Source organism: Sminthopsis crassicaudata, chromosome 3 (genome assembly GCF_048593235.1).
Source record: "Sminthopsis crassicaudata isolate SCR6 chromosome 3, ASM4859323v1, whole genome shotgun sequence".
Lineage (NCBI taxonomy): Eukaryota > Metazoa > Chordata > Mammalia > Dasyuromorphia > Dasyuridae > Sminthopsis > Sminthopsis crassicaudata.
Genome location: NC_133619.1, coordinates 526,596,640 through 526,668,728, shown reverse-complemented (window position 1 = coordinate 526,668,728; position 72,089 = coordinate 526,596,640). Strand labels below are relative to the sequence as shown.

The window sequence follows — 72,089 nt, the reverse complement described above, 5'->3', positions numbered from 1 at the left end:
TTCAGAGAGTGATAAGATGGTCTACTTTTTCTCCTCTGTGAGAGAATGGGAAGTGGGAATTAATTCAAGGCCCAAATATTTAACAGACTGACAGTGTGGGCTTTGGATAAAGAAATTCTATAGCCCCTAGAGGCCAGAAAGTTAAAAGTTTTTATGTCAGCAGCCAGAGAAGTCTCTTGCTTTGGGCTGCAGATCAAGATATCATCTACATACTGATAATACTGCTATCAAGCACCTCTAAATCACTTTAATGTTTAGCCAGAGTCTGTTAAAATGTGTGGGGGTGCCATGGAAGCCCTGAGATAAAACTGTGCGTGTTAGCTGGTGGGGGTTATGTTCCCCTGGATTTGCCCATTCAAAGGCAAAAAGAAATTATGAGTCTTTATCAAGAGTATGCAAAAGAAATCATCTTTAAGATCTAAAGTAGAAAATCATTTTGCACTCCTTGAGATCTGTTAGGATAGTATATATATTGTGCCTGAATTAGATTAACTGCCCCATTAACAGCTGAAATCCTGTACCATACAAAATTTCCCCTTGGTTGTCTGATGGGGAGGATGGGACTATTACAAAGAGACTCACAAGGAACCAAAAACCTATGCTTAAGAAATTGTCTAGAGGAACATGCTGGGGTCCAGAGATGCACTAAAGCTGAGGTGGCCTAAGTGGCCAGGGATTCCTTGATCCCAGACAGAGGAATCTACTTCCATCCAGATTTCAGATGGAATATGGGAGGACTTTGAGAGAAGTGCAAAAAGTGCACCTGGAGGTCTGAGAAGGGAAAATTGGTTTCCTAGTTTCACCATTAAATCACACCCAACAAAGGAGCAGGACAGGAAGAGATGATAAGAAAAGAGTGTTTAAATAATAATAGGTCACTAAACTGGCAAGGCAGGGGGAAAGTCTCAAAACAGTTACTAAGTTTTCCTTCAATACCCATGTGTGGAAAAGGTGAAGAACTTACAGATCAAGCACAAATTGATCAGTGATTGTTAGCTAAATTAATTGAAGCCTTAAGGCCTCAGCCTCTGCTTCTTCGGATATTAGATAAGGCCTGGACTATATTCCATTGTCCAAAGAAAGGATTAAAAAAGTATGGTGGCCTAAGAAGCTGTATATCACCTTGTCTACTGCATTCCACTGACCAAATAGGGGAATAGAGACTTGTGTAACCAATCACAACATAAAGAGGGTGGGATTTTTGGAGTTCTTTGTCTGAAATGTATAAAAGCTATAAGCACTCTCAAGGCTTACTCTGTAAGCCGAAGCTTATAGAACAGGATTGTTTGCTTCTCGAGATTCTAATAAATAATTCTGCTTTCTATGAGTAATCTCTGATCCTCATTTTTGGGTAGGGGTCTTTTTACATCCCACATACCTATCACCTATGGGGGAGGGGAAGTTGAAGCCAGGTGCCAGAGCAGGACAGAAAACAACACCCTGTATCAAAAAGAAATTTAGTGGACTTCCGGCCAAGATGGCGGCGTGGAGGCAGACAGCTGCTTGAGCTCCTCGTTTTCTCTCAGAACTTACTTCATGACAAGCCTCTGACTTAATGCTTGACCCAGAAAGAAATCCACAAATTATCACCAAGAGAAGACATCCTTGAAAGTCGCCAGAAAAGGTCTGTGTTTGTTCGGGGGAGGGTCAATCAGACTGGGCGCAGACTGAGGGCAGACAGCCAGAGCAAGACAGGCAGCTCACACAGCTCAGACCGGAGGGGGAGGGGTGTGATCTCTGCCATTTCTGCGAAAGGGCTTTTGCCCCAGTGTGGATGCTCCGTCTTGGCAGCAAGCCAGGAGCAGCAGAGAGGGTGTAAACACCGGAGGTGAAGATTAAAACCCCAGAAAGCCAGTGTCTCTCAGAGCCCGGCCACCCCCAACCCCCATCTGGACTGACTCGGTGCGCTCTCAGAGCCTCAGAGCGCAGACTCAGTATAGTCATTGCTGTTCTGTTAGTGGCTCTCTGCTGCCCTACCCCCAGTCTGTAGAGGAAGCCCATTAATAACATCCAGCCCTATCCCCCGCAAAACAGACCAATTGTTTCTCTTGTCAGTTTGTTTTCTTTGATTCCTGCTCTGACAAAATGAACAAAAAATTCAAAAGGGCTCTAACCATTGACAGCTTCTGTGTGGAGAGGGAGCAGACTTCAAATGCTGAGGAGACTAGGAACAGACTGTCCCCAGATGTATCCCCTGGGAGGGATATAAGCTGCTCCTCAATACAAAAGAACCTCATAGAGGAAATCAAAAAGGCTCTCACAGGAGAGCTGGAAGAGAAATGGGAAAAGGAAAGGGAAGCTTGGCAAGAGAGCCTGGAGAAGTCATCCCATGCATTCAAAGACAGAATGGATAAAGAAATCAAATCATTGAGAAACAAGATTAGTGAGCTGGAAAAGGTAAACAACTCCAAGGAAAACAGGATTAGTGAGCTGGAAAAGGTAAACAACTACAAGGAAAACAGGATTAGAGAGCTGGAAAAAGAAATCAGCTCTCTAAAAAATAAAATGGATAAAATGGAAAAAAATTCCATAGAAGATAAAAACTCAATTGGACAATTACAAAGAGATATAAAAAAAGTGAGTGAAGAAAATACATCATTGAAAATTAGACTGGAACAAGTAGAAATGAATGACTCAAGGAGAAACCAAGAGGGAGTCAAGCAAAACCAGAGAAATGAAACAATTGAAAAGACTGTCAAGTACCTTACCAGAAAGACAACAGACCTGGAAAACAGATCCAGGAGAGACAATTTGAGAATAATCGGACTCCCTGAAAAATGGGAGGAAAAAAAGAGCTTGGACACCATTTTCGAGGAAATTATCAAAGAGAACTGCCCAGACGTTTTGGAAACAGAGGGTAAAATAGACATTGAGAAAATTCATCGATCACCTACTGAAAGGGACCCTAAAATCAAAACGCCAAGAAATATAGTGGCCAAGTTCAAGAACCATCAGACAAAGGACAAGATATTGGAAGCTGCTAGAAAAAAACAATTCAGATATAGAGGATCCACAATAAGGATAACACAGGATCTAGCAGCGTCCACATTAAAAGAACGCAGGGCCTGGAACATGATATTCCGAAAGGCTAAGGAACTTGGTATGCAGCCAAGAATAACTTACCCAGCAAGAATGAGCATCGTTTTCCAGGGAAGAAGATGGACATTTAACGAAATAAATGAATTCCATCTATTTTTGATGAAAAAACCAGACCTACATAAGAGGTTTGATCTTCAAATACAGAACTCAAGAGACTTCTAAAAAAGGTAAAAAGAAATCTTGAGAACTATACTTCTGTCAAAAAAATATGTAAAGAACATATGTACAATTTGTCTTAGAAACTAGAGGTGGAAAGGAGATTATATCATAAAAAAGTATAAAGTGGTGGTACTACATCTCATGAAGAGGCAAAGGTAACCTATTATATCTGAGAGAAAGAAAGGAGGGAGATGAACATAGCGTGTATCAATAGACATATTCGATTTATGGTGAAACTTCTTCCACTTCATTGAAAAGTGAAAGGGAAGGAGTAAGCTAAGGGGAAGGGAATACAGTAATTTCGAGGAAAAGGGGTAAAATAAGGGGAGGATCTTTAAGGTGGGGGAGGGATCCTAAAAAGGGAGGGCTGTGAAAAGCAAGTGGTGATTACCAGTTTAATACTGGATAGGAGGGTAAAAGGGAAGGAAAGGGGAAAAGCATAAGCAGGGGTTAATAGGATGGCAAGCAATATAGAATTAGTCCTTCTAACCATAAATGTGAATGGGGCAAACTGCCTCATAAAGAGGAAGCAGTTAGCAGACTGGATTAAAAGTCAGAATCCTACTATATGTTGTTTACAGGAAACACACCTGAAACAGGATGAGACATTCAAACTAAAAGTAAAAGGGTGGAGCAGAATCTATTATGCTTCAGGCAAAACCAAAAAAGCAGGAGTAGCCATCCTCATCTCAGATCAAGCAAAAACAAAAATTGATCTAATTAAAAGAGATAAGGAAGGGCATTATATCCTGCTAAAGGGAAGCATCAATAGTGAAGCAGTATCAATATTAAACATGTATGCACCAAGTGGTGCAGCATCTAAATTCTTAAAAGAGAAATTAAGAGAGCTGCAAGAGGAAATAGATAGCAAAACTATAATAGCGGGAGATCTCAACCTTGCACTATCAGAATTAGATAAATCAAACCACAAAATAAATAAGAAAGAAGTCAAAGAGGTAAATAGAATACTAGAAAAGTTTGATATGATAGATCTTTGGCGAAAGCTAAATGGAGACAGAAAGGAATATACTTTCTTCTCAGCAGTTCATGGAACCTATACAAAAATTGATCATATACTAGGGCATAAAAACCTCAACATCAAATGCAGTAAGGCAGAAATAGTAAATGCATCCTTTTCAGACCATAATGCAATCAAAATAACATTTAATAAAAAGCCAGGGGAAAATAGACCAAAAAATAATTGGAAACTAAATAATCTTATACTAAAGAATGATTGGGTAAAACAGCAAATCATAGACATAATTAATAACTTCACCCAAGAAAATGACAATAATGAGACATCATACCAAAATGTGTGGGATACAGCCAAAGCAGTAATAAGGGGAAGTTTTATATCTCTACAGGCCTACCTGCATAAAATAGAGAAAGAGAGGGCCAACGAATTGGGATTACAACTAAAATTGCTAGAAAAGGAACAAATTAAAAATCCCCAGACAAACAAAACTTGAAATTCAAAAAATAAAAGGTGAGATTAATAAAATTGAAAGTAAAAAAACTATTGAATTAATTAATAAAACTAAGAGTTGGTTTTATGAAAAAACCAACAAAATAGACAAACCCTTAGTAAACCTGATTAAAAAAAGGAAAGAGAAAAAGCAAATTGATAGTCTTGAAAATGAAAAGGGTGAACTCACCACTAAGGAAGAGGAAATTAGAACAATAGTTAGGAGCTACTTTGCTCAACTTTATGCCGATAAATTCGATAACTTAAATGAAATGGAAGAATACCTTCAAAAATATAGCTTGCCCAGATTAACAGAGGAAGAAGTAAGTAGTCTAAATAGTCCCATCTCAGAAAAAGAAATAGACCAAGCTATTAACCAACTTCCTAAGAAAAAGTCCCCAGGACCAGATGGATTTACAGGTGAATTCTACCAAACATTTAAAGAACAACTAACTCCAATGCTATGTAAACTATTTGAAAAAATAGGGATTGAAGGAGTCCTACCAAATTCCTTCTATGACACAGACATGGTACTGATACCTAAACCAGGTAGATCAAAAACTGAGAAAGAAAACTATAGACCAATTTCCTTAATGAATATTGATGCTAAAATCTTAAATAAGATATTAGCAAATAGACTTCAGAAAATCATCCCCAGGATAATACACTATGACCAAGTGGGATTTATACCAGGAATGCAGGGCTGGTTTAATATTAGGAAAACTATTAGTATAATTGACCATATTAATAATCAAATTAATAAAAACCATATGATCATCTCAATAGATGCAGAAAAGGCATTTGATAAAATCCAACATCCATTCCTACTAAAAACGCTTGAGAGTATAGGAATAAATGGACTATTCCTTAAAATAATAACGAGCATATATTTAAAACCTTCAGTAAACATCATATGTAATGGTGATAAACTAGAACCTTTCCCTGTAAGATCAGGAGTGAAACAAGGTTGCCCACTATCACCATTACTATTCAATATAGTACTAGAAACTCTAGCCTTGGCAATAAGAGCCGAGAAAGAGATCCAAGGAATTAGAGTAGGAAATGAAGAAATCAAATTGTCACTTTTCGCAGATGACATGATGGTATACTTAGAGAACCCCAAAGACTCTGCTAAAAAGCTATTAGAAATAATTCAGAATTTTAGCAAAGTCGCAGGATACAAAATAAATCCACATAAATCTTCAGGATTTTTATACATTACCAACACAATCCAACAGCAAGAGATACAAAGAGAAATTCCATTCAAAATAACAGTCGATAGTATCAAATATTTGGGAATATATCTACCAAAGGAGAGTCAGGAATTATATGAGCAAAATTACAAAACACTTGCCACAAAAATAAAGTCAGATTTAAATAATTGGAAAGACATTCAATGTTCTTGGATAGGCCGAGCGAATATAATAAAGATGACAATACTCCCCAAACTAATCTATTTATTTAGTGCTATACCAATCAGACTCCCAAGAAACTATTTTAATGACCTAGAAAAAATAACAACAAAATTCATATGGAAGAATAAAAGGTCGAGAATTGCAAGGGAACTAATGAAAAAAAAGTCAGAGGAAGGTGGTCTAAGTGTACCTGATTTAAAGCTATATTATAAAGCAACAGTCACCAAAACCATTTGGTATTGGCTAAGAAATAGACTAGTTGATCAGTGGCATAGGTTAGGTTCACAGGACAAGATAGTGAATAAAAATAGCAATCTAATCTTTGACAAACCCAAAGATCCCAAATTTTGGGATAAGAATTCATTATTTGACAAAAACTGCTGGGAAAACTGGAAATTAGTATGGCAGAAACTAGGCATGGACCCACATTTAACACCACATACTAAGATTAGATCAAAATGAGTCCAAGATTTAGGCATAAAGAACGAAATCATAAATAAATTGGAGGAACATGGGATGGTTTACCTCTCAGACTTGTGGAGGAGGAAGGAGTTTGTGTCCAAGGGAGAACTAGAGACCATTATTGATCACAAAATAGAACATTTTGATTACACCAAATTAAAAAGTTTCTGCACAAACAAAACTAATGCAAACAAGATTAGAAGGGAAGTAACAAATTGGGAAAAAATTTTTACAGTTAAAGGTTCTGATAAAGGCCTCATCTCCAAAATATACAGAGAATTGACTTTAATTTATAAGAAATCAAGCCATTCTCCAATTGATAAATGGTCAAAGGATATGAACAGACAATTTTCAGATGATGAAATTAAAACTATTTCCACTCATATGAAAGAGTGTTCCAAATCACTATTGATCAGAGAAATGCAAATTAAGACAACTCTGAGGTATCATTACACACCTGTCAGATTGGCTAAGATGACAGGAACAAATAACGATGAATGTTGGAGGGGCTGTGGGAAAACTGGGACACTGATGCATTGTTGGTGGAGTTGTGAAAGAATCCAACCATTCTGGAGAGCAATCTGGAATTATGCCCAAAAAGTTATCAAAATGTGCATACCCTTTGACCCAGCCATACTACTACTGGGCTTATATCCCAAGGAAATACTTAGAAGGGGAAAGGGACCTGTATGTGCCAAAATGTTTGTGGCAGCCCTTTTCATAGTGGCTAGAAGCTGGAAGATGAATGGATGTCCATCAATTGGAGAATGGTTGGGTAAACTATGGTATATGAATGTTATGGAATATTATTGTTCTATAAGAAACGACCAACAGGAGAAATACAGAGAGGCTTGGAGAGACTTACATCAACTGATGCTGAGTGAAACGAGCAGAACCAGAAGATCATTATACACTTCAACAATGATACTGTACGAGGATGTATGCTGATGGAAGTGGATTTCTTCAACATAGAGAAGAACTAATCCAATTCCAATTGATTAATGATGGACAGAACCAGCTACATCCAGAAAAGGAACACTGGGAAATGAATGTAAACTGTTATTTTTACCTTCTGAATCCAATTCTTCCTGTGCAACAAAAAATTCGGTTCTACACACATATATTGTATCTAGAATATACTGTAACATATTTAACATATATAAGACTGCTTGCCATCTGGGGGAGGGGGTTGGGGGAGGAAGGGAAAAAATCTGAATAGAAGTAAGTGCAAGGGATAATGTTGTAAAAAATTACCCATGCATATGTACTGTCACAAAATGTTATAATTATAAAATAAAATAAAAAATTAAAAAAAAAATATTAAACAAAATAAAAAAAAAAAAAAAAAAAAAAAAAAAGAAATTTAGTGGACTTACTGGCCACATCCAAAGTTGCCTGGATTCAGCCATTGTGATGGACCAAGGGAGAGTCTAGCCAAACCCTGGGCACTGCCACTTTTACTCCTGAGGAGTCCAGAGGGCAGGGAATAGGAGGAGATGGTTTGACCCCTCTGTGGGCAGTCTTTCTTCCAATGCTCCTCTTGATCATACTTGAGGCAAGGGCCTGGGGGGGGGGGAGTTTCTTCAAGAACAATTAAGAGATCAATGGCCCTGACATGCCCTGAGGCATGAATTATCCATGGTTCCCAGATATGGCAGCAGCTAAAAATTGAACCTGTTCTTGGTTTCTTGCTTGGGCCTTGCCATCTTGATCCTTTGTTTCTGTTCCATCCCTATTACTAAAAACTCCACAGGCTGTTTCCAACAGCTGAATCTGAGAAGTTTGAGGACCCATGGATAACTTCTGCAGTTTCCTCCAAATGTCTGATCAGACTGACTAAAATAAAAATGGGAAGAAAGGATCATCTAGAAGGACAGTATTTACTTTCACTTCCTCTCCAACAAATTTTACCAGCAGTATCCTGCAGTGCTGTATTAATTTACGATCTTGGGACAAGATCATAATGGCTTGGACATAGGGTGTAATGTCTATGCTTATTTTCTGGAAGATCTCAGGATGGGCCTTGGTCTTAGGTGAAGTGATGAAGGCAAGAAGGCCATCAGGAGGCTGGTCAAAGATGAAGTATAGAGTCTTGAGTTTTCTCTGTGAATATGGCTGAGACTCTGAATTCCCTATCCTTTCAGCCTTAAATACCTCAGTAAAATTACATCACTACAGCACACTGAGCATGTGCCAACTGTAGAACCATTACATTACCATATCTCACTGAGCATATGCCAACTAGAGTGATTACATCATTACATGGCACCAAGTATATGTTAAGTATCTCATCAATCACACCAAGTAAACACTCTGCTATAAGTATCTTTAAGTACTTTCCTGAGTTATTGTATTGTATTGCAAGGATTTCCAATTCTGGGAGCTCCTGACAGCCCCCCAGGCCTTCTTGGGTGCTTCTGGTTGTCCCAGCTATAGGATGTAATTAAAAAGGCTTACTTTAACAAGGAGGATGTGAAATTCAGGGCACTGAGGGATAAAGCACCCCAACAATGTTAGGGATCCCCACGTCAGTGTTGCAGGTATGGCAAAAGAATTCCCAAACTCAGTCTGTCTCCAAGTTAAGGAGAAAAGATTTATTATGCTGATGATGGTTTGTAAAGGGCTGAAACTCTTAAAGGTATGCTTGAATCAGACAACTGAACACTTAAGGATAACTACCTATTGGACAATGACTCTATTAGCATATGTTTGGAAAAATGGCCCTTCTCATCATTGGTGCTAACTCAATGTTTGGGGTATACAGATGATCTTAGGCAAGGATTAGAGAGTAGAGTGAAAGAAGCCAGAGACTCACTTGGCCTCCAGAAAAGGAGGAGAAAGGTAGAATCTGGACTCTAGAATCCAGGAGAGATCCTTGGCAAAACTCCTGGTAGTTTTGTCCATCTCCTTTACTTCTCCCTCTAAAGACCAAGGACTTTTACTTATTCTGACTCTAGCTGATTCTGAGGCCTCCAGGGAGCCAGTCCAGACTTAACATTTTGGCACCCAACGTAGGACCAAGGACCCTAATTTCACTGAAGAAGTCCCCAGTGTCCAGGAAATACGATGAGTATTTTAAGATAAATAGGGAACTTACTTTGTTAAGAGCTAAACTAGTAACTCTCATTTTCTAGCTGAAATGGGGCAGATATTAGGAAAAGATTCTCCCCCATTCCCACCCCCAACTCCACTCCAAAGGAGATCTACAAGAAGCATACTCAGAGTGATAAAGAGACAAGGTTTATGGGAGCAGATTGATGGACTCTTGGGTACATTAGAACATATGTCCCCTTGGTTCTTCAAGGAAGAAGAAATAGAGGCAGATAATTGGAAACTAGTAGATCAACTATATGAATACTATAATAATAAAGGTTCTGATTCAATTTCCAAGGAAAGATTCTATATATACAACATAATACAATTGGCCTTAAAGAATCCTGCAAGTTATAGAAAAAATAAAAGTTTTAAGAACAGCCAGATGAGGAAGTGTAAGGAAAAAGAGGAAGAGAAAGGAGAGATTAATGAAGAAGATTAATGATTAATGAAGGGCATGGTGATTCTCACTCTTACAGCCTAGCTTCAACTCTGCCTAAACCAGAACAGGTCCTTGACACACCTCCATCAACTTCACCTTCCAGGACGGAGGGAGAAGGAGGAGTGGGAGGGGCAGTGATATCACCAGCACCTCTCCCCAGCAATCACCCACTCGTAAGACTAAATTGCAAAATGCACTACTTAAAGCTACATAAGAAGGGCAGAATACAGCTGATTTGAGAATAGAAATGCATCCTGTGATTGAACAGCTTGAGTCTTCAGGTCAAGAAAGTAGAAGATACACTCCTTTTGATATAGAAATCCTCAAAGACCTGAAAAAGGCTTGCACTCTTTATGGGGCTACATTGCCTTATGTTAAGATGTTATTTCAGAATTTGGCTTATGAATTCTTAACCCCTAGTGACTGGAAATCTATAGCAAGGACATGCTTAGAACTTGGACAAAACTTATTGTGACTTTCTGAATATAGTGAGCTCTGTAGGATACAAGCCCAACAAAATAGTCATAGTGGAGTTAATCCTCCAATCACCTGTGACCAACTAACAGGTGCAGGTTCTTATGCATAAATTTCAGTATAGCTTAATTACCCCTTAGCAGCATATGAGCAAATTGCTGCTGCTGCTATCAAAGCATGGGCTTTTCTCCCCGGTAAAAATGACAAGAGTAAAACCTTCCCAAAAATTATACAAGGGCCAAATGAACACTTTGCTGATTTTGTGGAACATTTGCAAACATCTACCCTATGAACTAATGGTGAAAATGCAGCAATAGAAATTATGATAAGGCAACTTGCTAAAGAAAATGCTAATGAGATTTGTAGAAGGATTATACTAGAACTATGCAAGGATGCTCCTTTAGAGGAGATCATAAGATGCTGTGCCACAGTGGGCACAGATGCCTTTTATAGCCAGGCTATGATGCAGACTTCCCAAGATCCCAAAATGGGGAGACAAGGTCCCTTTTGGCAAGGGACTTCCAGAGAGACTCATCAATGCTTTCAATGTGGTAAAGCAGGGCATCTGAAAGCTTAATGTTGGCATAGAGGCAGAGTTATGTAATGTTCTCTTCTTTAAATTATAATCATTCTCTGGGAGCAGGTTTCTTGGGTAGCTCTGGAGGCAGCCTTAGTTTCAGTTCTGTTCATTAATCCCAAAATGCAGCCAGGAGTTAAAAGTCCAGATCCTTTATTTTCTCCTTCAAGTTTTGTCTCCTTCCTTGGGCCTGGTTAGCTTTCTTAGAGGCCTATCTCTCTCCTTGGTTCCCTGAGAGGTCTTGTCTGAATGTCTCTAGCCAGCACAAACGTGTTAGTAGGAATGAATATTGACTCCCCTTTGAGAATGGGATTGTGGGTTTCCCAGAAGTCAATCCTAGTTGTCAATCTCCCAAAGTCCTCTCCCAAATTTCTCCTTAAGTTCTGAGAGCTTCTTGCTTATATGTCCCACACTGAACACCAATCATTATATCACAAGGAAACCATTTGTTGTAGGATTAAATCAATGCTAAATTAGATTTAATCATTGTCTCCTCAATTCCACTCAGTACCATAACATCTCCTTATGGGGTCAGATCAGTCATACTGAATTAGATAATTATTGTCTCTATTCATTCTAGTGACTTAGCACCTTGTAAGAATCCTAACAGAGTGAGAAAACAGGGTGGGAGAACAAGACCCCAAACCCTATGTCCAAAATGCAACAGAGGCTTCCATTGGACAACAGAATGTAGACTGATTCAGGAAAACGGGATGAGGGGCCCAGCCCCAGGGCCCAAGGCAAAAAATACTTGGGGCATGATGGCAGCCAATGTTATACCCAGAGAGTGCCTAAAAGTTCAGTACCCAGAATAACCAATCAGCCAAGAAGCAACCTGATGGGAGAAAGGGATTACAATTGGATAGAATCGAGTTGTATGAAGCTGGGAAAACTGAGATACCCTCTGGAGAGGTGAAATCTGTTCCTCTCCAGCCTATGGATCCCTTGCCTCCAGGCACAGTAGGCTTGATCATTTCACCTCCTGAGAGTACTTACAAAACAGTGTCCATCCACACACTGATGTGGGAAATTGGGGAATGTGTAGCTAATATCCCAGTCACTAACACAGGTAGACAATGTGTGACTTATCAACCAGGAGAAGTAGTAGCATCAGGTTGACCGATCAGACTCCTAATAAGCAAACTGGTGATAGTCACCCACATTCTGATTCCAAGCAGCAAAACCCAGGAATATACTGGACAGCAGCTGTGACAGCTGACCGACCTATGCTCACCATCTATATAAATGGCATACCATTAGAAGGACTGGTGGACACAGGTGCAGATCGCACAGTCATTAGAGGTGCCAACTGTCCCAGTCACTGGCCAAAGATTAAGGCAAACATCTACATGTCTGGCATAAGAGGATCAATAGCAGCTAAAGTTAGTGCTACCCCTTTGAGATGGACTTTTGAAAGCAAAACAGTTGTTTTTACTCCTTTTATAGTTGAAAAAATCCCCATCAATCTGTGGGGAAGAGACATTTTACAACAATTAGGATTAAAAATGAGTACTTCAGTTTTTTAGACAGGGCTCCTCACTGCTATGTTTCCCCTAGAAGCTTTACCCCATAAATATTAAGTAATCAGTTCTCAAAGATTTGACAGTAACTTCAGTCCCTTTATAGAACTCAAGGTATATCCCAAACCCACAATGATTTTGGGCTCAATAAACCATGTTTGACCTAATGGTCTGATCACAAAGGGTTTAAGTGTTTCATTTGACTCATCAATATCCTTAGTTGGATTTCTCCTAGAAAATATCTGTAATGGGCCAGGATTCTGGAGAAATGTGCTAACTAGTACAATTGATAAGACAATGGTTATCTAGTTCAGGATGGTGATTAATAGTTCTCTAGTTCATTATGATTGATTTAGTCTTACAACTGCTGGAACTCTGTCTTCCCAGAAATCACCAGGAGTCAGGCTAATCAAAAGTCTTTATTCTTGGTCTCTTGAGGTCATTTATCAGGGGATTAGATCTAATAATCTCCACACCACCTTCCTCTCTCAACTGCCAAGAGAGAATGCCTCAATTTCCTCCTCCTACTCCCCCCACACCTGTCACTCCCCCCTCTTTGTCCCACCAATCAAGTCAGCACAGAGCAGCTGGGGAGGGTCAACCTTCAATCATGTTAATAGAGAACTGTCCAATTGGCAATTAGTTTCACATGCTCCATTATCCAAGTGCATTTGCTCAGTTCTAGCCCTTTACATACAACAAATAATGTTTCCCTAGTGATATAATGATTGGCTTATACTCAGTATAATTAATGGATTTAATTGTAATAAAGTGTGTTAAGAGGTCAGAGCCAGACCTAGAGAGGACTCAGATACAGACTCAGAGAAGTCAGAGAACTGGAGGCTAGAGCTCAAGGTCTCAGAGCCAAGGAGAGATATTCATTCCATCTCACACTATCATGGTGGCTGGCCTATCCTCCTGCACTTCCTATACTGAGACCAAGGCCCATCTGAAGGGCCTAGCCCCAGGCAAGGAGACAGATTGTGAAGGAAACAATATAGACTTTTGGACTTTAACTCTGGCTATTCTCCAGGTGATTATTCAGCTGTAATGAAGGCTTGGGCCAAAGACTTCCAGAAAGCTAAACCACAACGCTATATATCTCTAAGATAAAACTTTGCTATGGTTCTATTTAGGGTTGGGTAACAAAGTCCCTTCTCACAAAGGTACAAAATTGGTATTGGATATAGAGCTGCTTTTAATTTTCTTCACCACAGAAATCATGTAAGATACAAAGTATTCACAGGCATGTATAAACAAACTTGGGGGGAAATTTCCTTTAATTCTAGTGTCTACCTTCTATTAATTATCTCCAATTTATAGATATATACTTATATAGATATTATATAGATATAATGCCTATATATCATATATATATTTACCTATATATGAATAAAATGTAATATTTGTGTATATATGTATTTGTTTATATGTGCATGTTCATAAGTATATATATATAGTGTGTGTGTGTGTGTGTGTGTGTGTGTTATGTAGAGTACATAGTTGTCTCCATTTTGTATACTTCATTAGACTATAAACTCTTTGAGGACAGGGACTATCTTTTTGCCTTTCTTTGTATCCCTAGCATTTATCACAGTGCCTGGTATATAGTAGATACTTAATAAATATTTTTGACAAACTAATTAAGAGACATAAAACATATAAAAAATATACTACACGTAAAAGACTCTCTGTGGGACTTACCTTAGACTTGCTCTGTCTGAGCTACTCATAATAAGGTCCAGCAATTTTGCTTAGCCATGATTTGGCATCAATACTTCAACTATAGTATCACTTTTCCTTCAAAAAAAGCACAGAGTAGTATTTATCTTCTGGCTGGCTGGCAATTGATTTTTGAGTTTAAACAATCTGAAACTCAGTATTATCTCTAAGGCTGGAAATGCTCATTGTTTAGGTTTTATAGTCACTGATCAATGCTTAGAAAGAAAATAGAGGGCAGCCCAAACTGGGAGGTGTAGGGATTTTAATTTTAGGTTTGCCCAGGAGAATATATATTTTAAATTCTTTTTATGTCATCATTATACTAGAGGGAAGGGGAGAAAAATCCTTTCCTTCTCTCACTTCAGTCTCAAAATCTAAAGGATATAAAATAATAGAAAAGTATTCCAAGTGAAAGAGCCAGTTAAAATAGACAGAAGTTCCTCTGACAAGAATCTGTTCTTCCTGACTTTCAGTCACAAATTATCTTTGATGCAACCTAACTCCAAAGGATGCCCTCCTTTCCAAAAAAGATCCATTCATGCTCTTCAATCAAATTAAGCAGGAGTTCTTTTGACTATTATTACTGTAGACACGTGCCGAATCCTTTTATAACCTAGAATATAGATAATCTAAGCCTGGTGACTTAAACTGGGGACAGCAAAGTTATTTTTACCATCTCCTCACTTATCTTGAACTTCAGCAAAGTGTCAGAATTTTTAAATCCATCTTTCCTAATTCAAAGCTTGTTTGCTTTCCTTGGTAGAGAAAAAAAACAAGATAAAAATGGTTTCTTTTGCCTTCACTCTGTCATTCATTATCAATTGTTTGATTGAGTAAAGAGGTCACGTCAGTCCCTTCTTTGATCTTCCTTTTATTGCTAACATAGTTTTTTAAAAGCCCTTGGTTTTGTTCTTAATATTCATCCTCAGTTTCAATTCATTTTAAGATTCAGCAGTTTGGACACTAATCAAAAAAGGTTGTGCAATTGTCTCTCTCTTTTTTTTTTTAAATGTTATTTGTATCTTTTGTTTTTATATCAAATACATTTCCTAACATATTACTTACCCTTCTCTATTCAAAAAGTCAACCAATTTTTATATCAAAGTGCAGACTCCATGAGCTTACTAAGATATCATCTGCTTATAGAATATTAAGAAGCAGCTGCTAGGAGAATTGTGAGGAATGGAGTATTTGTGGATGGTTCTGACTGGCCTACCACAAAGTCTAAGTCATCTCTGGTCATCTTTCTCTTGCTGCATTCTCCTCTGAGGGACTGAGGAATCTCCTTCACTTTTGAGTTTCAGTGAGAAAACTATCCTAAAAAAGGCAGGTTGTGGGACTTTCTCTCCTGAGACCATAAAGTGCCTAAGAACTGTACCTGGATTCTTGTTTTTTTATTTATTCTTTTCCATTCTTAGTAAAGATAGTAGAATTGCTAAAGTCTAGAAATCCAAGTCAGATGCTGCAGCCAGCCCAGCATTGATATGCTGAGAAGATTAAGTCCACCACTCCACTTCAAGAAAACTGGAATCAATGGAGTCTTTAAACATGAACTTGGTGAAACCAGTGATATATAGGAACTGGGCTAAGTTGTGAGCTAATCACCTCTTTCCCCTTTTTACCTCTTCCCAGACCAAGGTTCTAAAGGTGGAGTAATATTCCTAAGGTGTTGGAGGAAAATGTTTATGAATTTATTCCTGCTATATCTATCTGTGAAGTATTCTTTTGTAATACCCCATCAATGTTGGGTGATGGAATAGAAATGGAATGCAGGTGGCTGGCTTCCTAAAAAGTGATAAGAACATAGACAGTAGGGGCTTGAGACAATGGCAGCAGGGGAAAAACTACCATATACTCCTCAGGATACACTGGAACTTTGAGTAGAATGTTAACAATGTGATCCTAAGAGAATGAGGTCACAAGTACCAATAACAACAAAAAGGAAGCTAAAAAAGCACTTTGGCAAAACTAGTCAGCATATCAATCAGGTCTGACGTTATTTCTAATTTTTTACATTTGCCCATTCTTTATCTCTTTAAGGAACAGAGGAAGATGTGTTCCAACATCTCTTCTTTGGAATAAGCTTGGTCATTATAATTGTGCAATACTGAGTTTTAGTTTTTATTGTTTCCATTTATAATCTTGTACTCATTTTTGGAGTATTTTCTACTTCTGCTTCTCTTTATATTAGTTCATATAAGTTTTCCCATGCTTCTCTAAAGCCTTATAGTATTTCTAACAATATGGTAATATTCTGCTATATAAGTATGCTACAATTTGTTTGTATATCCAATATGCCAATCAATAGGACTATATTCCACACCGCCAACACTATCGGTTGTTTGCTACAACAAAAAGTGCTGCTATGAATATTTTGGTGTATATAGGAGCTTTTTATCTTTAACCTCCTTGTGACATATTTTTAACAGTAAGATCTGTAGATCAGAAGTTTACAGACATTCCAACTACTTTCTTAAAATAATTCTGCATTGGTTTCTAGAATGGTTGGCCCAATTAATAGATCCATTAATGGTTTCTTAGTATGTCTGTCTGTCTATAACACCTGCAGCATTGACTCTTTCAATTTTTGGCTAGCTTTGTACAGTTTACTGAGTGTGAGGTGAAACTGCAGAGATATTTTGATTTGTATTTTTCTTATTAGAGATATGAAGTAATTTTTAATTATGTTTATTAAGTTTTTCATTCCCAAAAGTTTTATTAGTAGATTTTTTTATAAATTGAGAAATGAAATTGCAGTCTTAAAAGAATGCATGCATAATGTCAAGAAAATAGCAATAAACTATTGAAACCAATGTGTAAATAAAAAACATCCTATGTATACAGCTGTGGTTTTCCAAACTATGGCCTACCCATGATCCTTCACAAATAACAATTTTACTGAACTGTTACAAAAATCACAAAAATCACCATTAGAAAGAAAGTTGGTGGCCATCTAGTCCAACCAATATCTGAAAAAACTCTTCCTGCTGTCTTATTTCCTGTATTCTCAGGACAACTTGGAATAAAGAAGGAGGAAGAATTAGGGATTTTAAAATAGATCTAGTCATAGGAACTTCTTCTGATATTAGACATGCCACTAGAGTTTTGTCTTAACATAAATGGTTCTCCTGTTATGGCATATATGAATTATAAATATTTTAGAAAAGGATGACTGAGAAAGGAACGTTTTAGAAAAACACATATGCCCTTCTGGGCATCAATGGAAAGAGGTAGGTATTCTACTAGTACAATTCCTCTAATTTAATTAAGTGAAAGTTAGTTGCCCAATGGAAGGTATAGGAGTATGCTTTCTAAAATGATGGTGTCAAGACTACCTTTTACAAGTGAGTTCTTTGCTAAATGAATTGCAAAACCTACATCAAAAGGTATAATAAATTTGCTGACTGTTGCAAATGACCCCTGCATCCTGAAGTCTTGGCGAAATCCACTGCTTCTGTTCCTCCTTTCTCTTAATAGTTTTAAATTCTTTTGAGAACTATGTTTATGTCTTTTGACCATTTACCTATTAAAAATAGCTCTTTAGTTAGTTTCCTGTCTACCTTAAATATTATACCCTTATCAGAGACACCTGATGAAAAGATTTTTTGAATATTTTGTTCCTAGTATTAGTTTTAATCATACATAAACTTTTCAATTTTATACATTTGAAATTTTCTCTTTCATTTGTTGCTATTGCCTGTATTACTTATTTGGTAAAATAAGCCCCTTGTCATAGCTGTGAAAGTATCTGATCTGATTTTTATTCTCAGTTTTATTCTCAGTTTACTTGGGTTATTTATCCCAAGTTATCAATTTTTATAAATGTCTTTTTAAAACAAATTTTATTTGGTATATGAATTATCTGTGCATTTACACTGGTCTCATAAGATAGCTCCCTTTTTCTTCCACATTGGTGTGATGGGAATCTTTCATTTTTTTAAATTTAGTTTTACCATTCTATCACTTCTAGAACATTTGGTTAAATGAAGTCTATTTTCTGTTAATATTAATCTCATCTCATTGTTGTTGTTTGTCCTTCATTTTTGAAGAGGATCAAAGACATTATGAGTAACATATTAATTAGCCCTTGAATTGATTTAAATGAGGCAGAGTTGCACAAAATTATCAGCTCATACTCCTTGTGTCATTAAAGTATAGTGGTAGGTTAAAAGTCAAGATGACTGATAATGGCCCAGGATGCAGTGAATAACCTTGGTATCTTTGTAGTCTGAATAAACTCTAAACACTCCACAGCACCTGTTTCAGCTACCCTTATAGTATTGGAACAAATTGTTCTCATCTGTCCATTCTGGGGAAAGTCTTTACATGCCTGACCTGCCAGTTACTGTATAAATGTTTAAATGTTTGTTTCCTTAGAGTTATAATAAAGGCCACCTCTTCTCTCCTTCCCCACCCAATATAAAGATCTGAATGAATTCTTCTGCATACTATTACCATTATTTCTTGTTTCCTTTTCCATTGTTTCTCTTTCAAATGCTTTATTCAATGTTTTCTACCTCTAGTTCCTCATGTGAGTATGCCAGTTTAATATATAAGGCTACTCTATTTCCTGTTTTATTTCACCTATTCCTTTTTAATAATATTTCATACCCATTATCCAGTCATGAGTTATAGTAAGTCCCAATGACATTTATGTATTTGTAGTGGCATATACCTACTCTGTGGTCTGTTTGAGAATAACATCTTCCAGAAGTCTGAATATGAGTCCTCAGTCTTTAGCACATCCAATTTGAAAAGAAGGAAAGACTCTTTTGAGAAGGCTTGTGGGCAACAAGAAGGATGGACAAAAAGAAATGATAGAAAGAAGGGGGAGAAAGGAAATACTGTAGATAATTGCGTGTAACTCAAAACCAGTTGTCAATATTCCTTATTGCAACTGTGGAAGCAATTATAGTAGACACTTCTCTGGATAATAATTCTGCACAAAATGTTTCAGTCTATGTGCCAAGTCAATTGATTGTCAAGTTTCTAACAGCCTAGAGTGTTACTGTAAATATTTAACAGCTGACTCTCCAAAAAGGTGGGACATACTTTTAAGTTTAATCTGCATTATTAACATTTTCTTTCTTAAATTTAGGCAATCAACAAAACAAAAAATCAAGCGTAGGAACACATGGGTTCTTACTTGTCTGTCTGTTTTTTTTCTCTCTGTGTCTCTCAGTCCCTTTGGCTGTCTATCTCTGGGTCTCTGTGTGTCTTTGTTTCTCTGACTGTCTCTTTGTGTGTCTCTGTGTCTCTGCCTCTCTCTGTTTATATCTGGTAGTGGTGTTGTGTGGTTTGCATGAAAATATGTCTCATCTTCCTTTCAATTCATGCTGTTTCAGTTCTGAAAGTAAACCGCTCAACCAACCACTTTCCATTACTCAGTTGGGAGGGGAAGAAGGCAAGGAAAGAAATTTGAAGGAAAATTGTGAAAGCATAACAAGCACTACATACACTGAAATTTGCTCCCCTAGCCAATCACTTTTTAAAATAATCAGACAATATCTGTCCATAACCACTATTCTTGTGCCTCTCTATATTATATTTTATTAAAGATTACAGGTAATAGTTCTTAGACTACAGTTGAAACTACTTTCTATTTCTTTCTCAGCTATAAAATATTTGGGACTAGAGACTAAAATTCACACACACACAAAAAGCTCAACATTCTCTTATTCTTCTTGATTGTCTTGGGCACCAAACATACATTGGTAAACCTCTTAATAGTTTGAATATGATTTTTGTTGCTGGGGAAGATAGAAACAGGGTTGTTATTTGGGTCATTTTTTAATTCTCTCTGACAACTATTAATACTATACTATATATCTCCCAAACAACTACCTAAGTCTTTCTAGTTTTTCTTGTTCCAAACAGGCCCTTCTCATTTCACTCCTATCACAATAGCCTTTGGATGGATTTCCACATCTCAAATCTTTCTTCACTGCAATTAATCCTCTACTCAACTGCCAAAGTTATCAACTCTGGCCATGTCACACACATATTTAAAAACAAAACAAAACACAATGGTTCTCTATTGCTTCCAAGATCATATATACATTGCTCCATTACACATGTAAAGTCCTTCATAGACAGGCCTCCCCTCTATTGGAGCTATGATGCAGCTACATTGGACTACTTGTGTTTCCTCCACAGGCTCCTCCATCTCCCTCTCTGGACCCCTTCACTGGCTGTCCCCTCATACCTAGAATGCTTTCTTTGTTCACATCCACCTCTTGGCCTCCCAAACTCTTTCAAGACTTTGCTGAAATCCCACCTTTTCCAAGAGGCATTTCTTGGCATCCCCTTCCTTGCTCCCTTGTCTTCCCTTCCTCTGAAATTATCTTTCCTCTACATTAAATATAATATATATGCATATGTGTGTGTGTATATATAATATATATTATCTATAATGTAATATTACATGTAAAAACTATATATTGTATATACATAGTTATTTAAATATTATTTCCCTCATTAGAATGAGTTCCTTGAAGACAAGCACTATGCTTTTCTCTTCTTAAAAAAAAAAATAGGGGCAACTAGGTGGTACAGTGGATAGAGTACCAGCCTTGAATTCAGGAGGACCAGAGTTCAAATCTGGTCTCAGACACTTAACACTTCCTAGCTGTGTGACCTTGGGCAAGTCACTTAACCCCAGCCTGGGGGGGGGGCAATACATTTTCTTAAATTTTAAAAATATATGCAAAAATAAAATTTCAACTTTTAACCTTGCAAAACCCTATGTTCCAATTTTTTCTCCCTCTCTTCTCCCCACTCTCTGCCCTAGACAGCATGTGTAATCTTTCAATACATATTTCGACATTTATCATGCTGCACAAGAAAAATCAGATCAAAAAGGAAAAAAAAAGATAAAGAAAAAAAAGAAAAAAGGTGAAAAGGCTATGTTGTGACCACACTCAATCCCCATAGTCCTCTCTGTAGGTTTAAATGTCTCTCTTCATCACAAGATCATTGGAATTGTCCTGAATCACCTCATTGTTCAAAAGAACCACATCCATCAGAGTCAATCATCACATAATCTTGTTGCTGTGTACAATGTTCTCTTGGTTCTACTCACTTCACTTCAGTTCATGTATTCTTCATGTCTCTTCAGGGTTTTTTGAAATCATACTTCTGATCATTTCTTAGTTCTTTTTGTAAATGCCCAATTTCATTTTTAAATGAATTATTTTGTTCTATTGAATTTTTTTCCATTTCCCTAATTTTTTTTTTAGAGAATTATTTTCTTTTTCCAATTCAGAAATCCTATTTTCTTGAGACTTTTTTATCTTTTCCAATTCAGAAATCCTACTTTCCTGTGATTTTTTAACCTTTTCTAATTCACAAATTTTGTTTCCCTGCATCTCCTGTGAATTCTTTATTTTTTCCAACTTCAATTTCAGAACGTTGTTATTCTCTATCATAGCTTCTCTTTCCTTTCCCCATTTTTCTTTAAACTCTCTTAACTTTTTAATAGTCTCTTCTAGGAGAGAGTTATGTGATGGGGGGCAGGAATCGTTCCCCTTTAGGTTGTTATCTGCTGACTCTCTGCTGTTAACTTCCTCGGGGTTGGATACCCGCTCTTTCTCTGTGTAGAAGGAATCTATAGTTTTTCTTGGTTTTTTACTCATATTTTAAAAATCTTTTGGGGGTTTGTCCCTGGGGTAGGAAATTATTTATTTATTTCTTTACCAGCTTCCTCCCAGACTGGATGGATGCAGTGGCTCCTGAGCCTGAGCTAAGAGAGAGCTTTGGGAGAGAGTTCCCCACCCCCTCCCTGGAAGTGCCTCAGAGGTGACCAGCACTGCTGGTTTTAGCGGCTTCCCTGAGGTTTGAGACTAAACAGTAAAGGTGACACAAAGCCCAGCCTATGCGTCTCGGTGGGGCATGGATGTCACCAGCAGGTGACGTGAAAAGCCCCTGCGCTCAAACTGGAAGTGTCTGCCAGAAACCACGGTCCCTATTTCAAAGGTTCCGCTTCTCTGGGACTTCCCGGGGCTGAGTTCCACAGCCTCCAGCCGAGCAAGGCACTATGTGTTACCTTGGGCTGTGTCCGCCTGCTTTTCAATCTGTTAACTACCCCCAGGTGAAAGCCTGGACAACCTAAGTCGGCCACACTCACAGTGCCGAGATCTGTTGAGTCACTTTCAGATTGGGGTGGTTTTAGTATCTGGCTTTAAATTTTAAAGTGGCTTGATTTCTCTTCTGAACTGCTGTTTTATAAGCAGAGAAGAGCTAACAGCCTGTGCCAGATTCCTCTATCTCAGTGGCTTCTCTGATCCCAGAGCCCTCCCCAGCGCGATCGGCGCAATGTGCTACCACCCAACCATCTGTGCTGGCCTTTCTTCTTCCTCCCCTGGGAACCGACCTTTTCTGTTGAAACTCCAGATTCTCTTCAGCTGGTAAGTCGTGCTTCCAGTCCTTGTGGTTTCTATCAGTCTAGCGCTATTTTAACTAATTGGTAATGAGGGGAAAAGGGAGCTCACAGAATCGCGTGTATCTTCTCCGCCATCTTGGCTCCGCCCCTCTGATCATTTCTTAAAGAACATTCCTATAGAATTCTTATAGAATATGGCTGCTACAAACATTTTTGCACAAACATTTTCCCTTTTGTATGATCTCTTTGAGATGTAGATTCAGTAGAGACACTCTTGTGTATGCACAATTTGGTAGCCCTTTGGGCATAGTTTCAAATTGCTCTTGAAAATGGTTGATTTATCCCTATGTCTTAGCATACTATTTAGTTCCTAGTAAATGCTAAGTAAATTTTATTGACTGACTAACTCATTCATCACAGATTTCTGATCCATGGGATGCTAGGAATAATAAAAGATCTCTTTCAAAATGGACTCAAATCCATCCTAGATCCCTTGAGTTGGGCCACTAACGGTACTTTCAGTAAATAAGCATTTATCAAGCACTTATTATGTACCAGGTAGCCTGTTATAGTGGATATAAGGGAAAGTAGGCCTAGGTTAAAGCCATATGTTGGCTTTGTGACACTGGGCAAGTTAAACAATCTCTCAGCATCCTCAGAAAACTCTCTAAAGCTATAAATGCTATAGAGCTATAAAAGCAATGCAAATGCTGATTTAATTGGCAGCAGGTGTTTACTTAAAAGAATTTAATCAGATAAATTTAATTAAAAGAATTCTCAATACTATTGAAATTGGAGATCTGATCCTCTCTTCTTACTCCCAACCCCATTCATCAAAGTGCCAGGCAGTATGATAAGTGTTGAGTATACAAAGATAAAATTTTTTTTTTAAATCCCAGCCTACAAAGAGCTTACAGGCATATAAAAAGTATCAGGAGAGAAAATATATGGATCTATAACTATACATAAAACATAAATACACATATAATAACAAGTATTATTTGCATGATTACTTAACCTGGCAAAGTAAATAAAAATGTAGTCTCAGATTCAGGAAGAAGTGGGTTCATGTCCCATGTGACATATATGGCTGTGTTGCCTTGAGTAAATCACTTAATCTTTTAGTGCCCAAGACAGTTCTCTAAAACCATAATAAGTCCTCCATAAATCAAATTTTACTAAATAGCTGCTATATAAAAGGCATTGTATAAGGCGCTGAAGAGAGAAATACAATAAATGAATGCTCACAAGGATCCTACATTCAGGTGGGAGAGAGAAAAAAATATACAATATATTCAGGATTAATATAAAGGACAAAAATTAAAAAGTAATTTTGAGGTAGTTTAAGAGATATGGATTTAAAAGCTGGAAGGATTGGAAAAAATTTTGCATATAAGGTGGTACTTGAACCATGTCTTAAAGGAAGAGAGGATTCTGGGAGGTGGGAGTGACTAAAAAGGGAGGGAAGTCAAAGCAAGCTCAATAACCAGAAAAAGTAGAGAAAGTGCTACTGGATGGAGGGATTAGAAGTATGAATAATGGTGAAAAAAGGAGTGAGGGAAGATTAGGCACAGGGAGAGACAGAATGCCAAGAGGAAATGATTGTCTGTAAATTGCTCATATATTTTGCTTGAGGAAGTTCCCCATAAAGAGCTTCCTACTCCAACAAAATTCTAGGACTGGTCAGAAATAAAAATGTCTGTTGAGGTTTGTTATAATTTGGATTCCTTCTAGCTATGGGTTGAATCTGAAATCACTGAAATCACTTCCAACATTCAAATTATGTGATTCTGTTAAACATAAGGTAATTGGGGATAGAGTTGGGGAAAATGAGGAGTTAACTATGAACAACTGAGAGTATCAGGAAAGATCTCATTTAGAAAATTGTGCTTGAGCTGAGCCTTGAAGGAAACAAGGGATTCTAAGAGGCAGAGATTAGAAATACGTTTTAAGAATATTCAAAGACTGAACTAAATCAGTTACAATATAGCAGTAATGAACTGAATCAGCTACACTCAGAGAAAGAACTCTGAGAGTTGACTATGAACCACTACATAGAATTTCCAATCCCTCTAATTTTGTCCGCCTGTATTTTGGATTTCCTTCACAGGCTAAATGTACACTGTTTCAAAGTCCAATTCTTTTTGTTCAGCAAAACAACTGTTTGGTCATGTATACATATATTGTGTTTAATTTATACTCTAACATATTTAACATGTATTGGTCGACCTACCATGGGGGGAGGGAAAGGAGGGGAAAAATTGGAACAAATGGTTTGGCAATTGTTAATGTTGTAAAATTACCCATGCAAATGTCTGGTAAATAAAAACTATTAAAAAAAAAAAGAATATTCAAAGACATGGGCATGGATATGGAATGTCATATGTGAAAGACAGAAGAAAAAAAACTTTTTTTCACAATGATCATAAATTAAGTATATATAACATGATATGTAGGTAGTTACCTACCAAATTATATTTATAGGTTTGGTTCCTGGAAGTTGACTATCCTAGTTTTAAGGTATTCTGGGGGTCCATATTGCTAAAACTGTAGCTAAAGAGCCACCACTGATGTACTTATCTCTAATTTCAAAGCAAAATCATTTGATGAAATAGTATACTAAGAATTATAACAAAGAATTCCCCTCAGAGACCTCGGACGTATTTTCACAACGTCGCACAGCACCAATGGTAAGTTATTTTTCGATTTAGCATCTGATCTTATCAAAGAGCTTTCATTGCAGACACTGAATGACATTTTGTTGAATCTTGAATTAATACATGCATTTTCCCTTTCGTCAGCAAAATAATGTAGGATTTTGTATGGAATTTTGTTTGGTGCTTCCCAGCCTCACTAATTTCATTGGCTTTTTATATCCTAAAACCATGTGATCATAACTCTTTCTCATCAGAAATTTCTGAAATATTTACATTAGCGATCCAATTCTTTCCCCAGATTTGTTTTGCTTCGGTCTGGCAGAAAATGAGGTGGGAGGGTAGTAAGAGGAATTTTAGTATGTGGAAGCAATTTTTTCCCCTTTAGATATGCGTCTTTTTTTTTTTTTTTTTTTTTTTTTTTTTTTTGTTACAATGAAAAGAATGCCGATCTTGGAGTAAGGGAATTCAAATTCCAGCACTGCAAACTTTTTCTGTTTGATGTTGGCCAAGTCTTTAACCTCCATAAGTTTCAATTTCCTCATCTGTAAAATGTAAGAGCTGAGCAGATGGTTTCTAAGGACCCTTTATCTTCGATCTTAAGCCATTTTTGACTCTCTAGCGGTTCAATTTCATCACCCCTCCAGGATGAGAGGGCTGGAATTGATGACTTCTAAGGTTACTTACAGCTTTAAATCCTGTGAACTTTATAATGAATTAAAAAAAAAGAAAAAGGAGGCAGTATCAAGGAATTAGTTTCAGTGTTCTGTTCAAACAGTGTTAACCTTTTTTAAATCAAAAAGCAGCATAAAATGGAGATTTAGTTTCATGTGTTCCACAAAGAAAATGCTCTTTTGTGTGCATGGGTTTAAATTTAGAATAAAATAAAATAACACTAACACAAAGCCTTGGATTGCCTAAGAGAAAAGAAATTTTGTAAAGTTATCAGGCAGCACTGGAAATACCAACGACCGTCCGGGTTATCAATACGTGAAAGAAGACGTAAGGAACAAAGATAACCGTCACTCGCCGCTCAGCAAAAGAAAATAAGGCAAACTCTAAAACCACGCTGGGCGGGTTTGGCCAAGAGGGGAAACCTTGACCAGTTCAGCACAGAGGAACACAACCCAGGGTCGCGGGAACGAACACTTAGGCACTGGCAAAAAGCCCTTTACGTCACCGTTGCCCAATAGCTCAAGGGCAGGGGGCGGGCGTTACGGGCGTCTTACTCCAGTAACGCACGCACCTTCCGCAAGTCGGCGCGAACTGGCGGCGCTGGGTCCTAGCGGCGCCGGATAGGAAGCGTACGCCTGCTCGGGAATCGGCGGAGCTTCGGCGGCCCTGCGCCCTTGGCTCAGCCGCACCCCGGGAGCCAGGCAGCGGGAGGACGGAGCAGAGACTGAGCCCGCTCGGCAGTTCGTTACTCCGGCAGCATGGCGGCTCCGGGCTCCACCAAGCTCCTGCTGGCCGCGGCGGCGGCGTTTGCGGCTGCATCCCGACGTGGTTTCCTTCTGGCCGGATCCCGAGCGGGAGCCGGGAGGCCGGCTTGGCACGGGTCCCCGAACCAGGGGAGCGGCGCCTGCTCGGGGGCGAGCCGGCGCTTCAGCTTGTCGGCCCCGAGCCGGCGCAGGTAAGCGCCCCGTCGCCGCCTGGGGGGGAGGGAAGCTCCCGGAGCCCGGCAGGCCCGGCTCCGCTTCTGCGTGATCCGTGGTGAGCGCCAAGGCTCCTCTGCGAGGCATCCTCTGCTTCCCACCTCACCCACCTCTCTGCTTCTTAGCCCGGTGTGCGCGGGCGGGGGCGGGGAGAGCCGCAGCCCGAGGTCCCAGAGTTACTGCTGCTTAGTCCCCCCGCACCCGCTTCCCACAGACACGTTACGTTACCTTCCTTCTTCCTCTTTTATTCTCCGGGACGTAGTTATGCCCTGGGACTTTTTTACTTTTAATTCTCCAGACTGGTCACTCTTCCCTCTCCCTGTCAGTCATTTCCTTTGAAAACTTTGTTTACTTTTTAACCTAACTTTTCTTCATTCTACCTTCAGGACCTGAGCAGATTCACTTGACACTCCCCCTTAAATACTAGCAGAGAGCAATCGTGCTCTCTCCCTCCCACTCGGATTATTTCCTCCAGATTTCCATTTCACCACTGGCAGATACCTTCATTTAGTCCCCCTTTTTCCGAAGCTGGAGAAATTGATCTGTTCCCAGAGTTACAAAGTAGCGAGTGGGCTAGAACGTTAGCTTCTAGGACGCTGAATCTCGTTTCTTTCACTTCCCTAAAGTAACTACTTGGCAGTGGGATGGCGCTGCGGCCGAGTGTTGGAAGTCTCTCAGACAAACCTGAGTTTAAATCCTTCTCAGACACTTACCAGCAGCATCACCCCGGACAAGTCACTTTAATCTCTCCGCTTCATTCCCTCCTTTGTAAGTGAGGTTAATAAATATCATTTGTTTCACAGGGTTGTTGTGAGGATCAGATGAGAATGCATGTAAAGTAATCTGCAAAATTTAAAGTACTATTTAAACGCTAGGTATCTCCGACGTGTGTACATAGAAGGGTATCTTATACTATCGCTTCCCTTGCTCCGTATGCCATTCTTTCTTGAACGCAATCCAAGATTTAGTCATTTTGGTGGTGGTGGTGTGTACTGGAGGAGAGTTAGGGTTTTTGTTTGTTTGTTTGTTTTAACCTGTCATATTGTCCTATTGATTTGCCCTGTGCTGGCAGCCTGCAGGTTCCCTCCACCCTAATCTTTCCCACACTCCCATTCCCTGGCTATCAGAACTTTATATAATTATGCCTTGCTAAGTATGTAAAAGTTTCTAACATGCCGTTTAGAAGTAAGAAACATTTTAAATGTTTTAGAGAAGTTGTCTTTAAAACAACAGTGCAGCGAACGATTTTGTAATGTAATCACATTTATGAACACTCTTCCCCGAACGTTTCTGTGAAGTAAGGTTTACTTGTATGAGGCTAGGTCACTAGTAACAGAAGTAGGGGAAGGTATTAGTATGTTAAGTATCATTGATTCCTTCAGTTTTATCCACAGATCCATGAGTTCCTTTCACAGATAAGAAGCTTTTGTCTGTTTATGGATTTGATTGAGGACAGACAGGTTAAGTAACACTAGGAACTGCTCACGCACACAACTAGTGTCAGAGGCAAGTTTTGAATGAAGGCTGATATTCCTGTCTTAAAGTGCAGCACTCTATCATGGCACCGCATTGCCTCTCCCAGCTTATTTTCATGTTTATAAAGCACTTGCTATATTAAACTGGAATTTTCTCACAGCAACTCTGTAAATTAAATAGTACAGGTTGTGTTACTCTCATTTTATAGATGATCAAATATAAGGCCTATTGGTGACTGTAGTATTAGTTCACAAGGAATTAGATAGTTTTCGGTGGTGTTTTCATCAGGTTCTACCTGACAAACTAATCAAAATACTCATCAGTTAATCTCTGCACTCATTTCCTTGGATACTACTGAAAATACACAGCAGAATTATTTCTTACTTTCCTTTGTTATAGACTCCCTGAAGACCATCATTGTTTTAACAGAATTCCTTAAGATTAAGTTATTTAGATCCTTACTTATTTTACATTAATTGGATGAAATTTAGGATTTATCTTAGTCTTCAAAATATAAAAACTTGGCTCTGATCAGATCAAAGGGAATCTAGTTCAATGTATTCTTCACTGCAGAAATCTCCTCTGCTTCAGTAATAGATTGAATCTGTCATCTATTTGAACACTTCAGTGATTGGGAACCCAATTTGTTTCCCATTACTCTTTTCTCACACTCTTGCATTACAATCAAACTGAATTATTAACTGTCATTGCCAAGGTTCAGTCCACGGGCCATCTTATCTAGGAATTCTCTCTCTTGCCACTTCCAAAATTACTGATGATTTTTTTCCCTTCTCAAATTATTTTTCTTTTATCTGTATTTTATCCTTTTAGTAGAAAATAGTCCTTAATCTTCTCAAGTTCTTTTTCCTTTTTTTTTAATATTCCTAGTTAGATATTGAATTGGATTTGGAAACATTTACTGACTATTACTTAGTGTGAAATACTTCTGCAGATGGCTGATTTCATTAATTTTATATTATTATATACCTTCACTTTCAGAGAATTAAATTCTCTGATCTTATTCCTACTTTGTGGAGATGTACAGAATATTGAGAATGCATAGATGGATCTCTATGAATTTGTTGTACTCCAGTGGAATTTAGACCAAAGGGTGTAAGAAAAATCTGCAAAAAGTATTTCCCTAATTATTTGAAGCTCCCTAAGAAATTAGTTTGCAGCAGCTAGAAATCATATACTCACTTACCCCAGCAGCTTTATCAGTATGAATGCTGTTTGATCTACAGAGTGTATGAGATATAGTGGATGAGCACTTAATGATTTGAGATGATGGGTTGAATGGTTCATAAAAACTGTGTATTTTGAAGGATCAGGCTTATTTCCCAGTGCACAGAATCTGATCCTAATTGGAAAAGCAAAGAGCATATATTTGAAATAAAGATTCTTTCCCCCCACCCCCACCATCTAAGTTATTGGATCCTTGGGAATCTATCTGGACTTCTTACATCTCTTTGGACCTCCTTACTATTTTGTATCACTGTATCAAATGTTTTTTCGTAATCCACCAACAAAAAACATAGTGGAATCTTGAGTGTTCTCTACGTCTTTAATCCATTGTGAATTAGAATGTGTAGTTCATTATGAACTATTGCTTTTGAAAGCTGAAACCTGGTTTCCAGTATTTTCTTCAGAGAGATTTGTCCCAGAAACATAGGCCCAGGGTTTTAATGCTATTATGTTACCAGTGTTGCTTACAGTTTTGCTTAGTCCAGAAGGCAGAATTAGGAATCAATGGATAGAAATGTCAGAGAGTCAAATTTAAGATATTTAAGTTAGAATATCTTCCTAATAATCAGTTATGCAAAAGTGGAATGAGTTGCCTTAAAAGGTAAGAGTTCCTTAGGTGACATGGATGTCAATGGTTTCCATGTAGGTAGGAGAAAGATGCTGCCACAAGTTCAGGTATTTAACTCGGAGGGGTCAGTAGAACTCATGTAGATTCATGCCTCACTCAAGCACACACACAACTGGACCCCAGGATTGTGTTTGAGTGCCCTTTCCCAACCCCCTGCTCTCCAGATCTCTCTGATTTCAGACACTTTGAATCTTTCTTCTCCTTGAGCTTGGGAGACTTCTTCCTTCAATGCAGGGGATGTCTCCTTCCCTGGATCCTGGGACTACCAAACTGCTGCCACAGTGCCACTTGCCAGTAGAATTCTATCCTACAGATGTGTTAGGAGTTATCAGGGGTCACCTAGAGTTTGCTCTCCCCATACAATGTTTTTCTTTTCTTTCCCTCAGGATAGCTGGGAACTGGAAAGCATGGTGCCACTGGTTCCCATAACTGGCCCAACCTCCCAACTGGAAAACTGGACTATTGAATTCCCTGGCTACTCCCAAGACTGACAGTTTCAAGTGCAGATTCCTGGTGACCTCAACCTTGGCTGTGCCAAGGGCCCCTGTGCCAAGGGCAAGGGGAACAGGTCAGGTTGGGCCCTGTTTCCTGCTGTTATTCAGGTGGGAAGAAAGGAGAGAGGCCTAACTTGTGCTGGTAATTGTTCCCAGCGAACACAATGGCACATGGCAGTACCTCTTTTTTAAAAAATTTTTTTAAATTATTTAATATTTTCCCCCAGTTCCATTCAGAGAGAGAATCTCACTCACACACACACACACACACACACACACACACACACATTGAAAGAGAGAATGAATATGTTTTGATCTGTATTCAGATTTGATCAATTGCTTCTTTGGGTATAGACAGGAATTTTTTTCATAAGTCAGAGTAGTTGTGGATTGTACTACTGAGAATAAAAAAGTCATTTACAACTGGTCATTCCAGAACATTGCTATTACTTTGTATATATTTCCTTTTGTTCATGGAGGTCTTTCAAGGTTTTTTTTTTTTTTTCTTTTTTTTTTCCTGAGAGTATCCTGCTCAGCATTTCCCAGAGAACAATAAGCCATCAAAGAAACTTGTTTTGAATTTTTTTTTTTTTTACAATTACTATTGTTAATTGTACTTCCCCTCATTTATTCTCTCTCCTTTTAAACTTTCTCTCCTCAAAAATATTTTGCTAGTGACAGCTCTCTGGGTTTTTCCAATGACATATTCCACCATCTTTTCTTATTTTTTCATTTTTTGTTTTTGCTTTATTGTATTTTGATTTTTCATAAAGTCATTAGCTTCTATTTGCTCAATTCTATTTTTTAAGAAATTATTTTCCTCATTGAGCTTTTGTACCTCCTTTCCCAATTGACCAGTTTTGCTTTTTAAAGCATTCTTCTCTTCATTGGCTTTTTGTATTTCCTTTTGCATTTCAATTCTTTCCCTAATTTTTCCTTTATCTTTCTTACTTGATTTTCAAAGTCCCTTTTGAACTCTTCTTTAGCCTGAGCCCAATTCTTATTTTTCTTAAAGGCTTTGAATGTAGGAGCTTTGACTTGGTTATCATCTTCTTTGTGGGTGTTTTGATCTGCCTTGTCACCATAATAACTTTCAATGGTCAGAAATTTTGTTTTGTTTTGTTTTGTTTTGTTTTCTGCTCATTTTCCCAATCTATTGCTTTGCTTTTAACTCCTTGTTTCTTTCCATTTTTAACTCCACTTCTATTTCCAGAGTGGAGGGTCCATTCTTCCAAGCTTTAGGGGTTTTGTGCATCTGTTTTCAGAAATCCTTCTAAGAATCTGACCACAAGCACTCTTTTCTGCCCTGGAGCTTTTAGGTGTGTCCCTGCCCCACTTAGCTGTAAGATCTAGTGCTGGCCTGACTCTGCTGACTGAGGCTGCACTGCGACTGCCTATCAAACTGTCTCCACTGACCTTCTGAGTCCTCGCTAGTGTCCCTAGGCTGAGAAGTCCAGAAGCCTCCAGCACTGCTGCTGATTCAGAGATTCCACTTTCCTGATATTGTGGTCTGGGCTGGAACTGGGGCTGGAACCGGGTCTGCCTTGGGTTCTTTAGACTCTTAAAAAGTATCTTTAGACTCTTAAAAAGCATAAAGGGAAGGAAGGGAGGAAGGCAGGGAGGAAGGGAAGGGAAGAGAAAGGAAGGGAAAGGAAAGAAGGAAGAAATTGTCTTTGGCTTTTATGCAAAAATACATTTGGAAGTGGCTAAATTTCTTAGATGTAAGGAATTTCATATAGAGGATAGGTCAGTGCTTGACAATTATGATGAAAATATATCCAGTGATTTTATATAGTTATGGATAGATAAGTGAGAATAGGAATTGAAGAAATCTAACCAAATGGATAATATGATATTCTCTGAACTTCAACCTTCTTAAAAATATGTATAGACTTTTAAAACAGCCACAAAAATTACTTTTTATGTAAAGTTGAGATGTTAGCCTTTTGGAAAAATTTTTAAGCTTCTTCTTTTTTTTTTTTTTAAATCCACAATTGTTCCCTCCTAGAATTTGTGTTAAAGGAGAGCAAATCAATTATATTTTGTGAAATTAGAGTTCAAAGAGGAAAATTAGGTAGGATCCCATGATTAAAATGCAGTAGGGGAAGTTAGTCTATCCAGGCTAGGAGATGCTTAAGAATGATATTCTGAACAGTACAAAGGGACACAGGTTGGGTGAACAGGAACAATAGGATTTGTTTGAAAGAACTGCTGTGTATTCATAGGGAACTTACCAGCCAACTTAGATTTAAGTAAAGAAATATACCAAAGAGGGTGAAATGTAAATAACAACTCTGGATTGAGTCTGTTAGTGTGAGGAATGCTAAAGCTCAGAATCAGCTGATATTGTGGAAAGAAGCCAAGGACAATGTAATATTTGTCTTTTTGTGGGGAGGGGAAGCATGGAGAAGGAAAAGTATCTTTGCTTGGGGTGGATGAGACATTGACCAAATGGAGGAGGTGTTCAATTCTTAATTTACTTTTGTTTTCCTTGAGAAGGAATAAGACTTTGGAACTGACTTAAAAAATGACAGAACAAAAGAATTACTTGAATTGGTTCCAAAGATAAGGAAAAATAGACTTTAGTTACCCTTGATCAATTCCAGATAATAGTATTCTAATTTTTGAGTGAAGAGAATATGGACATGAGAGATGTTGTGAAGGGACCTCAGGGTTAACTATTTTAACCACATGTCTACTCCTCTTTTGATAGATGAAGAAACAGGCAGGCCTTGAGAAGTTAAGTAACTTTTCCAAGGTCATATAGTTGTCCATGTAGTTTAAAAAAAAAAAAAAAAAGACCTGATTTGATGCCGAACCATAGTAATATTTGAAAGATTTTGAAAATAGAATAGATACAATCAAATTGGAAAAAGGTAAATATCCCAATTTTCAAGAAAGATAACAGTTTTCAAACTGTAGGCTAATGAATTATTAATAGGAGCAGTCTCAGTTTATCTATAACTGAATTAAGAGAAAGTATCCCTAATTTTCTAAGAAGAAATATCTTCCATATGGTTATACTTACATTACTATTGTTTACTTTGATTAGTAATTCATGAACAATAACTGAAAACAATGCACTTATTTTTTATTGATACAGAATTATATCTTTTAAAAAAATACCATAGCATGTGAGTTGGATATTGCTTAGTGTTGAGAATTGTTCTTACTAATTGGAGAAACTGTTAGAATCTCTCCAAATAAACTTAACATATATTAACAAAATGTGTCTGACAGATTTTAGCTAAATGCAAAATGTAAATTATTTTTATCTTATACTCTGTTACCTTATCTCCATTTCTCCCTTTTACTGTCACTTTTTAGAAAAAAAAAAATCTGCACTACTAAATCCATTATTCTATTGAGACAGCAGAACTCTAGGTTATTAATGACCTCTATAACACTGAATCTGTTCTTTTTTTCTATTCCTTGTCTTCCTTGACCTCTAAGCATCTTTTGACTCTGCTTTATGTAGTCTTAATACTTTAATTTCCATGAGTCTGAATTCTCATGGCATCCCCCCTCTTCCTTCTGTCATTTTGACTCTTCTTCCTCCTCCTCCCACTCCCTTAAGTGTTCCTCAGGGTTTTGTCCTAAGTCCTCTTCTGTCATCCTTGGTGAACTCATCTATTTCTGTGGCTTAAATAATCACCTTTGTGAAGATAATGTTTGCCTACACAATTATCATCCCCCTCCCCATTCTCTAGAACTCTAGTACTATATTTCTAGTTGCCTGCTGAGCAAGTCCACTTGGATCCTACTGGCACTTCAAATTAAGGATTTCTTAAACTAGACTCATCTTCTCCCCCAACAATCCACCTCTCCCCCAACTTTATTTTTATTGCTAGTACTATCATCTTTCCAGTCAGTTGGGCTTGCAACCTTCTAATCATTAACTTTCTTCTTTATCCCCCTTCCATAAAGTTAACTTACCACTTACTTGTTTCCACAATGCTCTATATCTCATCATTCCTCTATAGATATGTGATAGTCTTCCTTATTTTTGTCCTCATCCCTTCTCAGCTAAGCCATCATAACAGCCTCTAGTCTTAGGATCATTGTCATAGACTTAGATCTGAAAGGAATTTTAGAGTTGATTGAGTCTAGCTCCTTTTTACATATGAGGATATGAGGGCTCTTGTTTCTATTCTCTCCTTATCATCTTTCATACCAGTAATGTCAAATTCTAATAGAACCTGGACATAAACATCCCAGTGAAATGCATATTTAATTTGTTTTAAAAATGTATTTAATTAATTATCTCTCTTTTTAAAAAACTTATTTCATTAAATATTTCCCAATTACATTTTAATCTGGTTCTGGTCACACTAGGAAGTGTGGGAATTGTTAAACTGGCTTAGCAGGAATCATCAATTTGGCTTTTGGACATAGTCCCAAGGCAGCCTATGTCAAGAAGGAGCAGACTAGAGAGTGAGCCTGGAGGAAAGTATGCAGAGTAATGATGATACAACAAATCCCACTTTTACAGATGGGTTAGGCAGTGTACAGGTGATGTCTCTGACACATTTAGTTGTATGATCATGGAAAATCATGTAACTTCTCAGTAACCTAGATGGTAATACTCTAAAACTATAAATTACAAATTAATAGTCTTCTTGAATTGGTTTTGAGGAGTTCCCCACACTGATAAAATCAGGTTTAGATCAAAAAGACAATTACAGAAAACAGAATAAGGTACTGCGGTTAAGAGTGACTTATCCAAAAATAAATATTAAATATTGGAGCTGAACCCTTGTCTTCTGAGGTAAATGCATAATTCCTCCCTTTCCCTATCCCAAAGATGAAGATTGTTTCTTCCTCCTCACATTTCTCTAGAACTTTCATTCTGCGTTTCCTAGCACCTCACTTATTAACAGTGGTATAAGTATTTGTGTATCTTCTTTTTTTTTTTTTTTCTGTACAAGATTTCTTAAGTTCCTTGAAAGCGTTCCCATATGTCTATAACATGGGAGTGCTTAATAAATGTGTGTTGAATTAAATTGATGACACATAGGATCTTCATTCATTTTTTTCCAACTTTGACAACATTCTGTGACTATATGTCAAAACTTCTTGGATATCATGGGTCACTATCCCAAATGGAGTTATGTAACTGAATGTGGGGCTCTTGAAAAATTTGACAACAGTAAAAGGTTTCTGAATGTAATGACCAAAACTTAATTCAAAATCAAATATGTAATGAATCTGAGATGTTTCTAGCAGTACTTGCTCATGTTGCATCACGATGCTTGCCTTGATACTGAACACACAAACATGTACACTTTGAAATGCTAATGAACTAATGCTGCCAGAAACACCTTGGCTCAGATTCAAAATGGGATTGTGTAAAAATTTCTTGGGCGAAAAGGGGAAGAAGGAATGGTAGAAAGAGTTTAAGAAGCCCTGAGATGTCACTTTTTTTTTAGGAGTCTTTGATAAAGAAACCATCTGTTGCCAGTTGTTGCCACCTATTGGCAATTGTGAAAATTGCACTAGTATTATTTTATATATTGCTTTTTGCATGTGTAGGATTAAAAATTAAGGTAATAGGAAATCATGGTAGAATAAAACCAAGATGTTTGGATAATTTATCCAGCCATCTAGGTGGAGGGAGATAGAGAACATCATGTAGTGAATCACTGTTAGCATTGGTATCTTGATATTGTGAATTCTTTGAATAAGACATTATTAGATTAATTATTTTGTTGTTTTTAATGTTTTTCAATGAACAAAAACCATTTCCTTCCTGATTCTCTCTCTTTTATCTAAAAAAATTATTGTAACATAATATATCTATATATTTGTAACGTATGTAAGTGTGTATATATACATATATGTAAATATATGTATATATACACACACAATCTGTTAATAAGCATTTATTAAGTGCCTACTATGTACCAGACATTGTGCTAAGTGCTTAGTCAAACAAAAAAAAAATTTCCACATTGACCATGTTTTAAAAAATATGTCTCATACTCAGAATCAATTATTTTTTCTCAGGAAATAAGTGGCATGCTTTTTTTTTTTTTTTCTTTTTAAATCAATATTTTTATTTAAACCAATATTTTATTTTATTTTGAGCTTTTTTTTCTTTTTAAAAATTTTTTTATTATTATAACTTTTTAATGACTACATATGCATGGGTAATTTTTTTTACAACATTATCCCTTGTACTCACTTCTATTCCTATTTTTCCCTTCCCTCCCTCCACCCCCTCCCCTAGATGGCTGGCAGTCTTATACATGTTAAATATGTTATAGTATATCCTAGATACAATATATATGTGCAGAACCGTACAATTCTCTTGTTGCCCAGAGAGAATTGGATTCAGAAGATAAAAATTACCTGGGAAGAAAAGCAAAAAGGCAAACAGTTTACACTCATTTCCCAGTGTTCCTTCTCTGGATGTAGCTTATTCCGTCCATCATTGATCAATTGGAACTGAATTGGATCTTATCTTTGTCGAAGATATCCACTTCCATCAGAATACATCCTCATACAGTATCATTGTTGAAGTATAGAATGATCTCCTGGTTCTGTTCACTTCACTCAGCATCAGTTCATGTGAGTCTCTCCAGGCCTTTCTGAAATCATCCTGTTGGTCATTTCTTACAGAACAATAATATTCTATAACATTCATATACCACAATTATTCAGACATTCTCCAATTGATGGACATCCCCTCAGTTTCCAGTTTCTGGGCACTACAAAAAGTGCTGCCACAAACATTCTGCACATACAGGATAAGTGACATACTTTATAAATGGTCCTTTAGAATTGTTGTACAGCTTAATACAAAATAACTAATCTGATGGTGTTTTGTCCAAAGAATTCATAGTATCAAGATACCAATGTTATCAGTGATTAACTACATGATGTTCTCTATCTATCTGGATGGCGGGATAAATTATCCAAACATCTTGATTTTGTTCTATCATAATTTCTTACTACTATAATTATTGTACTTTAATTATAATTCTGAAATATTTCAAAATTGTTTATTTATATGACATCATTTTATTTGTGACATGATGTATGAAATTTTTTTTGGTTCTTTCTCCATTCTGCATAACAGTCTTCCAGGATTTTCTAAAACTCCTTTTCATTATTCCTTGTAATACAATAATATTTCATTATGTTCGTGTCCCATAATTTACTTGGCTCTTCTCCAATTTATGTGTATATCATTAGTTACCATTTATTTCCTTCTGTAAAATAGAACTGCTATAAATATTTTTTGTATTTGTGTTTTTCCCCTTATTTCTTTGATCTCTTTGGGGTTAGGCCTAGTGTCCTCAGGTTAATCCTTAAACACATTTTCTAGCTCCTCTCCCATTTTAATAATAACAATGGTGGTTCAAACAGGATTATCCAGGGGCTCTGTGTGCTGCCAAATGGTACTGATGTCTTTCAGCACCAATATCCTAGTCTTGCATAGTATTTTAGAGAACTTCTAACAACAGGGATATTTGTTTTTCTCTTTTGAAATATCCATACTCTTTGATTCTTTTTCTTAATGACATGTAGAGAGCTCAGCACAGTGTAAGTTGGAATAAGTATAATTGAAAAGTATTATATAAATGTGCCATTGACTAACATCATTTATTTCATGGAAGCAAAATGTAAGATGAAGCAATGTCTGAGAGGGAACTCAATAGGAACAAGTTGGAGAAAAGATAGATGGAAAGGAAACCACTCACTATCTAAAGATGGACCAGTATCATATATTAACATTATTATAAAATAAAATTAGTCCATGTTAGATTTAGAGCACAATGGAACCTTAAATATGATTTAGTTCAGTACCTTTGTTGTATGTATTAGAACTGAGACTTAGAGGATAACCAAATAGTCCAAAGTTATACAACTGAAATTGAATTTCAGGTCTCCCTACCAGCAGTCTTAAGAGCAGTATTATGGGGAATGGCTATTATCTTCATGTGTGGATAAATTTTTGGTGAATGAGATCTTCATTTCTGATCACTGTATAATTTTTAATTACTAACATGGTGGTAATGTTAAATTAAGTTAATCTGATTCATAGAGTAAAGAAAGATTATTGATAGATTTTGAGCATATACAAAATGTTGGTTGATGAGAAGTTTGCTTAATCCCAGAATTTGTGATTTATATCAGTGTCTTCCTAATAGGTGATCCTTTGAAAGAGAAAGGATGAAAAAATAGAGATACATTTGCTGATGTTTACTTACATTGTTAACTGCTTTATTATAAAGATTTATCTAAGATTAAAGAATACTAAAGGTATGCTTCTTTTTATTCTAGCTCAGAAGATAAAATAACCATTCATTTTATAAACCGTGATGGTGACAAATTAACCACCCAAGGAAAAGTTGGTGACACTCTACTAGATGTTGTTGTTAATAATAATCTAGACATTGATGGGTTTGGTAAGTAGAAATCATTTAATATTGAAAAAATTTATATGGAAGCACAAGTTATAATTAAACTTTAACCCACAAAATTGACCAGAGAATTATTAGACTCACAATCAAGCAACAAGCAGTTATTAAGTGCCTATTGTGTGCCACCTAATACATTTTATATATATATTATTCTTAATCTTTGAATTAACTAATTCAACCCCTTTATTTTACCTATCTACAAAAGAATAGCCCTTTGGTAGGGTTGTGCATGGATAAGTTATTTAACTTCTCAGTAGCTATAAGTTTCGGATAGTTGTGTTTCTGTATTGGTTGTTAAGAGTTCCCCACACTGATGAAATTATAGGGTTAGACCAAAACCATTTAAACTCAATTACTTACACCCTCTTTACTCATTTGGTAAGAACTAAAATGAGAGGAGCTTCAGAGAATTTATCAGGACAAGGAAAATGAAAGGTTGCATTCAAAGCTAGGTGGCACAGTGGATAGAACACAAATTGTGGAGTTAGGAAGGCCTGCCTTCAAATCCAGTCTCAGACCCTTACTAACAGTGTCATCTTGGACAAGTAGCCTGTTTGTCTCAGTTCTTCATATATAAAATGAACTGGGGAAGGAAATGGCAAACCACTCTGGTATCTCTGCAAAGCACCCTAAATTGGGGTAGTGACTGAAATGACTTAAAGGTAGAATAATAATTTACTTACCCAAGCTAAAGTCGAGGAGTTGCTTTAAAAATTACTGGGGACAGGATTTGAATCCTTTGTAAACTATTTTTAATACTTGGGGAATAGCATCAGAATTATCTATTCTATGTAGAACAATGAACTAGAGATTGAAATAGATATAGTTCTATCATCAAATATTTTATCATCTAAAGAAAAAAGAGCATGAAAGAACACACTTGTGTATTTTCTTTTTAATCATAGCTGTATTAATTTAGGTACATATAAGAAGAAAAATAAATCTAATGAAATCACAGAATCTAGAACTAGAAATTCAGGGATCAAATAATTCAACTAAAACTTTAGTAAGAATTCCCTTTACCCCTTAAATAAAATTTTTTGCATTCCAAATTTTCTTTCTCCTTCCCTCACCTTTCCTTTCTCTGAGACAGTAAGTAATTTGATAAAGATAATACATTTTCAATCATGCAAGACATATTACAATATTGGTCATATAACAGACATTTTTATACTAAAGTCCCTTGACCCCAATGGGTTTGGGGATAGATTCAGTGGATTCTTTAATTTGGATGGGAAAAGAAATTACATCTTTATTTTTTACTAATCTCTAAAATTTAGCATTTCCCTCAATTATAAATTTGTTAAAAAGTAAATTATTCTGAGAACTAGTTTGTTAGCCCCAACAGGTCCATGGTACAAAAAAATGGTTCATAATCTCTGTTTTACATTATATCCAATAAAAAGCAATCCAGCCTTTGCTTGAAAGATCTCTGGTGAGGAGACTCTTACTATCTTCTGAGGCAATCCTTTTCACTTATGAATAAGTCTTAATTGTTGGGAAACTTTTCTTTACATTAAACCTAAATTTGCACCTTCCATAATTTCTTTGTGGACAAAATGTTGAAATATAGGGTGAATAGACAGGTAGATAGTTTTATAGCCAGGTTTATAGATCCAAAGAATAGGTGGATTGTTTTCATTCTGGAAAGAATTTTTATGTTTGTATTACTAGATTGAATCCTTGTCCTTGACTTGTTCAACATTTTTATTAATGACTTCACATATGAATATATTGATACCATGCTTGTAGTTATACAGTTTATAAAAAGTATTGAAAAAGGTTCCTAGTTGGGATGTTAGAATTAAGAAGACAAAATGTAATAGTGAAAAATGATTGTACTTAGATGAATTAATAGTCAACAAATATTTGATGAGGTAGGCCTGGCTAAGAACAGTTTAAATGAAAAAGATGTATGGATTTTATTTCACTTTAAACACTAAGTCTATAGTATAAGCACAGTATATACTTCCCCTACTTTCCTCTAGCTATTTGTAGTCTGAGGTCCAAAATAAAGTAGGCAATAATCTCATTGTACCTAACTCTGGTTAGACCAAATGTCAAGTGTTTTGTTAAATTTTGGGTACCTCATATTTTAAGAGGGTGATTGAAAAACCAGAACTTGTCCAGAAGAGGGCAGTAATGGCAATAAAGAGCTGGTCATGTAAGGAAAAAATGAAAAGAATTTTATTCTTAAAGAAGCTTTGGTGGAGATTATAATAGTTTTCCATATATTTGAAGAGCTATTTTGTAAAATGGTGATTAAGGTTATTTTATGTAGTTCTGGATAGTAGAACTAAATGTAGTAAAGGAAAATTACAGAAGTGGGTTCATCTCAGTATAAGGAAGAATAAATGTATTAAGAGAGCTTAAAAAAAAAAGGTAGTGAATTTCTGCTGACTGGTGTATTAAATCAGAGGCTAGATTGATTACCTTTTAGAGAAATTGTAAAAAGGATGAGATAGAAGGTAGGAGGTAAGTAACTCTAAGATGCTATGATATTGCATAACAGTTTACTGAGGTGAAGCTGGGTGGTGGACAGAGTACTGAACTTGGAATCAGGCAGATTCATCTTCCTGAGTTCAAATCTGACCCTAGACACTATCTTTGTGACCCTGTGCAAGTCATTTACCACTATTTTCCTCAGTTTCCTCATTGGCAAAATTAGCTAGAAAAAGAAATGGCAAGCCACTTCTTTGTCTTTGCCCATAAACCCTCTAAAGTGGTCATGAAGAACCAACAATATTGAAAAAGGACTAAATAAGAAAATTTGCTGCATGATAGATCCTCACTTTCTTGACTAGTGTTATATCCTGAATAATGACTAACTTCAATAGGATCATTCATTCATTATAACTAAGCCCCACTGCAAATTCATTTGGTACATTTATAGCATTTTCTCTTTGGAACTAATTGCCTTAACCTAACCTGAAGGTGTTCAGAATCTTCATTTCTTTAAATCTTCAATAATTTACCCTGAAAGTTAGACACAGTACTACACTGTAGTGAAAATTGCTCTAATTGCTCTTTTAAAATTTCATTTTGAATTTTTTCTCAGATAACAAGATTTCTTTTTTCTTTTCCTTTACTTTCTTTTATTTGGTAACTAATATATTTCTCTTCTCACAGGCCCCATTGAACAAATTAAAAAAAAAAAAAAAAAAAAAAGGAAATCCCTAAATACAGTGCATACTGATGTAGTTCAGTAAAACAAATTCTCACGTTAGCCATGTTGAATAAAAAAGCCATAAAAATCTCATTTACTTTTGTATTCCCTTGCGATCTTTTTCTTCATTTTTATAAGATTTTGTTGCTATTATTAGTTTTCTTAGTGCCCTAATTTTCTTAGCTAAATTTGGTGGTAGTACCAATCTTTGCCCCTACCAACAAAACCTCCTCTCCATGTAATTTAGAAGATTGGGTTGAGACCTAATCATATTTTTAATTTTTGAGGAAAGAATCAGAAAATAAAGGAAGATTGAGGATGAATAAAAAAGGGAATGATTTAGAGTTGGTGGAATAGGAATGAGATTAGCTTTGGTAAGGAAAAAGACCATTTCTTCATTAAGATTTATATGAAGGGGGGCAGCTAGGTGGCTCAGTGGATAGAGCACCAGCCTTGAATTCAGGAGGACCCGAGTTCAAATCTGGTCTCAGACACTTAACACTTCCTAGCTATCTGACCCTTAGGCAAGCCACTTAACCCCAGCCTGGGGGGGGGGGAATTTATATGAAGGTGGACCAAATTGTAGATAGAAATGTGGGTGATTACAAGAGCTTAGAATTTTGGAATAGAAATGAACAGGATATTTATAATAGTGGACCATTAATTTTTATAACAAATTTACTTGTAATAACTGGAGTCATAAAACAAGTTTGAATTATATATGCTCTCTATAAGAGATAAGAAAATATATATACAATATTTTTAAAAGATTTCTTCCATAAAATAAAATTTCAGTACAGTGTTTAGCTTCATTCACTGAAAAAAAAAAAGGTTATTTTTAGTTAATAAACATTTATTAAGTATATATTATATGCTAGGCAATGTGCTAAGTGTTGAAGATATAAATACAGATTTTTAAAAAATAGTCCTTGCCCCAAAAGAGTTTACAGTCTAATGGAGATAGGTAACAACCAACAACCAGTAATGGCTAACATTTATATATTTAAGCGCTTTACAATTATTATTTCATTATTTCATTCACAACAATCCTGGGAGGTAGGTACAATTATTATTACCATTTTACAGTTGAAAAACCTGATATAGACAGAGGTTAAGTGCCTGAGGCAGGATTTGAATTTATTCTTCTGGCTCCATGTTGAGACCAGAGAAAACTTCAGGTGAACTGAAATGTGACTCCTACACAAGTCCCAGGTTAAAGGTAAAGAACCTCCATTAGAAGTAGGAATCAGCTCTTTTTGTCATGGCAAAGAATTTGAAAAATTGAGGGATGGCTGAATAAATTACGGCATATGAACGTAATGGAATATTATTGTTTTACAAAAAGAAGCTGATTTTAGAAAATCCTGGAAAGATTTACATGAACTGATGCTGAGTGAAACAAGAAGAACCAGGAAATCATTGTACACAATAACAGCAACTATAGAGCTCACTTCACAAATATTATAATATGAAGGAAAATGAATTCATGTTTGAGACAACCATGTGGATAATGTAGAGAAAATGAAAAATAAGAGATCTGAGAATGGATTAAAAGAACAGTAAAATCCATAGGAGAAGAAGTTAGAAATAACTATGGGTCATAGAATAACCTGAAGGTATATAAAGAAAATAGGAATTACTATCTGATTTATTTTCTTTCTCTACTCATATATTCCATTTTAAGACATCTTGTTCTTTTCTAGACTTTGTAACCCTAGGTTACTAAGCTTAAAAATGAAATTTGTCATGCTAATTAATAAGGAAAACTTTTCTAAGTGTTCCTTGTCTACCCACATGAATTCTCATGTAAAAGAAGCTGCCTGTAAGCATTTGTCTATCTAGATTGCCATTTCATAGAAACTTTTATAAAGTTTATACTGAGGTATAAAGTGGCACCCTAGTACCTAAGATATTTCAAAATAAAATGTTAGAGGCTTAGAGTGTACCAATCTAGTATCATTTTAATATTAACCAAGTTACATCCTTTTCCCAAGCCTCAGTCTCTTCATCTATGAAATAAGGATAAAATCATTTCTAAGGTCTCTTCTATCTCTGCCAATAGATATTCATTGTCTTATTTTTTATATAAATAAAATCATCTTTCAGGTTTTTCAGGTTTTCAGGTATTTGAATTAATATATTATACTACACTTATGTGCGGATTGAGTATCTTTTTTTCAAGTTTCCTGTTGTAGTATGACTTAAACCTTGAAGAAATCTTTCCTAAAGACATTTTTTTTTGGGGGGGAATTATAAAATGTATGTATCTTGGTTTTTAAAGCATCATATATAAGCATTGATTTTTTTAATGAGAGATTTAAAAATTTTTTTTTATATATTTTGAACTTAAATATAAAAAGACACACACAAAAGTACTTTTTTCATGTACACAGCACATCAAAAGAAGATTTTATCTAAAACCATGAATTCCCATTTTATATTCTTTATCTTTTTCCCAATACAATTTATTATCTATCCATTTCCTTTCATTCCTTCCAGCACTTATCATTTCTTACCCCCCCCCATAGTATGTTCATGTTTTCAACATTCATTTTTGTAAGGCTTTGTATTTTAAAATTTTCTCCTTCCTTCCCTTAACCTCCTCTTCTCTCCCAAGATAGCAAGCAATTTGACATAAATTAAGTATGTATACCCTTTTAAAACATATTTCTTTGTTTGTCACGTTCAAGAAAAATCAGACCAAAAGTGGGGAAAAAAAACCACAAGAGAGAAAACAAAACAAAGAAAAAAAGGTGAAAATACTGTGTTTCAGTCCATATTCAGTTTCCACAATTTCTCTGGATGTGGATGACATTTTTCCTCCCAAGTCTAATGGAATTACCTTGAAGTGCTACATTGTTGAGGAAAACTATGCTGATCACAGACAAATAATTGCATAATCTTGTCTGCGTACAATGTTCCCTTGACTTTGCTCACTTTACTCAGCATCACATCATGTAAATCTTTCTGGGTTTTTGTGGAATCATTTTGCTTATCATTTCTTATAGAACAATAATATTCCATTACCTCCATATACCATAATCTATTCAGCCATTCATTCCCCAACTGATGGGCATGCATTCTGTTTCCAGCTCCTTGCCACTACAAAAAAGAGCTGCCACAATATTTTTATACATAAAGGTCTTTTTCCCTTTTTTATAATCTTCTTTGGGATATAGACCTAGTAGTAAGAGTGATGGAGCAAAGGGTATACTCACTTTTATAGCTCTTGGGACATAGTTCCAAATTGCTTTCCAAAATGGAATTTCACAATTCCACCAACCATATATCAGTATTCCAGTTTTCCTGCATCCTCACCTACATTTATCATTATTGTTTCCTGTCGTTTTATCCAATCTGAGAGGTGTGATTTGGCACCTCAGAGTGGTCTTAATTTTCATTTTTCTAATCATTTGCTAATCAGTTTATTTATTGGGGAATGACTTTATTCTTATAAATTTGAGTCATTTTTCTATATATTTTAGAAAAGAGGCCTTTATCAAAAGCATTGGCTGTAAAAATGTGTTCCCAGCTTTCTGCTTACCTTATGTTATTAATTGCTTTGGCTTTGTGTGGGACCTTTTTAATGTAATCAAAATTATCCATTTTGCATTTTATAATGTTCTCTAGTTCTTCTTTGGCCACAATTCTTTCCTTCACCACAGATCTGACAGGTGGACTGTTCCTTGTTCTACTATTTTGCTTATAATAGCACTCTTTATTTCTAAGTCATGGACTCATTTGGACTTTATCTTGGTATAACATATTAGATGTTGGTCAAATGCCTAGTTTCTTCATACTATTTTCCAGTTTTTCCCGCAATTTTTGTCAAATAATGAGTTATTAACCTAAAAGCTGGAGTCTTTGGATTTATGAAACACTAGATTACTATAGTCATTGACTATTTACACTCTTTACTTAAAAAAAAAAAAAAACCACAAACAGCATAGTAAATATTCATCATTTTCAAAGCTACTCAGCTTTTCTGTGCTTCTTTCTAAGTTTTCTTTTCTTTTTTTTTTTCTATTGTGCATTCCCCTCACTTTAAAAAAGGCTACTCTTAGACACAGATAAGAGTTTATGTATGTGTGTGTGTGTGTGTGTGTCTGTATGTATATGTAAAATTATATCTATACTAAACATCAGTTCTTTCTCTGGAAGTGGATAGATCTATCATAGATCCTTTGTAGTTGATTTGAGTAGTTATGATAGGCAAAATGAATTATTAATTTAAAGATGTTTTCATGGCAACATTTCTGTTACTATGAACATTCTTTTGGTTCTGCTCATTTCACTTTTAATTATTTGATTATTCCCTTTTCCATATTTTTCTAAAATTAACTGTCATCCTTTTTTTGTACCACAACTTCTTTAGCCGTTTCCCAGTGAAGGATATTCCTTCAATGTTCAGTTCTTTGCTGCCATATAGAGTTGCTGCAAATATTTTAGGACATATAATTCTTTTCTGTTTCCCCTAATCATCTCATAGTAATGCTTTGGGTCAAAGGATATATGCAGTTTTATAATTCTTTGAGCATAGTTCTACATTGCTCTCTAAAAAGGTTGGATCTGTTCAATTTCAGCTATAGTGAATTAGTATGCCCTTTTTTTTACATCTCTTCCAACATAAGTTGTTTTCATCTAAATTTCTTTAATGAATATTGATTTAGAGCATTTTTTCATGATGCTATATAATTTTGATTTCTTCACCAAAAAACTACCTGATCATATGCTTTGACCATTTATCATTTGGGACTAACTCTCATATTCTTATAGTTTTGACAAAATCTTTATATATTTGAGTTTGAGACTTTTCCCTTTAAAATTTTAAAAAATATTTCCTCAGTTTTCTGCTTTCCTTTTAATCTTTATTTCATTGATTTTATTTGTATGAAACCTTTTTAATATAATCAAAATTATCCATTTTATATCTCACAATGTTCTCTATCTCTCATTTATTATTCATGCATTGTTCTACCCATAAGTCTGAAAAATAATATATTCCATGTTCCATTACTTGTGATAGTTTCCTTTATATTTATGTATTATATCCATTTTGATCTCATCTTTGCAAATAGTATAAGATATTGGTCTGTGCCCAATTTCTGCCAGACTGTTTTCAAGCTTTTCTAACAGTTTTTTTTTAACCAGATAATGACTTTTTATCCCCAAAGCTTAAATTTTTAAAATAATTTTAAAAGTTACCATATTCATTTACTGCTGTGTTGCATATCTGATCTGTTCCAGTGATCTACCTTTCTATTTCTTGGCCTTTGTTAGATAGTTTTGATAATTAATACCTCATAGTTTAGGACCTTTTATTTTTAAACCTTCTTTTACTTTTTTTTTTTATTAGTTCCTTTGAAATTCTTGATCTTCTATTCTAAATGAAAATTATTGTTTTCTAATTCAGTAAAATAATTTCATTGGTAATTTCATTGGGATGGCATTGAATCAATTTAGGTCAAATTGTCATTATTATTATATATATCATATATGAACAATTAATATTTCTACAGTTATCTAAATCTGACTATTTGTATAAAATGTGTCTTATAATGTATTTATGTTCCTGGGCTTGTTTTGGCAAGTATACTCCCAGATATTTTGTACTGTCTGTAATTACTTTAAATGGGGTATATCTTACTAAATTTTCTTACAAAAGATAATGATATATAGAAATGCTGATGATTTATGTGATTTTAATTTATATTCTGATACTTAGCTAAAATTATTGCTTTCCCTAACTTTGTAGTTGAATCTTTAGGACTTTTTAAACATATCTTATCTTCTGCTATTAGCATTCCTTTATATGTGTGTGTGTGTGTGTATGTGTGTGTGTGTGTATTTTGGTGAGGCTGTCAGAATTAAGTGACTTGTCCAAGGTTCTATGGCTTAAAAATGTCAAGTGTCTGAGGCTGGATCTAGTTGTTGCTTCACTCCTGAGCTTATTGGGAAGTCTTCTAGCTTATCCCCATTTTGAATGATACTTGCTGATAGTTTTTAAGTAGAAGCTTCTTATCACTTTAAGGAAAAAAATTAATTTATATCTATGGCTTCAGGTTTCTTAATAGCAATTAATGTTGTATTTTGGCAAAAGCTTTTTTGCATCTATTAATATTTTCATGATTTTTGTTACTTTTAGTATTGATATAATCAATTGTTAATAGTTTACTTTATGTTAAACCATCCCTGCATTCCTGGGATAAAGCCCACTTGGTCATCATATAAACTGCTAATTATAGCCAGGTTCAAGTCCCAGAGATGTTGGGGATTATGCCTTAGGCTTCAGCTTTTCCTTATTTTTGTTTTCTAAGCTTTCCCTGGGAACTAAATTTAGGGTACCTCTTCTCTTCTGAATCCCAAATAGGGCCTCAGAATTCACTGCCAGTGCTCCTGCTCCCTGTGGTACCTTTTAGTATTGTGAACTTCAGCTCACTCCATTGCTGTGGAACCAAAATGGAAACCTTTTAAGTTGGTATAAAAGCTGCTAATTGATTATTTCAGTGGTCTCTAATTGGTATTCCTGAGTCACATCTATCCTCAATGGCAGTTTATCTCCACATTTATTGTATAATCTTCATTGAAGTGATATTTCTTAAGTGTACTAAGTTATTAGTTTAGTAAATTACAATGGTATCCTATTTATTTCCTCAGGATAAACTATAAGCAAGCACTTTTGTTAAGATTCTAAAGGTCTTCATAATTTGGCCTCAACCTTTCAACCTCATTAAATAGTACTCCCTCCCATATTCAGCAATCCAACCAAATCGTTCTTTTTCTTATTCTTTCTCTTCCATCTCTTGTCTCTTTGACTTTGTTCTTAATAGAACATAAACAGAGAACTATGTTATAGGAAATAATTGCAGGTGCTTGAAATGTACTTAACTTTCCTCACCTCTTTCTCTTAAATTCCTTTTTTTCCTGGAACCACATAGCTTTTGTACTAATTTTTTCATCAAGCCTTTCCTGTTTCCCATAGCTTCTAAGGACCTTCTTCCTTAGCTACCTTATATTAAACTGTTTTATTTTGTATTTACTTTAGTATATATCCCAATTAGAATGTAAGCACATTATAAGTAGTCATTTTTTCAGTCTTTGTTTCCTATTCCCAGCATTCTGTTGTTTATAGTGCCTGGCACATAGTGGGTGCTTGATTATTTTCATTATAATAGAAAAGATGAACTACCTGAATAGTCAAAAAGTTCTGGTTAGTCTTTGGAAAATAATTTTGAAGAACTATTTAGATAAATTATAAAATTTGCTATCAGAATTGACTATGTTCAGGCACTAGGGGGCAGATAGACCTTTCTGAATCAACCCAGTTTGCTATCTTGGAAGATTTTTTTGTAAAGCATTACAGGATTCTTATGTAATCTGTTTGGAAAGAAAATGCTTAAATTTTGAATGTGAAGATGATCATTTGAATTTGTATTTAGTCTATAATTATATTTATTTGTTCCTGTTAATATAATGTTTCTGATTCCATGAAGTTATATAATGACCTAGAAAAGGCCTTAGAGATTATCTGCTCTGTAGAGTAGGATGAGTGTAGGATGAATGTTTTCTTTTAATCAGAAAGTTTATCTTAGGCCCCTTTGTAATGTCCAGGCTAGCTTTCTGGGGGTCCTTTGGACAGGCCTTGGCCTCAGCAGGATAGATACCACAAGAATTGTCAGGAGTAGAGTCTAGAGTCTTTATTGTCTCATTCACAGTCTGTCTCTGTCTGACATACTCTGATTCAGTCTTGAGTGCAGGAGGCAGGTCAAAAATGGAATGTCTCATGTCCAGTCCTTCTTAGCCCTTATATCCCTTATTGTAATTACATCATTACAGCATGCTGTGAATGTGTGGACTAGAGAGAACTATTACATCACCATGCTAAGTACTAAGGATATAAGTGAACTAGAGAACCATCATCTCATCAATTCCACTGAGTTAACGCCTTGTTGTATGTATCCTTATTTCAAGTATACTTCTCCAGAGTTCTGGCCCTCTACACCCCTCCTATGAGAATTTTCTTAAATCTTGGGGAAAAGAAAAGATGAGTTGTCACCTCAGGACCTTGCTGTCTAGCAGGGAAATAAGACACTAAACACAGTTTTTATATATTATCTGCATGTATTTTATCAGAGCGTGAGAGAGAGACAGAGACAGAGATACAGACAGGCAAATATAGGTAGACCAATGATGGAGAGAACATTAAGTGGTTACTCTGTTCCAGTCTCTGTGCTAGGCATTGGGGATCCAAAAAGTGCCCCAGCTTTTAAGGAATTTTCTTTGTAATGGTAGAAGACAGTACATTAAAAGGGATGTAATGGGGGGAAGGCACCCTTTGTGTAAGTATAGCAAATAGAATTAGCCAAATGAGGCTGGAACTTTTGATGATAGATTAGTTCCTGGTTGGCCTCAGGATAAAATCATCCTGGGGAAACCAGCTCCTGATACATGGCTGGAGTAGGCTGGTGAATAAACCAGGATGGAAATTGGGGGTGGGGAGTTAGATCTTTTGGAGAATTATCTTGATTGGACTAGGGAAAGGATGATCAAAGAAGACTTTTTGGAGGAGATAGCATTGGCTAGCTTTGTGACACTTAATACCTGTTTGCCTCAGTTTCTTCGTCTCTAAAATAATAGCATCTACTTCTCAGGGTTCTTGTGAAGGTCAGATGAGATAGTAATTGTAAAATTGTAGTACAGTGCCTGATTCCTAGTAAGTGCTACATAAATGCTGGCTGCTATTGTCCTCGTTGTTATATGATGATTAAAGAGTTCAGAAACTAAATTTGGAGAGGAAGGATAACCCAGATATCTAGAACAACCTAAATGCACACCATGAAGCAATTATGTGGAAGAGAGTAATATGGGAGAAGATTGTAGAGCTAGTAGAAGGTCTTGAATGTTGGACAAGAGTATGAACTATTTTGGAGACAATATTCGATAAAGATTCTGGAGCAGAAATATGTGACCACAAGTGTGGGTAAAAAAAGTTTATTCTGGTGGCAGGATAATGATGATAATACCAATAAATAGCTAGTGTTTATGTTGTGCTTTTATATTTGCAAGTACTTTGCTTGTGTTATCTCATTTAATCCTCAAAACAATAGTGTGAGGTAAGTGCTATCATTAGAAATACAATACTCCATTATACACATGAAGTCATGCAAAACATTTCCACATTAGCCTTGTTCTCCCCAACTCCCAAAAAAGAAGCAAGAAAAATTAAAAAAAAAAAATGTTTCAATCTGCACTAGGGCCATCAGTTCTCTTGTCTAGAGGTGGATACATTTATCAGTTGGGAAATGACCTGCATTTCTACACATTTGTCTCAGCTCTCTATACAGTTAAAAAATGAGGCCTTTATCAGAGAAACTTGCTGTAAAATATCCCCCCAATTTTTTGCTTTTCTTATAATTTTAGTTGCATTGATTTTGTTTGTACCAAAACCTTTTCATTTTATATGATCAAAATTACTTATTTTATATTTTGCAATGCTCTCTATATTTTCTTTGGTTTTAAATTCTTTCCTTATTCATAAATCTGACATAAACTACTCCATGCTCTCCTACTTTGCTTGTGGTATCACCCTTAAACATCAACATTTTTAAAAGAAATAATTTTGGAAAACTTAAGAAGTCAGAACAACATAATAATCAGTCATGATTCTAGAGGATGAGTGGTGAAAAATGCTACTCACTTCCTGACAAAGAAGGAATTGACTACTATGCATAATGAGATATGTTTTTGCATATGGCTAATCTGGAACTTTGTTTTTCTTTATTATGCTATTTTTTCATAAAGTTTTTTTTTAAAGAATAAGAATCAACTTTAATTATTAATTGGAGAATTGATTCTTTGCAACCTTCTGATATTCTACCACATAGATGTTTGCTTACTTTATTCATATGTAAGACTATCTTTGTAGAATCTTTCTGAAAATTTTTAGCTTTAAGATATCACATATCAGGGAAAGTTTGGATATAATTCTACTTGAATCTGAGTTCATCTAGATTGGTACTTATTGAGGCAAAAAGATCCTCATTCTTCCCCAAAGTGATCTATCCTTTTTTCCACAGAAGGAAAAAAAGTGAACAAACCTCACTAAAATTACTAGGAAGAATGGTGCTGATTTTAATATTATCAGGAGATATATAAGGAACAAATGAAGGAACTTGGGATGTTTAGCCCAGAAGAGCTTTAGGAGATTTAAAAAAAAAAAAAAAAAAAAAAGACTATCAAATAATTCGAAGAAGTAGAATCATTACCAGTGGTTAGAAATTACTGGGAAATATTTTGGGTCAAGAACAACATTCAAGTAATTTAATCTTTTCACAAAATAAATTGAGCTTCTTCATGAGATACTAAGTTCCTTGATCACTTGTCTTAGGCAGAGAGAATTAATGTTAAACTCAGAAATTCAATGATTTTGCCACCCCATAAGGAATGAACTTAGTATAAAGACTTTGTTTTAAAATGTTTTAAAAGTGGGGGGGAAGGGAGGCAGCTAGGTGGCTCTATGGATAGAGCACCAGCCCTAAAGCCAGGAGGACCTGAATTCAAATCTGCCCTCAGACACTTAACACTTCCTGGCTGTGTGACCCGGGGCAAGTCACTGAAACCTAATTGCCTTATTCCATATCTCTCATGTCACAGCACAGGTAGTCTGTGCTTCACCTCCACCTGCCTTACTTCCTTTAAACCCTGCTCAGTGCCACTTCCTTCACAAGCCCTCTCCAGATTGACCTAGTTATTGCTGCTTACCCAAAATTACTTTGTCATATTTTGTATGTACGTTGTATACATTTATTGTTCATGTGCTGTGTTACTCCTGTAGAATGTAAGCTCCTTGGTCTGGTTGGTGTCCTTTGGTCACAAAGAGGACCGAAATAACATCACTGTTAGAGTCAAGTTAGTGTGTCTGACTGTGGCAGAGCAGACCCACAGTAACTTGGAGGGCTCAACCACAGTGGGGCACAAATAGTCCCTGTGAACGTTTGGGGCGGATCTTCTAACTTTGTGTATCTCAGGTTTCTTCTGAGCTAATTCAGTTCTGCTTCGCTCATAGAGCACAGCCCCTTCTCTGAGGGCACGCCATGCTGGGGGGTCCTGGGCCAGGGTCTCCCTTGTCGTGCAGTCAATTCCAATGTTCTTAAGAAAGACCTTGAGAGTGTCCTTATATCATTTTTTGTGACTACCGAATGCTTATCCCCATGTGAGTTCTCCATATTGGAAAGCATACATTTGGCATTTGAACTCTGCAGCAGAGCTTGAATGCTTGGCAGTATAGGTCGAGAAAGGACCTCGATGTCTGGTACCTTATTCTGCCGCTTGTGATCTTCAGAATCTTCCCAAGACAATTGAAATGACAGTGATTCAGTTTCCGGGTATGGCACTAACACACTGACCAGGTTTCATAGGCACACAGCAGTAAGGTCAGCTGTAGACCTTCAGTCTGGAAGTTAGTCCAATCCCTCTCCTCTCCCACACTTTCCTTTGGAGCCTCCCAAATGCCAAGCCAGCTCTGGCAATATGAGCATCAACCTCATTATCAGTGTGGACATTCCTAGAAAGTGTCCTGCTAAGTCAGGTAAGTGAGCTCACCTTGTGTACTCAGTGTAGCCTCTGAAGCCGAGATGCTACAAAGGAGAGGTGGATTCTCTGCTACTTGTGGTTTTCTTCCAGCCAGACCACATCATTTGTATGTGGAACAATCGATTACAGAAAACGCAGAAGATTTGGATACTTTGGATAAGCTCATTGAGAACAGAGATAACTTTACTTTTTAGCTTATCCTCAGCATTTAATACAGAATCTTGACTATGGCAGGTACTTCATGAATATTTGTTGAATTTATGTAAGTTAAATATTTGAACCAGAAACCAAATTAATCAGTGTGCTTTGAGAAAATTAATCTGGCTATAGTATACGAGTTGCATTGTATGTAAGAGAGCCTAGAGAAAAGGAGGCAAGTTAAAAAGACTATTGTAGTGTGAGATCCCCATATTGGAGTGGTATTGGATGGAAAGAAAGGAAGGAATTAAACCAATATTGTGAAAGAAGAATAAATCTCACTGATTTATCTTATTAAGCAATTGGATGTCTTAGGGCTTTAAGATTAGAATATTAGAATTTATGACATAAAACAAGATTTCTTTTTTAAAGTTAAGAAAATTGCAACATGAAAAGCATACTTTTCACCTGTCTAAAATAATGTAATTCATAAGTGACACATTTGATAATTCTCTGACCATGTGAAGTGGGATATTGATAAAAAAGCTGTTTCATGTTTTCTTTGTTTAATTATTGTAAAATTAATTGTACTGAATTCTGTGAGGAAAAGTTAAATAAATTTTTTAAAATAGCAGGTGTTTTCTTTTTATGTGTGTATATTGTTTCCCCTTTAAGTTATAAGCTCTATAATGGCACTTATCCTATATTTTTTTCTCAATTCTCCACAGCTCTAACCCAGTGTCTTTTATATAGTAATGACTCCACAAATATTTGTTGATTGATTGATTCCTTCAAATAGAGAATATTGGTAGAAAAAAAATTTGCTGATTTTTGTTTTTTGTTTTTTGTTCCTCATTCTTATCTCTTAATTAAGAAAAAGTATCCTACTGTTTTTAAGTTCTAAATGAGAAACCTTTCATGGGAATCCTTTAACTTTAGGGAAACATTGTATTTATTTTAGTATATAGGAGATCAGTCAGTTCAACCTTTGTCCCTTTTCTAGGTGCCTGTGAAGGAACATTGGCTTGTTCTACCTGTCACCTTGTCTTTGAAAACCACATATTTGAAAAGTTAGAAGCAATTACTGATGAGGAGAATGACATGCTTGATCTCGCCTATGGACTAACAGACACGTAAGATTTTAGAACTGTTATAGGTCTGAGTAAAAGTTAAGGGGTTATAGTGTGTGTGTGTATATATATATATATATATATATATATATATATAAATTTCCAAGTCTAGACACATGAAAATAACATATTATATTTACAGTTTAAGCAAAATGAAGTTGTGCATATAAAATTTCTGTTTACCAAATTGGAATCATAAATATTTGCAAAGATTAACGGTTTTAGATTTCTGAGTATAATAAAATTCTCGTTAATTGAAGTCATTTATTTGGAGTTTAATAATAATTTATTTTGACTCAGTATACATACATATAGGTTTACACATACTCATATGTTTTTTTCTCTATATATGTGTGTGTTCAATATAAAATGAACACAGTAATGGGGAAAATTTAAATTGAGAGAAAACTTGACTTTTTAAGATCTTTAGCACATACTAATAACTTTTTAAGGAATAGGTAAGGGACAGAGTCAATTTAGACAAAGAACAATTTATTCCCTTCTTCTTAGGAAGAAAGACAAGACCACTGGCTCTCAGTAAGAAAAGTAATTTTTCCTAAGGATTTCAGAACAAAGCAGTGGATCTTTGGTTGTTATATCCTCTGGATCTTCAGAGGCTGTAATCTTTACCAAATCTTTGTTCTATAAGAAAAAAAAATTTTTTTTCCTGTGAAACTATCATGTGAATAGTCAGCTAAAACTAAAGAGTATGGTGTTTGTTTTTTTGTCTTTAACAGATCACGCTTGGGCTGCCAAATCTGTTTAACAAAGTCTATGAACAATATGACTGTCCGAGTACCTGAAGCAATTGCTGATGCTAGGCAATCCATAGATCTGGGCAAGAACTCATAAAGTGCAGTCAATAAGAACATTTTCATGGAATTTACCTAGATTTTTGTAATTATAGTGTATGTAATTAAATGAGAACTTGCCAAGTAGAATTTATTGTTATTCCTAACTTTGATATTTTAATTTACTTTATAAAACTACTGTATTTTGTAATTCTTAAAAATTATGAAGCCTTTTATTTTGGTTAAATTTCAAATTGTTATAAAAATTCACATATCATCTTACATTTGTGTAGTGTTTTCAACTTTTTATATTACCTCATTGTATACTCATTATACCCTAAAAAGTAGAAGTAGCAGGTGGTATTATAAATTAGTTGAAAAGTACTGAATCACAGAGCTAGTTATATAGCTGACATAAGAACTTGATTTTTTTTAATAGACTCATCATCAAATTAGAATAAAATACTAGAAAATATAAATTTTCTATTAAGAATTATATGTGTATTAATGTGGAAAAATACATAACCGCTCAGTGAGCAGTTTCATTTTCTGAATGTGTTGGAACAGATGTAATGATAATTGTCTGCCTCTTAATATGACCTTTTAGAATATAAACATTTAGGATAATTTGAACATAGGTGCTATTATGTCCTATGACAAATCTGGTCTTGATTCTAAAAATAAAATTTTATGAATCTGGAATAATTGAGGAAAACTAACTTTAGTTAATTAAATTAAATTAAATTAACAATGGTTTTAAAGAAATACAGGATTATTACCTTAGGCCACATGTGGCAAAGTGAACTAATATTGCTTAACAGAGTTATTTCCTTATCTATTTAATATATAAAAATATGTTGCTATATTGTTGACATATGAATGATGCATTTAAAGAACTTAAAAAAAATTTTTAATTATGTTAAACATTCCTCTCCTAGTCTTGCTTATTCTATTGATTTGTTTAGCAATCTCTTCTCTGTCATAGTCTTGAAATGAACTTAAGTGTAAATAGTAGCTAAATTTATCATATGTTCCAAATTAATGGTATCCAAATTTAAAATGTTTTATTGTATTTATTTGAGAATCAGAGAATTGAAGAATTGGGGAGAACCTGTAAGGTAACCTTGTTTAACCCCTCTTCCTGAGTCATGAACTGCATCTTATTTGATGCTTGGAGACTTACAGTGATTAAGAACTTATTGCTTAGCAAGCATTTTTTTATAGCTCTAATTGTTGATAAGTGCTCCTTTATTTTTAGCTAAAACCATCTTTTTCAACTTCTAGGGCCAAACAAAACAGAATCCTTTACTGATGTTCATAAGAATCATAGCACTCCATTTCAAAAGTTTGAGGTTTACATTTATAGGGATAAATTAACTTTTTAAGAACTTAATTTTGGGGCTTTTCATCCACATATGAAAAAAAATCTGATTTTTTCCCCATTATCATTGTTCTTCTGGGCTGGTTAACTAGCCTTTTTCCACCCGTTCATTTTAACATTTTGAAAGATCTTTTGTTGTTTTGGTTTATTTTGGTTTAGTAGAGGATATTTAGTTTTAATTTGCAGTTTCTAACATTTCTTCTCTTGCTAGCACAGTACTATTGATTTAAATGGTAAGGACTGGGCAGAGATCTACTTCAATACCATGCAACCTTAAGTTATATTTCCTAGCTACTACACACTTAAAAGTGCATTTCACATTCTGTGAAATTCTGCCAAATTTGCATACATTAATACATTTAGCAAATACAACATAGGTTGTTTTTTTTTTTTAAATACTGTATATATTTGGTGCAGTTCAAACCACACAATGATTAGATTTCATTGTAATGATATGGACTAATTTTTCTTCTCCAAGTAACAATGCTCCTTCCACTGTAGCTTTATCACTATCTCATAGTGGAGAGAGGACAAACCTGGGAGTTAGAAAGTCTTGCCTTGGAAACATACTATGTGTATGATCGTTGGCAAATTAATCAACTTCACAAGTGCCTTCATAACTCAGTAAGCCTATAAATTACATGCAATTTATCCATCTATTTCCTCCTCTTTTATTTTTGAGCTGAATGACCTGTATGGTCCTTCTAAGTACTTAAATCTGTTATGAATCTGCAATTTGAATTAGAGAAGGGAGTTTATACACTGGGAGTTTTTAAACCAATAAAATCACTAATAAATGCAAAAGTGTTTATTTTAATTATCATGTAGCATTTCATTCACATAATAAAAAGAAAATATTGATTTAATATATATCATGAATATTCAGTTTCATGGTGCAATTACAGTTTAACATCAGATCAGCTAACATCAATGTTTTATTTTTCATGGTAATAGAGTAGAGTATCTAATAAAGTTATTAAAATAGTTTAGTGTAATATATGTGTGTGTGTGTGATTTTTAAATGTAATCACAACTAGATATTTTACATACTTTACCATAGTTTCTTGTCGAGCAAATATATAAGCATAGCAATGTGCATATGGTTATGCAAGACGACTTCTTTTTAGTGTTACATATCATGTTACACTATTTTTATCTGAAATTTTTATCTTTATATAAATATTCAGAAACTGAAATTTTGAGATCCAGCTGGCAGAAGAATATTTCAAGTGAATTTAGTGAAACAGATGTAACGTGGACATCAACAGACATACCACTAGTGGTAGGACTATTGGGCAGGACATGTGTGATTTTCATGGTGAAAATCACCTCTCTCAAAACTACCAATTATAACTCTTCATGTAAATATTATTATTAATTAACCAATTACAATGATTTATTATTCCATTTATAGATATTTTGAACATATTTTAAGTTCTTTGAAGTAGTAATCTCCATAGCAAAATCATCATGTAAATTATACTGATCAGTTCAGAACTTTGTGAACTCCTAGTTATGCACATTGGAAGAAATTCACAAGTAACTCCTGAGCCTTACACAATTTCTTCTAGGCAAGAATTGTAAGATTAATGCTCATAGAAAAGATTTTCCTTGGATGATTTCAAAAAATGTTCTATATCTATAAAATGAGGAGATTTGAACTAGATAACCTGTATTAACTGATTATCTGGTCAGTTCAACTCTATTTTGCTTTACAGGAGAGATATGATTGAATCTCAAAACTATTAAGACTAATCTTAAGACTTAAGACTATTAATAGGTTCAAGATAAGCTTAAGACAGGAATCTGGTCTTTGTGTTTTCACTTTCTAACTTTAAAAAGTTATACATAAAATACATGTTAAAGATAAATATAAATAAATATATTTCAGATATGGAGAATATTGGACTGGGAATCAGAAACACCTGGCATCAAATCTCACCTCAGATACCTATGTAAATCTTAGGTCAGTCACTTAACTGCTCTCTGTCATTATTCTTAGGATCCTCTCCAGTTCCAAATGATCTTGTGATTTAGATATACTAAAAAATATTTTTTTGTCTGTGATTTCCTTATAGCAGAGCTTCAGAATTTATTTTTGTTGTTGAATATTTTTTATAACTATTAACTTTCAACATTCAAAAAGCTTTTTAAAAAATAATAAATATTTATTTTCAAAATACATATAAAGATAGTTTTCAACATTCATCCTTGTTCCAAATTTTTCTTCCTTCCTTTCCCCATCCCCTTCCTCTCTCCTAGACAGCAAGTAATTCAATATATGTTAAATATGTACAATTTTTCTATACATATTTTCATGTTTATTATGCTACACAAGAAAAATCAGATCAAAAAGGAAAAAAATGAGAAAAAAGCAAACAACAAAAAAGGTAAAAAAAACTTTCTTACAAAATGCAGATAGATGATATTCTTTTCCTCAGTAATCTCAATCAGTAAACATTGAATAAACATTCAGTACTTTCAAAAGGGTGGAATCAAACATCTCTCAAGTCTCTCCTTTACTCAATAAACTCCAGTGGTTCCCTATTACTTCTAGGGTCAAATGCATACAACTCTGTTTGGTATTTAGTCTTTCACAATCTGGCTCCAACCAGCCTTTCAGTAATTTGTATAATATGCATTCTCTTCCTCTTCTTCACACTATATCTATGTTAATGGTCACCTGGTCAATCCTCCTGACCTTTGAATCCAGTCTGCCTGTTTCTGGAGGTACAGTCAACCATGACTGTCTTGGCTCAAGGTCAGATGCTTTATAGATTATATGCTTGTCTCTAATTGTGGAGCTAAGTCCTGATATAGTTCTAAACTATATCATTGTCTTACATAGGTATTTTCAAATATAGCCTTTTATTCAATAATTTATATGTGCTATATTTAAAGGAAAAGTTCTCCTTTAGAGCAATCTCAACCACTTGGCAATAATGTAATGCAAGTACATAAGTAGTACACGTATATAAGTAGATCTGATCCTCAGATCTACTTATCTATCCCTAACATTTCTCCTAATGTCCAGTCTTACATCTCCAGTTGCCGAATGGATATCTTGAATAAGTTGCCCTTTAAACATCTTTATCTCAACCTATCCAAAATTTTTATCTTTCCCCCTAAATCCTCTCTTTTGAATTCTTCTCTTACTATCAAGGACACCAGTTACCTTTCCTTTCAACCTGGGTATCATCCTCACTGCCTCACTGTCAGTTTGCATATTCTATTTCCAAGTGTTATTTATTTTCCTTTCTTGTTTTCTTCTCTTGTTTATGTATATATGAGTGTTTTTATGTTCTGACTGCTACTACCCTGATGCAGACCCTCAATACCTTACATTTGGATTTTTGCAATAGACTGTTGGTGGTCTTTCTGCCTCAATTCTCCATTCCAGTCTAGTCTTCACGCAGTGATCAAAATGATCTTTCTTAAGTACACGTTTGACCATCTCACTTGCTTATTCAGTAAACTCCAGTGTCTCCCAGTTATCTCTACCGTAAAACATAAAACCCTGAATAATACCTTTTCTTTATAACCTGCCCATCTTTTCCCTTTTCAGTCTTCTTATACCTTATTCTTCCTTCACTGTCCCTCCTCTTCTTTCCTGACATACTCTATGATCCGGTGACTTGTTTATTGCCTCCCCCCAACTTGTATTTGGAGTGCTATCTCTCCTTGTTTTCATCTTTGACTTCCCTGGCTTCCTTCAAGTACCAGATAAAATCCCACCTTCAACAAGAAGCCTTTTTCCATTCTACTTGATTGAACTCCTTTCACTTTTAATCACCAATTCATCCTGCTGTACTGTGTACAAACAATATTATCTAGCTTTGTTTAGTTTTTATTTGTATCCTCAGTGTTTGTGGCTTATTAAATGTTTGTTGACTGACAAAGCATAGCAATAGAGAATGTTTGATATAGACATAAGAATATTCCTCAAAGATCCTCTTGGGCTTTGATTGGCTAGTCAAAAGACTCATTATATGTCAACCATATTTGCACATGAAAGGATCAGGACTGAAGGTAACTGGTAAAAGAGTTGAGCGTGAATGGAAAAGATTTCAAAATCATCCCTAAATCTGAAAGTCTCTCTCCCTCAGAAAGACTTTGGGAAATTATAAACCCCAAAATCATTGGGTTATTATTGGACAAATAACCATTACCTATTTTATTTTACCCAAGTCTAAAATTGAGAGGTATATGGAATTTTCATGAGCTAGAATTGTTTTTGCATCAAGTACATCTTTTGGCAGTCTAGTGAAATCTATAGAACACTTCTCAATAAAATTTTTAAATGCATAAAACAAAATACATAGGTTAAAAAGGAAGCCAGTCATATTGAAATACATATAATACATATATAGTATATATGATAATAGTATATATAGTAAAACATTTTTATGAATATATATTATATATAAAAATGTGTCTCTGTGCATGTGTGTGTGTATGTATGAACTAATTGCTGGAGGAACATTGCCTAATGGATAATTAGGTATGCCCAAAGACCAGGAAATTGAGTTCAGAGAAAAGATTAAGCCAGAGTGCTATCTCTTGCTCTGAAGACCCAGCTCTTTGGGTTCACAATGTTCTGCTGAGATGAGATGCTCCATAACTTAGTCAAGAGGCTAAAGGGAACAGAATAGGAGAACCCAAAAGCAGACTTTGTGGGTCCCAGCTAAGGACACAGCATTTTCTAAAAATGGCTGGAAGAGGAAAATGCCCACATGCTTTAAGTTTAAGCTCATGGCAGGATCCACCCTTCCCTTAAAGATAGTATCTGGTGAATGAAGGCTAAACATTTAGCTTAGCAGTGTTCAAGTGATCAGCATTTCGCAGAGATTTCATATTCAAGTAAGAAGCTTCATTGGAACAGCATAAACCAAATAGCATTGGGTGGAAACTATGTGATGAGAACTAAGAGACAAGAAAACAAGCCAAGGGGGAACTGCATAATGACATAGTTAGAAGTCCTAGCTAGACTAAAAGTCTTTTAAATTTATAAAGAAATAGAGTGAGGGGATATGATAAAGGAGAGATTTTTAGAAGGGTGTGCAAACTATGAAATAGGATAAGGAAGGGATTTTCAAAAGGGGTTCAAATTATGGAGGAGGCAGTGGCTAGAAATAATTAGACTTTGAGGAGGGTTAGAATAAAAAAGGAGAGAAGGATAAATAATGACAAAAAATAGGATGAAGGGAAATACAAAACTAGTAATTATACTTTGAATGTGAATGAGATAAAGTGACCCAGAAAACAAATGGATAGTATAATGGATTAAAAGCCAGAATTCAATAATAGGTTGTTTACAGGAAAACACATTTAAAGATGAGAAATACAAAAAGTTAAAGAACAGAACTGGGGTAGAATATATGATGCTTCAGTTGATGCAAAAAAAAAAAAAAAAAAAAAAAAGCTAGCTAAAATACCAGATAATACCCAGATAAGGCTAAAATAGATCTAATTAAAAGGGATAAAGAAACTACATTATGATAAAAGGTACCATAGATAAATTCAACAATAAGATAATAAAACGAAAAGGGTGACCTTATCATTAATGAAGATAAAGCAATGATTAGGGGTTATTTGGCCCAATTATAAACCAATAGATTTAACAGATTAAATAAAATTGGATATTTACAAAAATATAAACTGCCTAGTTTAACTGAAGAGGAAACAGAATATCTAAATGAAGCTACTGTTTTAGAAAAAGATTGAACAGATCATGAATGACTTAAGAAAAAAATATCAGGATTGATCTACAAGTGAATTCTACCAAACCTTGAAAGACCAACTAATTTCAATATTAAATAAATTCTTTGGAATAATAGGCAAAGAAGTAATCCTACCAAATTCTTTTTTAATGAAAAAGATATGGTACTGACATCCAAATCAGGAGGAGCAAAAACAGAGAAACCATTATATAGACTAATTTCATTAATGAATATGCAAAAATCCTAAATAAAACACTAACTAGGAGACTACAATAATATTTCACAAATATTATATACTGTGACCAAGTGAGATTTATACTAGGAATGCAGTAATAGCTAATGTAAGGAAAACTATTAACATATTAATTATATCAAAGAGGTACAAAAATCACTATCATTAGATTCATAAAAAGCTTTTGACGAAATGCAATGATCTTGATATAAAAATACTTGAAGCCATAGATAAAATGGATTTTTTTTAATTATAAAAAGCATCTACCTAAAACCATCAGCAAGCATTATCTGCAATGAGGATAAGTTATGAATCTTCCCAGTAAGATCAGGATTAAAGCCAGTATTGTATTAGAAATGCTGGCAATGGCCACAAGAGAAAAAAGGAATTGAAGGAATTAGAATGGGCAATAAGGCAATAAATTTTTCTCTTCTTTGAAGACAATAGGTGATATATTTGGAAAATCCTAGAGATTCAACTAAAAAGTTAGTTGAAAATAACTTTAGCAAAGTAGCAAAGTGTAGACTGTATCAAATACCTGACAGTATACCTTCCAAAATAAACCCCATGAATTATAAACTGTTATATACAAATAAAGGCTGATTTAAATAATTGGAAAAATATTATTTATGGTTAGGCAGAACAAACATAAAAATGAAAATTCTACCAAAATTAACCTACTTATTCAATGCCATCCCATTTAAATAGGCAAAAAAATATTTTATTGAGCTAGAAAAAAATTAATAAAATGCACTTGGAAGAACAAAAGGTCAAGAATTTCAAAAGAATTAATGAAAAAATGTAAAGAAAAGGAAGTTTAACATTATCAGATCTTAAACTACTACAAGGCAGTAATTATCAAAACAATATGATACTGGCCAAGAAATAGGTGGATTAGTGGAATATCAAATCATATAATCAGTACACAATCTTAAATGATAATCGTATAATAGTATAGTATAGCATGGTAAATGTTTGACATATGTAAAAATGTAAGCTTTAGGATAATGATCTACAACTAGGTAAACATTATTGGGAAAGGGAGCCAAGATGGCAGAGAATACACACGCTTCATTCTAAGCTCCCTTCTACCCTCACTACTGATTACTAAATTCAGCCTCTGAAATAGTGCTTGACTGGTAAAATCCATGAATATTGGGAGTATAACAATTACAGCCGAAGATAACTTGGAAGATTGCCAGAAAAAGTCTGAACTGATCATGCGGAGGAAGCCAGCACAGGCAGGGAGGCAGATCCAGAGACTAGCATACTAATCAGACCTGGGCAGGGGTAGTCTCTGTGGGTGGAGAATTTGCAAGGAGGACTCTACCACAGGTTGGCTGCTCTGCTTTGGTTGCAGAGCAGTAGATTAGCAGGGAAGTGAACCCCAAAACGCCAAAATTTAACAGGGCCTGTCCACACCCAGGCAGCACTGAAGACTCAGCACAGACCACAGCACAGCTGTGCAGGCCCAATCTGCATTATGGGGCTCTGTCATCAGCAGCCACAAATCTGCACAGTGGGGGGGGGGGCTCTGCTCAGGACAGCCACACTTCTGCAGCGTGGCCACTCTTTGCAGCCTGTTTTTGGGACAGCTACTGTACATCTCTTCCTGGTCTGTAGAGGAAGCTGGTAATCTCTTTGCCCTGAAGGCAGATCCTAAGGGCTTTTAAAAAAAATGAGCAAAAAAAGCAAGTGAATTCTAACCATTGACAGCTTCTGTATAGAAAGAGAGCAGGTTTTCAACCCCGAGGAGACTAATAGCAGACAGTCTCCAGACAAAACCCCAAAGGGGGATATAAGCTGGTCCCCATCACCCAAGGTTCTCCTAAAAGAAATTATAAAAGATCTCAAAAGAGAGCTAGAAGAAAAATGGGGAAAGGAAAGAGAAGCTCTGCAAGAGATTATGGAAAAGGCTTATAACTCAAGTAAAAAGAAAAATTTGAGAAAGTGGAAAAAAAAAACACTCCCAGGGAAACAGAATTTCTGAATTGAAAAAGATAAAGAACTCTCAGGAAAGCAGAATTTATGAACTGGAAAAAGAAAATAACTCAGTTAAAAAAATTAGTGAAATGGAAAAAAATTCCATTGAGAAAAACAACTCATTTAAAATTCAATTGGACATATACAAAAAAAGAAGTTAAAAAAAAAAAAAACAACCAAACTTTTTTTTTTCCCCTGAGGCTGGTGTTAAGTGACTTGCCCAGGGTCACACAGCTAGGAAGTGTTAAGTGTCTGAGACCATATTTGAACACAGGTGTTCAAGACTGGTGCTCTATCCACTGCGCCACCTAGTTGCCCCTAAAAAAAAAAATAATAACTCATTAAAAATCAGAACTAAACAAATAGAAATGAATGATTCGTTGAGACATCAAGAATCAGTCAAGCAATGTGCAGCAAAATAACTATGGATATGTATACATATATTGTATTTAATATACTTTAACATATTTAACATGTAGTGGTCTGCTTGCCATCTGGAGGAGGGAATGGGGGGAAGGAGGAGAAAAGTTGGAACAGAAGGTTTTGCAAGGGTCAATGCTGAAACATTACCCATGTATGTATCTTGTAAATAGAAAGCTATACTAAAAATTAAAAAAAATATCCATTCTAACAACAACAACAACAAAAAGAATCAGTCAAGCAAAAGCAAAAAAAAAAAAAATTGAAAATTAGAAAAAAATGTTAAATATCTACTTGGAAAAACAACAGACCTGGAAAATTGATCTAGGAAAGATAATCTGAGGATTATTGGACTTCCTGAAAATTATGGTGAAAAAAAGAGCCTAGACACTATTTTACAGGAAATCATCAAAGAGAAGTGCCTAGATGTAATAGAAACAGAAGGCAAAATAGGCATTGAAAGAATTAATCGAACACCTTCTGAAAGAGATCCCAAAATAAAAACTCCAAGAAATATTATGGCTAAATTTCAGAACTATCAGACTAAGGAAAAAATATTACCAGCAGTCAGAAAAAAACATCAAATACCAAGGAGCCACAATAAGGATCACTCAGGATCTAGCAGCTTCTACATTAAAGGATCAAAGGAACTATGCTCAAAAAGTTATCAAACTGCGCATATCCTTTGATCCAGCAGTGTTACTACTGGGCTTATATCCCAAAGAGATTTTAAAGAAGGAAAAGGAACCTGTATGTGCAAGAATGTTTGTGGCAGCCCTCTTTGTAAGTGGCCAGAAACTGGAAACCAAGTGGATGCCCATCAATTGGAGAATGGTTGAATAAATTGTGGTATATAATGTTATGGAATACTATTGTTCTGTAAGAAACGACTAGCAGGATGATTTCAGAGACGCCTGGAGAGACTTATATGAACTGATGTTGAGTGAAATGGGCAGGACCAGGAGATCATTATATACTTCAACAACAATACCATATGATGATCAATTCTGATGGACCTTGCTCTCTTCAACAATGAGATAAACCAAATCAGTTCCAATTGTGCAGTAATGAATAGAACCAGCTACACCCAGCAAAAGAACTCTGGGAAATGAGTGTGAACCACAACATAGCATTTCCACTCCTGTTTTTGTCCGCCTGCATTTTTTATTTCCTTCACAGGTTAATTGTGCATTATTTCAAAGTCCGATTCTTCTTGTGCAGCAAAATAACTGTATGGATATGTATACATATATGTTATTTAACATATACTTTAACATATTTAACATGTATTGGTTAACCTGCCATCTGAGGGAGCGGGTGGGGGGAAGGAGGGGAAAAATTGGAACAAAAGGTTTTGCAATTGTCAATACTGAAACATTACCCATGCATATATCTTGTAAATAAAATGCTATAATAAAAAATAAATTAATTTTTAAAGAATATTGGAAAAACTGGAAAACAGTCTGGCAGAAATTTGGCATAGATCAATATCTTACATCATTTATCAAGATAAGGTCAAAATTATTACATGACCTAAATCTAAAGGGAGATATCATAAGAAAACTGGAAGAAAATGGAACAAATTAACTCTCAGACCTATCAATAGAAGAACATATGAGATGTAAAATAAATAATTTTACATTAGTTTTTGTACAAATAAACCCAATGTAGCCAATATTAGGAAAGCAGAAAACTGAAATTTTTTTTTACAGTTTTAAATAAAGATCTTATTTTAATATATAGAGAACTTTGTCAAATTTGTAAGATTATAAGTCATTGCCCAATTGATAAATACTAAAAAGATATGATTTAGTGATTGAGAAATCAAAACTACATATAGTTATATGAAAAATACACTAAGTGATTATCAATTAGAGAAATATGAGTCAACACAACTTTGAGTCACATCCATCAGATTGATTAAAATGATAGGAAAAAAATGACAAATCCTGGAGATGATGTGAAAAAAATGGAACACTAATAGAATTTGGCAGACTTGTAAATTGATTCAACCACTTTGAAGAGCAATCTGGAATTATGTCAAAGAATTATAAATTGTGTATTCTTTTTGACCCAGCAAAGCCACTATTAGGTCTGTTTCCCAAGGTGATTAAAGAAAAAAAGGAAAAGAACCTATATGTTCTAAAATATTTATAGCAGCTCTCTTTGTGTGTTGGCAAAGAACTGGAAATTTAGTGGATACTCACTCAAGTTGTGATACATGATTATGTTGGAATACTACTTTTCTGTAAGAGATGAAGCTAGTTGCTTTTAGAAAAATGTGGAAAGATTTGTATGAAAAAAAAGTGAAGTGCACAGAACCAAGAGATGTGGCAACAGCAATATTGTTCAAAGAACAATTATGAACAACCAATTAATTTTGCATATTTAAAATACTCAAATCAATTTTAAAAGAATTTTAAAAGAAGGAAGATGCTATCCACATACAGAGAAAGAACTAATAAGTAGATAGACACATAGTATGCTTTATATATAAAGAAAATGATGGCTTCTACAGCAGGATGAAGAGAGATGGAGGGAGGTAGTTTGGAACTTAATATATAACAAAAATAAATTTTAAAAAGAGAATACAAGAAAAATGAGAAGTCATGCAAAGATGAGATATTTTTCTAACCACCCTGGAGCTGTCTAATCTCTACACAAATGGAGAGAACGTTAAGCATAGAACCTGAATTACTTGTATAGTTCATATAGTTTGTGGCTGAGTCAGGACTAATGCTTCTTATCATTAATCATGGGGCAGTATTCACAAATATTAAACAGTCTATAAACTAAGAGTAGAGTGGTTTCTTGTAGTTTAGGATCAATGAAAAGAAAAAAGATTTATGTCAAGTCAACAATAGTTTTATTGTGAAAGTAGTGTTGTATTGGAAATGTTTGTAAAATGTTTGCAATATTATGTACAATGATTGGAGGAAATGAACAGTCTCTCATTTCAGGTATTCCAAATCTCCCCCATCCTTCTCCCTCCCCCAAAAGCTTGACATAAAGTAACTCATGAGGAATAGCAAATATCCCAGTGTTTGTAAAGGTTGAGTTAGACTTTGATTCCTGGGAAAGTTCCAGGACATATTAAGTGGCTGTGATTAGTGAATATCCAGAAAAATAATAGTGATCAAAGAGCTGGCATAACTTCATCAAGAATAGATTATGCAAGAATAATCTAATTTCCTTTTTTTTGGAAAGGATTTCAGGAGTGGAAGTTTAAGAAAATGCTGTAGATAGAGTTTACCCAGATTTCAGGAAAGCTTTCAACAAACTCTCATGCTATTCTTGTTGGACAAAATAAAGATATTTGAGCTAAATCAGTGGTTCCCAGTATTTTTTGTTCTGAGAACTCCTTTCAACAACAACAAAAAATATTGTGAACTTTCAGGGTAACTTATTATGCTACTCATTATAATTCTTTTTAGATATATTCACGAAGTATTTATTTTTATCAATAATTTTTCCAAATTAAAATTAATATTGTATGATTTTAATTATATAATATGAAATGTTATATAAGCATAACACTTTAAAATAATGTTACAAAACTGTAAAATAAATACAAATATTTCATATAGAACATTCCATAAGAATTTTAAAAAATATTACAAGATTCCATATGATTACTATTATTTACAGGATTTCATGTTAAATTTATTTTATATATTTTGTTGAATATAAATTCTATTTTTAATGAAATGAGTTACAATTTGGAAGATGTATAACATAATGTAACAATTCTATTAACTGAGGATGTTTCAATATTGAAATTTTATTTGAACAAAGATTTGCAATATTGAAGTGTCAATAACATTTTGATGAAGCTAGCAAGAAAATTAAATACCTTGAATGTGATGTTTTTAAATACGTGGCTAGTCAAAACCATGAACTGAAAGAAAGCCTTTTGTAACTTAGATTTCCCTAAGAAAATTTTCCTATAGAACTCTTTTTATCATTTTGTCTGGTGTTGTGTCTTTGTAAAATGCAGAAAATCTTTGGCTTGTGTTATGTTGTGTTTGTATATTTTGTTACCTTGAAAGATTTAAAATACCCAGCCAAAAAAACTTCTAAGGGCTATAGCCAAAGAGGTTAGAACACTGGAAAAGATTGAAGAACTTTCATACTTGAAGCAAATGTCTCATTGAATGGGACTAATTCCTACTTTAGGCTTTCTGAAAAAAAGATTAAGTTATGAGAAGGAAAAAAATAATCCCTGAAAAACACTTTTCTCTCTCCTCACCCTACCCCGTCATTTCAGCATTGACCACATTATATAAAATCAGATAATCAAAGATTATAAAATTGCTAAAAACATTTTGGTAGTCTGGAGGTTAAGAAGATTAATCATTAAGGAGATTGAAAATTAACTGTTTAAAGATTTCTGGGGAGAACTCTTGGGATTTTGAGTAACTTCAGGGACTCACTCCCTTCCAAAATATCATAGTAACTTTTAGGGTACTGTAAAGGGCTGAAACTCTTGAGTTAATGCACTGAAGTTGGACAATTGAGCACTTTATAAGAATATGCTTGGAAAAGCCACTATTCTGTGTGCTGGCCCAATCACTTGGTGTATACAGAGAATTGTGGGAGGGACTAGGGGGTGGAGTGAGACTAGCCAGACTCACTCTGGGTGGGACACGAGGAGGTGAGGTTGCAGAGATCCTACACATCCATTCACTTCACTTCTACTGTTAAAAGACCAAGAATAAAGACTTTTGCTTATCCTGACTCTGGCTGATTCTAAGGTATCCAGGGTGTTAACTCAGTCATCACATTTGGTGGGACCAAGGACCATAATTTCATTGAAGAAGACCTTGGGGACCAGGAAATAGGGTTAGTATTTTAATAGACAAACAGGGAACTTTTTAAAGGGCTAAACTAGTAACCTTTTCTAGCTGAAATGGGGCAGATATTAGGAAAAGATTCTCCCCCACCCCAAGGGGGTGCTATAGAAAGCATGCTTAAGTTGACAAAGGGACAAGGTTTAATTATAACTTGGTTGTAGATCACTAGACTCTTGGGTACATTATTTTGCATGTCCCCTTGGTTCTTAAAGGAAGAAGAAATAGGGCTAGATAATTGGAAGCTGGTAGGACAACAACTATGTGAATACTACAATGATAAAGGTCCTTATTCAATTTCCAAGGAAACATTCTATAAATACAACATAATACAATTGGCCTTAAAGAATCCTGCAAGTTATAGAAAAAAGAAAAGTTTTAAGAACAGCCAGATGAGGAAGTGTGAAGAAAAAGAGGAAGAGAAAGGAGAGATTAATGGAAATATCACCAGAGGGCATGTGGAGTTAAGTGAGGATGAAGGGTGTGGTGAAGGGAGTGGTGATTCTTGCTCTGACCTACCAGCTTCAACCCTGCCTAAACCAGAACTGGTTTTTGACATGCCCCCATCAACTTCACCTTCTGGGATGGAGGGAGGAGGAGTAGTGGGAGGTGCAGTGATATCAACAGCACCTCCTCCCCAGCAATCAACCCCCCCCCCCCCCAGCAATCACCCCCTCCTATGACTACATTGCAAAAGGTACTACTTAAAGCCATAGAAGAAGGGCAGGATATGGGTGATTTGAAAGTCAGAATGTATCTTGTGATTCAACAGTTTAACTTCAGTTCAAGAAAGTAGAAGATATACTCCTTTTGATATAGAAGTCCTCAAGACCTGAAAAAGGTTTGCTCTTTTTATGGGGCTACATCAGCTTATGTTAAGATGTTATTACAGAATTTGGCTTATGAAGTCTTAACCTCTAGGGACTGGAAATCTCTAGCAAGGACATGCTTAGAATCTGGACAAAACTTGTCGTGGTTTTCTGAATATAGTGAGCTCTGTAAGATACAAGCCCAACAAAATAATCATATTGGAGTTAATCCTCCAATCACCAATGGCCAAATTAAATTGGTGTAGGTTCTTATGCAGACATTTCAATACAGATTAATTACCCCATAGCAGCATATGAGCAAATTGTTGCTGTTGCTATCAAAGCATGGGCTTTTCTCCCTGGTAAAAACAACAAGGGTGGGGCCTTTACAAAAATTGAACAAGGGCCAACTGAACCCTTTGCTGATTTTGTGGGATGTTTGCAGACAGCTATCATATGAACTAAGGGTGAAAATGCAGTAACAGACATTA

At 35.4% G+C, this 72,089-nt stretch overlaps 1 protein-coding gene across 1 annotated transcript; it reads left to right on the top strand.

The window, feature by feature from the left end:
* Window positions 1–25,859: 25,859 nt before the first annotated feature.
* FDX1 (ferredoxin 1) lies at window positions 25,860–56,485 on the top strand. The gene is made up of 4 exons (XM_074304313.1): window positions 25,860–27,092; window positions 39,247–39,371; window positions 55,286–55,415; window positions 56,150–56,485. The coding sequence occupies exons 1-4, from the start codon at window positions 26,896–26,898 to the stop codon at window positions 56,262–56,264; spliced, it is 567 nt and encodes a 188-aa protein (XP_074160414.1). The 5' UTR covers window positions 25,860–26,895; the 3' UTR covers window positions 56,265–56,485.
* Window positions 56,486–72,089: the final 15,604 nt, after the last annotated feature.

Excerpts from the sequence above, each read along its gene's own strand:
- FDX1 (XM_074304313.1), top strand. The coding sequence starts at position 26,896 with ATGGCGGCTCCGGGCTCCACCAAGCTCCTGCTGGCCGCGGCGGCGGCG. Across the intron at positions 39,372-55,285 it reads TCTAGACATTGATGGGTTTG|GTGCCTGTGAAGGAACATTG; the intron begins GTAAGTAGAAAT and ends TCCCTTTTCTAG. Across the intron at positions 55,416-56,149 it reads GCCTATGGACTAACAGACAC|ATCACGCTTGGGCTGCCAAA; the intron begins GTAAGATTTTAG and ends TGTCTTTAACAG.